At 49.8% G+C, this 71093-nt stretch overlaps 1 protein-coding gene across 1 annotated transcript; it reads left to right on the forward strand.

The window, feature by feature from the left end:
• The first annotated feature begins 25823 nt into the window (after positions 1–25823).
• Positions 25824–47367, forward strand: IRF8 (interferon regulatory factor 8). Its single transcript, XM_043898223.1, has 9 exons — positions 25824–25919; positions 29729–29903; positions 35698–35881; positions 38364–38452; positions 39501–39606; positions 40636–40683; positions 44803–45189; positions 45815–45930; positions 46338–47367. Exons 2-9 carry the CDS (start codon positions 29730–29732, stop codon positions 46512–46514), a joined length of 1281 nt encoding a protein of 426 aa, XP_043754158.1. The 5' UTR covers positions 25824–25919; position 29729; the 3' UTR covers positions 46515–47367.
• The last annotated feature ends 23726 nt before the right edge of the window (positions 47368–71093 follow it).

Consider the following 71093-nt stretch of genomic DNA (forward strand, 5'->3'; position numbering starts at 1 on the left):
CTGGAGGAGGGCATGGAGAATCCCAGGGACAGAGGGTCCTAGGGGGCTGCAGTCCATAGAATCACAGAGTCAGACGTGGCTGAAGCCCCTTGGCACACACGCAGGCACATAGTAAATTTCATTTTTTTTGAGGTACAAGTCTTTATGTTTTAATAACTATGTGAGGTTCTGCAGCCACCACCAGACCAGGAAACAGTGCGCCCCCGCCTGCCCCCCCACCCCAATCTTCAGGTTGCCCCTTTGTAGTCTGAACTCCCCCTCTGTCCCTAATCCAAGGCAACCATGGACCTCTGGTTGGACAACCGCCTCTAATATTCTTGCCTGGGAAATCCCATGGACAGAGGAGCCTGGCAGACTTCAGTCCATGGGGTCGCAAAAGAGTCGGACACAACTTAGCGACTAAACAACATTCCGTCAAGTGGAAATGTACCGTATACTATACCACTATGTGGAAACACATCACGATTTCATTATCTAATCATCCACTGAAGGATTTCTATATTTTTGTTTTTGAGAAATTGTGAGCAAAGCCAAAGCTGTAAGATTTGTGTACAGATTTTTGGAAAGACATGTTTTCAGTTCTGTAGGGAGAGAGTGGACTTGCTTGAATTTATTCCTGAATTTTGGGGGAAAACATTCAGTTTTTTTTTTTAATATTAAGTATAATGTTAGCTGTAGGGATTTTGTAAATGTCCTCTATCAGGTTAGAGAAGTTTCCCTATATTCTTAATTTGCTGAGAGAGTTTTTTTTTAAATGTCATGAGTGAATGTTAAATTTAGTCAAATGCATTTTGTGTATCAATCCAGATACAAATATGGTTTTATTCTTTAATCTGCGAATTGCTTGATTTTCTCATGTTGATACAGCCTAGAATTCCAGACTAGATTCTACTTGGTGTTGATGTATTTTTCTCGTGAATGGCTGAGATTTGCTAATATCTCGATGAGGACTTTTGTGCCTATATTCATGAGGGATATTGGGCTATAGTTTACCTTCCTTGTGTATTATTCTTCTGGTTTGGGCTGCACAGAATGAGATAGGAATTTTCCCATCTTTTATTTTTCTGGAAAAGACTGTAGAATTTGTATTATTCCTTTATTGACTGTTTGGGAAAAGGCTTGGGATTTCTTTCTTGGAAGATTTAAAAAAAAATACAAACTCAATTTCTTTAAATACAGGACTAGTTAGAAGAATATCTACTTCTTGAGTGAGTTTTGATAGTCTGTATCCTTGAAGGAACTGGTCAATTCCATCCAAGTTGTCAAATTGCTTATAGAGTTGTTTATAGTATTGCTTTGTTCTTTGTCTAATATCGCTGAGATAATATGGTATTCCTTATTTTGGTCATGTTTGTCTTTCCTCTTTTTTTCTTGGTCAGTCTGGCTAGAGGTTTCTCAATTTTCTTGATCTTTTCAAAGAACCAACTTTTGGTTTTATTGACTTTATCTTTTGTTTTTCTTTTTAAATTTAATTCACACGTGTTCCTGTCTTTATTTTTTCTCTCATTTTGCTTGGTTTGGGTTTAATTTGCTCTTCTTTTTCCTTATTTCTTAAGGTAAAGGCTTAGATTACTTATTTGAAAACTGCCTTCTTTTCTAATACAAGCGTCTGATGTCTCTATTCTTTCCTCTAAGCACTGCTTTACTGGCATCCTGCAGATTTTGATATTTTGTATTTTCATTTTTATTCCATTGCAAACATTTTATAATTTCCCTTGTGACTTACTTTTTGACCCAGGAATTACTTAGGTGTGTGTTTAATTTCCACATTTTTTTCCTGTGGGGAGGGGTTCTAAGTTTTTTTTTTTTTTTTTGTCATTAATTTGTAGTTTAATTCTACTGTGGTCAGAGAACCTACTTTGTATGATTTCAGTTATTCTAAATTTGTTAAGGTTTGTTGTGTGGCTGAGGCCATGGTCCATCTTTAGAGTTTTCTCTTGTTGGATGGGCTGTTCTGTAAGTGTTGGTTAGGTCAAGTCAGTTACTGTGTTGTTCAGCTCTTTTATATTCCTGTCTCCAAGTATAATTTACTTATTTTTGTTGTGCCACACAGCTTTTGGGATCTTAGTTCCCCAACCAGGGATCGGCAAACCTGCTCTGGCAGGAAGAATGCCAAGTCCTAACCAGTGGACTGCCAGGGAATTCCCTAAAGTATAATTTTAGAATCTGATTATTTCTCCTTTCATTTCAATTTGTTTTTTCACTTATTTTTATTCTCTGTTGCTAGGTGCCTACACGTTTAGATTGTTTCATCTTCTGGGAGAATTTTATCATCATATATTCTGAAGATAGATGTATATATCTTAACATGGAATGATCTAAACAGTGTTTTTCTGAGAAAATAAAGAGCAAATATAATGATTCTATTTATGTAAATTTTATCTGTTTATCATCATCACTCCATCATCTATCCATTATCTATCTACCCATCTATCAATCATTTGTCTATTCTACTAATCTATCCAACTAGTACCTACTTCCAACCCTGAGAATAGCTAGGGATTTGGAAAAATGTTATCCAAATGTTGATGGTGTTTATACTGAGTGATCTAACTTGGGGGAATTTTAATTTTTTTCCTATGCTTTTCTACAGTGTGGACATTTCCTAGAAGTATCTTTATAAAAAAATAAAACCATTTTAGTAGGGGACTGCCCTAAGTGAAATCCATAGTGAAGAACAGGGAAACAAAAGTACTAGAAAGTGAAAACAAGCAGTTTACAGACTCACATGGAAATTGATCTTTATATTCTTTTTCAACTCCTCAAAAATTTTTACACATATTTTAAAATATACTTTTACATCCAAAATATGTTTTTATATCCTACTCAAGTTCAAGAAAATAGCAGTTTCATTTTTTTCCCCCACCATGCTGCATTCCCTGGCTAGCCACTGATTCAGTATTTCACTATTGGAAAGTTTTCATTCTCATGAGGTTAACATTTATCAGTTGAAGATTACATCTGATCTGTTTTCCTGTGGCTGAAGAGTTAAAATTTTAAAAATTGTAGTAAAATATACCTAACATAAAGCGTATCATTTTAGCTACTTTTATGCATGCAGCTGAGTGACATCAAGTGCGTTTACGTTGTTGTCCAACCATCACCGCCATCTACCTTCAGAACTTTGTCATATTCCATAACTGAAACGCTCCCCATTAAACACCGACTCCCCTTACTTCCTCCCCCAGGAGGGGCTTTCTGCCCCTGTACTTTGCCTGTTGATTATACCGCATGTAAGCAAAACCACACAGTATTTGTCTTCTGTCTGGTTCCTTTCATTTAGCACAGTGTCCTTATGGCTCATCCATGAGGTGGTATGCATCAGCATTCCCTTCCTTTTTAAGACAATAATAGTTGTATGGACAGACTGCATCTGTTTATTCCTTTGTCCATCAGTGAACATTTGGGTTGTTTCAGCCTTTTGCTTACTAGGAATCTTGCTGCTAGGAATATATGTGTACAGATCAGGTAATCAGTGGACCACTGGGGGAAGGAGAGGGTCTAGAGGATTCCAGCGTTCCCCTTCTAATTCTAAGCCGAGGATAGACTCAGGTTAATGCATCCAAAGTTAGCCCGTATGAGATGCCAGCAGGTTAAAAACCCTTGATAAAAATTAAAATATACAAAGGCTCAAGAGCAGAGCCATAATTTTGTAAACAAAGAATTTCAGTTCATCTCCAATGTAAATAATAATCAGCTTGTGGAGCTCTTGGGGCTTGAGTTGGGTGTTTGTCTTTCCCGACCCACAGTCACCCCGGCATGGTCGTGTGACTCAGAAGGAAGCACAGTCTCCCGGGTCATGCTCAGCCTATCCCGGGATGTGCAGGAAGGACCCTAGTTCCTTGCTGGAGCCACAGTCCATGTGAGCAAGGTCAGCATCTTTGAAGCAAGATTTTTTGAGAAGTAACCAAGAGTATCACATGTTATTAGCAAAAACAAGTCTACAGCAAATTTCAAAACATGACCCTGGAGATCCCCCTACCAATAGCATCCCATCTCCCTCGACCTCCACCCCAAGGACAGTCCCAGGAGGCTTCCTGGGAGGTGGCAGGCCTGGCAGGTCGTTGAGTCCTTGATGATAGGCATGGCAATTACAATAAGAGCTTTTCTAAGAAAGAAATTTAGAACTCAACATCCTTGACACAATGATCACTGAATTGTAAGTGGCTCAACATTTGCTACGAAGGAGTGCAAATTGAATATGAATTGAAATGGGATACTAGCAGCATAAAATATTGCTAAGATCAATGGATAGACTGAAAACAGATAAACAGTGAGTGATTATGAGGGACTGGGCCACCTCCGTAAGCCACCACTTCCTAAAGTAACCCTCAGTTTCTCCTGGTGTCAAGGGTGACCCTGGCCCCTGATCTCCTGAGGGGCTGGCCTTCAGGGAGGTGGAGGGATTGTGTCCTGCTGGGCACAGGCCACCACTGCCCATTCTTTTCCCAGGCTGTGTCCATAGCGGGACAAGCCCAATGGGCCAGCTCCTCTGCAGCCTTGTTTTGGGTAATTGAAAGGATATTGGGTGGAACTTACATCAAAATAACCAACACATTTACCCATATATTAGTAATTGAAATGCTAGGGCTTATGAAAGGCGTTTATAAAGATGGATTATAACCTCTCTTTTTCTTTCTTTTGTACAATTGAAATGTGGTTGACTTGGGCTTCCCTGGTGGGTCAGGTGGTAAAGAATCTGCCTGTAGTGCATAAGACCCAGTTTGATCCCTGGTTTGGGAAGATCCCTTGGAGAAGGAAATGCCCACCCACTCCAGTATTCTTGCCTGGAGAACTCCATGGACAGAGGAATCTAGGGGGCTACTGTCCATGGGGTTGCAAAGAGTTGGACAAGACTGAGCAACTAACACACACACAATGCTTGATTTACTGAGCTGTGTTAGTTTCTGCTATAGAGCAAAGTGATTCAGTTATATGTGTACATTCTTTTCCATATTCTTTTCCATTCTGGTTTATGACAAGATGTTGAATATAGTTCCCTGTGCTCTATAGTAGGAACTTGTTTATCCATCCTGTATATCAATATAATAGTTGTATTTGCTAGTCCCAAACTACTAGTCCTTCTGTCTCCTACCTCTCTCCCCTTTGAAAACCACAAATCTGTTCTCTTATGTCTGAGTCTGTTTCTGTTTTGTAAATAGACTTGTTTATGCCATATTTTAGATTCCACATAAAAGTGATATCAAATGATATTTGTCTTTCTGTCTTACTTCACATAGTATGATAATTTCTAGTTGCAACCATGCTGCAAATGGCATTATTTCATTCTTTTTTTTATTGCTAAGTAGTATTCCATTGTATATATGCACTACATCTTCATTATCTATTCATCTGGCAATGGACATTTAATAATCTTTCTTACCTTTTGTTTTTAATTAAAAAAATTTTTTTTGGCTGTGCTGCTCAGCTTGTGGGATCCTAGTTCCCTGACTAAGGATCAAATTCGTGCCCTTGGCAGTGAAAGTGTGGAGTCCTAATTACTAGACCCCCCAGGGAATTCCCTAGCCTTTTTTTTTCTTATAACATGTCCTTGGATATCACAGAAAAGGAGATCAAGAACTCCCAAATTTCCCTAATGACTGCTTCATTTCTCATTTCTAAGATCTATTTCCTTGGGCTTATCAGAGTGAGTTCTTAGAGCAAAATTTGAAGGGTGGTGAAAGGTCTCCCCCGACCCCAAAATCCTTCCCTAAGCTGATCTGCTTGTGGCTTTGTCCCCATCTGCAGCCGTTTGTTTGATTTAAGGCACGAGCAGCCTCTGTTGAGAATGCAGGCCTTTGCAGGCATTTGAGAGGGTAATCTGCCAACCTGGGAGAGAGTGGGATTTGAGCTGTGGCGAACCTGGTTCCCATCTCTGGTTCACTCCCTCACCCTCTGATGTTGATCATTTTACGCTGTGAAGTCTCAGTTTTCTCCTCTGGACCACTGGGTAGCACCCACCCCACAGGGGAGCTGGGAAGATAACAGGAGATAATACCTAGATCAGCTCTGTCCAGTGGAAATATGAGGTGACCTATAGGCCTAATTTAACATTTTCTAGAAGTCACATTTAAAAACTAAAAAGAAATAGGTGAAATCAATGTTAATATAACATCAAGGCTGTATATTACCACCCTGCTTATTTAACTTATATCCAGAGTACATGATGTGAAACGCTAGGTTGGATAATTCACAAGCTGGAATCAAGATTGCTGAGAGAAATATCAACAATCTTGGATATGCAGATGATACTACTCTAATGGCAGAAAGTAAAGAGGAACTGAAGTGTCTCTTGATGAAGGTGAAAGAGGAGAATGAAAAAGCAGGCTTAAAACTCAACATTCAAAAAACTATGGCATACAGTTCCATCACTTCATGGCATATGCTGAGGGAAAAATGGAAACAGTGGCAGATTTTATTTTCTTGGGCTCCAAAATCACTGGATGGTGACTGCAGCCGTGAAATTAAAAGACGCTTGCTCCTTTGAAGAGAAGCTCTGACAAACCTATACAGAGTTTTAAAAAGCAGACACTTCACTTTGCCAACAAAGGTCCATCTAGTCAAAGCTATGGTTTTTCCAGAAGTCATGTATGGATGTTAAGAGTTGGACCATAAAGAAGGCTGAGTGCTGAAGAACTGATGCTTTCAAACTGGGGTGCTGGAGAAGACTCTGGAGAGTCCTTGGACAGCAAGGAGATCAAACCAGTCAATCTTAAAGGAAATCAACCCTGAACATTCATTGGAAAAACTGATGCTGAAGCTGAAGCTCCAATACTTTGGCCACCTGATGCAAAGAACTGACTCATTTGAAAAGACCCTGATGCTGGGGAAGATTGAACACAGGAGGAGAAGGGGAACGACAGAGGATGAAATGGCTGGGTGGCATCACTGATTCAGTGGACATAAGTTTGAGCAAACTCTGGGAAATAGTGAAGGACAGGGAAGCCTGGCATGCTGTAGTTCATGAGGTTGCAAACAGTTGGATATGATTTATTGACTAAACAACAGCAACATTAATGATATAGATTCATTTATCCCAGTAGAATCATAGTATTATCAATTCAACATGTAATCAATATAAAAGGTGTTAAAGAGATAGTTTACATTCTTTTTTCTTATACTGAGTCTCCAAAATCTGGTGTATTGTAAACCAGTCATGTTTCAAATATGTGGTGTCCACATGTGGCTGGTGGCTGCCCTGTTGGATGGAGAAGGAGTAGACGGGACCATCAGTAACAGGTGCCGTGTGGACTCTTTGCTGCATCCTCCCTATGTGATTGAGCTGTTCTAGCTGGTCAAGCAGCTGGCATGCTCCTGATGGAATGTTACTTGTGTCTGTTTCCTACTGCTGGATAACAAGTTGCCACAAACTTAGTCACTTTCCACAACACCCATTTGTCATCTTGATTCTGTAGGTCAGAAGCTCATAGGGACCCAACTGTGTTCTCTGCTCAGGGTCTCACGGGCTGCAGCCAAGGTGTCAACTGGGCTGCAGTCTCATCTGGAGGCTCAGCTGGGGAAAGCTCACCCAGCTTGTTGGCAGACTTTGGGTCCTTGTGGCTGTAGGACTGAGGGTCTCTGTTTCCTCGCTGGAGGTCATCCGGGATCAGTCTCTGCTCCCAGATGCCACGCACATCCCTTCTCATGCTTTCCACGGGGCCCCTTCATGCTTTGACCCTTCGACTTCCCCTTTTGCCACCAGCTGGAGAAAATTCTCTGCCTTTTAAGGGTGCATGTGATTTGATTAGGCTCACCCAGATCATCTCCCTTTCGATTCACTCAAGGTCAACAGATGAGTAACCCTAATTATACCTGCTGAACTCCTTCTGCCCCATGAAATAACAAAGTCAAGGTGTGGTGTCTCATCCCTTCATAATCCAGGGATCAGGATGGGAAAGCTTGCGGGCTAGCTTTGGGTTCTGTTCACCCCATTCCTACGAGTGAGGCTCGGTGTGTGGCAGGCCCTCCCACTACCTGTCTGGATGTCACAGTGAGGTTTACTGGGTGTTCTGAGGCTGCGGCTCCCTGGAGGAGGGGAAGGGGAAGTGCTGCAGGGGCTGCTGTAGTTTGATGTCGTGCTGATTCTGGTGATTGTTTCTGGGAGTTCTCTCTTTTTCTCCAAGCTAACCATCTTCCCAATGTTTGACCACAGCCAACTGGTGCTGTCTTCCTGCTGAGTACACAGGCCAGGGGACACTGTGATTTGATGCTGACACTGTTGCTTCTTCGGGGTTTCTGAATGCGGTGGTGATTTTAGGGCGAGAGCGTCTTGAATATTTTGAAAGCAAAACAGTATTTGTTGAGAGGTTGGTCATCACAATCCCTTTTCCCACCTGGTTATGAATATTGGATCCCATTTCAGGGTAAGGAACCCTGATCCACAGCAGGCCATGCACACTTGCTCTGGGCACAGCTAGGACTTGAGCAGATCCTGTGTTGGAGGCCACCTGGGCCCCTTGATGGGTCGACTGTGCCCCCATTCCCGGAGGTAAAGGTGTGCACTGCTCTTGTGGCTTTCACCAGGAAGTTCAATAGACGATGTTTGACAGACATGGTTTGTATCCCTTTGTCCCTGTTCAAAGCCATTGTTAGGGGTTTCACACTGGCATTGAAACTTTGCATTGCATTTTACTCTGAACATCTGGGGGAGGAAGCCTGGGGATCCCGCGCCGTGTTTATGGCGGAATTCATACACAGCCGCCAGTGACAGGTGACCCCTCCCCTGGCCAAGTGGCTATTCTTAAGTGTTTCTGATACATGGAAGTCACCAGTTGTCAGGGTTCCCGGGGTGTCTTCAGTTATCAGAGAGACGTGTACTTCAGTACAACTGTTTTTGTTTTGTTTTTTCCCAATCCTGTGCATTTCATCATATTCACATTTCAGAAACATTCTTGACAAGGGGCCCATTAAGCTTCGCCAGACCACTATGGAACCTCTACGAGTTTCCTGTGGATGCGGTAATGAGTTGCTAAAAGGTGGCGGCGGAGGTAGGGGGGCTTGGGGGGTGGGTTTAAGACAACAGAAGTGTGCTTCTTCACAGCTCTGGAGGCAGAAGTCTGAAGTCAAGGTGCTGGCCAGCTGTGAAGGGGAAGGTATTCTGTACTTTCTGCGCCTGCTCTCTGGGGGCCGCTGGCCACCCTGGTGATCTTTGTCTTGTGATTGCCTCACTCCCATCTCTGCCTCCCTCTGCATGTGGCTGAGTCCTGTCTTTTTATAAGGACACCCTAAATCCAGGATGACCTCACGTCGAGATCCTTAATTTTATTTGCAAAGGCCCCTTTTCCAATAAGGTCACATTCCCAGGCCCTGGGGCTTAGCACGTGGCCGTGTGTCTGGAGCGATCACCATTGAACTCACCAGGGTGCCCCCGGCACAAAGAAAGGCTAAGAGGCCTCCCCACCTTCCTAAAGGAGTCCCAGTTTTTCCTGACAAAAATCTCAGTTTTCTGGTTTTTGCTGCTGTAACTTGTCTGCATTCTTGTCTTGCAATTTGAAAATAACAATTCATTCCCTTTACCACCTCCCTCCACCCTAACCCCTTCGTTAAAGAGCTTCTGAACAGGATTAAGTTATGGAGAGGACTGACTTTTTTTTTTTTTTAAACTCCCCAAAATTATCTAATCGGGAAAGCACTGAGTGGACATGAGTCAAAACCCCCATCCTTCCTATGGCGTGAAACTTCCTAAATGCTTTTTGGGAGGAGGAAACTCCCTCGGGGCTTCGGACAGCAGTTGGTTTCATGTAGTTCAGTCTCAAGTTCAACACCCACATTCCCTGCCACTTCTCCTGAGACACTGGCAGCCTCCATCCACTGGATCCGAGGTGACTGGGAGCCTTGTTGTTTCCAGACCACTCTCACCCACCCGACTTCAGAAGCCAGCTGACTTCTCTCAGGTCCCACCTTAAGCGTCACCACCTCTGCCCCGAGGCCCCTTCTGTTTTCTCTTCTCTTTTTGCTCCATCGCTCTTTCCTGATGATATCTACACAGCAGGCAGACGGGCAACCTCAATGTCTTGGGATGACATAATTTTTAAATTTCCTCCAGTCAAAACCAGAAGAGAGAAGTGGGAAATCTTGGGTGAAAACCATGTCGCTCGACAGCTTAGGTAGAATAAAATTTTGCCGATTTTAGTTTGAATGTTCACTTATAATTTTTCTGAAATAGCACAGTAGCTAAAAATCGACCATTACACTCAGCTTGAAATGCTTCCATTCGCGGACCCACGACTGCTGTTTTATGCTGGTTTCTCTTCATTTCTTTTTTTTGAGTTAGATTCCACATGCCATAAAAATGCACCATTTCAAAGTGCGCAGTTCAGTGGATTTTAGGACATTCACAAGGTGGACCCGAGTGGTGTTGGGACGCTTGGCTATTGCAGAGGCAGATAGTTGTAAACTTTTTCTGAATATGGGATTTGCGTAGTGTTTATTAAGGGACACAGAATTAAAATCACATTTAAAAAATTGAGGATATGAAAAATTAATGTTTTCTGCACAGAGTGTGTTGTGTTTGGGACAAGACAAGGGTGGGAGGAGGGAGTCCAGGAAGGAGAACTGCCACTCTGGAAACCCCCAGGGTCATGGTCAGGGAGACCCACCGCCCACAGAAAACTCTTCTCAGTGACACAAGGCGCCCTTTCAATCTATCGACAGCCTGAAGTGAAGACGCCCCCGGAGACTCCCTGTGATCCGTCGTGGGGACCTTCCTAAGGGACTCCTCGCCCATGTCCAGAGCCGCTCAGGAGTCCACCCAGCACCGCCCCCGCCCCCTCCCGGTGTGCCCCTTACTCTCCAAGCTGTAACCTGGACACCACCCGTGGGGACACACCTGGCCCCGGCACACTCAGTGTGTTCGTGACGACACTGCTCTTACACGCAGGAGGCACCGTTGGTTCCAAGAATGAAACTGGGCTTTCTACCCCTTGTCTCTTCACCCCCACCCCAGGGGTCCCTGGCACGAATCTCTCTCCTGCTTTGGTCTTCTCTTCCTCCACCTGTGAAAAGCCTTTTTCACCAAATTCTGCTTCCCCCAGGAAGCCTTTCTTGAATGTTCCGACTGGGGATGAATTCCGTGCAGGGAGCAAGCCCCCTTCCTTCACATCGGAGAATCTGGGTTTCCTCCTTGTCCGCTCCTGGTCGGTAGACTCTTGGGGCCTCACTGCCTCTTAGTTTCTGCGTGTGTTCATTGGGGCGGGATGCTGCTGGGCAGCTGTCTGCCTTCCCTGATGGTCAGGAAGCTGGGCAAGCAGCCTGGGGAGGAACTTTGTGGATGTTGTTGGTGAAATTTGGCCTTTGTTCATGCGTGCTGGATGAAATCTCGGAGACAGAGTTTGGGTGACGTAGAAATTTGCCAGGCAAAGCCGGCTACAGCAGGCAAATGCCCTCAAGACTGTGTGTCCCACCCGGAGTCAAGGAGCAGGGTGTGGTCAGCTCGTGGACACTCTTCTGATTGGCTGGTGGTAAGGTAATGGGGCGTCAGCATCATCGACGTTCTGCTTCCAACCCATCTGACGTCCAACATGCTTGTGGGCAGCTTGCAGTTGACTTCTCCCACCTGGTGGGGGTTTCAGTACCTGCTCAGCAGCTCAAAGGACATGGCTCCGAATATTATCTGTCATCCTTGAGGAAGAACTCAGATCCTTAACTTTGTTTAATGGCTAAAGTGTTTTTTATCTTGCTTGACTCTTTTCCTTTCTTCCTGTATTTTCTTACTTCTCTGATTAAATTTATGCCTTGACTGAAGTTTTTCTACAGACAAAAGGCAGTGGAGGATGCAGCGAGGGTCTGTTCTGGGAAGGCTTCATCGGGTCCTGCTGGGTGATGGTGGTCTCCACGTCACTGCAGCATTCTCTCTTTGTCTCTCTGGCCCCACGGGAGAGCCCTCCGACTACATGAACACCTTGCTTTGAATTACCGTGATCTGCGCACCTGGCCCATCCTCCCCAGGCAGACCCCAGATTTCCTGAGAGAGGAGACGTGGTTCCTCTTGCCCGTCCTTCCCGGTTACTCAGCATATGTTGTGTGTGTACATTTTCTAAACAGTGGCCCCAGGCCCAGAACCTGCTCCTCATCCTCTGTTTCACTGTGAGCACACGGATTCTCGCCCGCCTCTCTCTTTTGCTGTGTGGTGCTCTCCTCTGGATGTGTCCTTCTTCCGATTTCTGCTTTTAGCTGAAGCCCTTCTGGCCACTGGTGGTTGCTCTCAGAACCACTCCTACCTGAGGTCTACCTGCCGGGGCGCCTGGTATCCGTTGTTCTGACTGCTGAGTTCCCGACTTCCACTCTCTCTGACCCCTCACCCCACCCCATCAGGACCCTGGTCTTTGGCAGCCAGGTTTCTGGTCTCTCTGGACACCACCCACTACAGGGAGCTGCCTGGGGGTCTCTACATTAACACGTATGTGTTCATGGGAACATTGCAGGGTAGCAATGGATCAGTTCAGTTCAGTTGGTCAGTCGTGTCTGACTCCTTGTGACCCCATGGACTGCAGCATGCCAGGCTTCCCTGTCCATCACCATCTCCTGGAGTTTACTCAAACTCATGTCCATTGAGTTGGTGATACCATCCAACCATCTCATCCTCTGCTGCCCCTTCTCCTCCCACCTTCAATCTTTGCCAGCATCAGGGTCTTTTCAAATGAGTCAGTTCTTCACATCAGGTGTCCAAAGTATTGGAGTTTCAATTTTGGCATCAGTCCTTCCAATGAATATTCAGGACTGATTTCCTTTAGGATGGCAATGGATACCAATGCTTTTTCTCAAAAATGTTGAAGATTTGAAAGATATAGAAAAGAACAACTCAGTAATCACCCACCTCCAATTTGACTCATCTTCACGTGACACGATACCCACACCTGCCTGTTTTTATTGCACAAACCGTAGTAGATCCAGCCTGGCCTGGCTGGACACTCAGGAGCTCATCTTACTTCTTCCCTTCCAGAGGGAGCAACTCACATGAATTTAGAGGAGATTAATTTTACTTTTGTGTATGTACGATTCCATACACAACCCATAGTTCTGTTGTGCATGATTTCAAACTTTATATAAATGACATGATAGTGTGTATGCTTAGTCTGCAACTTGTGGTTTTGATTCAAGATTATATTTGTGAGGTTTGCCACAGGACCTGTGGGGTCGTGCTCTCCCGTATTCCCACGCCACAGCTTACCTGCCCACCGCTGGACTGACATCGGTGTCCCCATGTTTCAGGTAGACTTTGCCCCAGATCCTTCTGCTGTGTCTTCTGGAGCTCCTGTGTGAGGCTCTCTCCAGGGTCTCTGCCTGCAAGTGGAACTGTTGACTTGGAGAGTGTGAGCATCTTCATCCTTTTTGGACACCCCCGGAGCTTTTTGATGAGGGGACATCAACTTTCGTCCAGCAGCGTGTTTGAAGCTCCCTGTTTCTCTACTCTCTTGTCCATGCTTGGCACTGCTAGACTTGGAGATTTTTGCTGGTATGATGAGCGTGAAAATCTGCCTTATTGTTTCACTCGCTTCCTCATTAGTGTTGCAGGTGACCATCTTTCAAGTGTTTATTGGGGTTTTCTCTTCTGTGAATTACCCATTTAGATAAGGCGTATTTAAGAACAGCTTTGTGTGCATGCACGCTCAGTTGCGTGAGTTGTGTCTGACTCTTTGTGACCCCGTGGACTGTAGCCTGCGTGGCTTGCTCCTCTGTCCACGGGATTATCCCGGCAAGAATATTGGAGTAGGTTGCCATTTCCTCCTCCAGGGGATCTTGGCCACCCAGGGAACTAACCCGCATCTCCTGCAACTCCTGCATTGACTAGCGGTTTCTTTACCACTGAGCCACCTAAGAACCCCAAGAACAGCTTTTTTTTAGGTATAATTCACATACCATACGATTCACCCATTTAAAGTGTACAATTTGGTGGCTTTTAGTGTATTCACAGAATTGTGTAAACATCACCTCAATCAGTGTACAGCATGGGTAAAAGGAAACCCTTACCCGCGCTCCTCCAAACTCCCCTGCCAGCCACCAGTCTACTGCCTGTCTCTATAGATTTGCTCATTCTGGAGCTATCATAGAAATGGAGTCATATAGTATGTGGTCCTCTGTAGCTGATTCTTTTACTTAGCATGATGCTTTCAAGATTCAATAATAGTCCATTGTAAGGATGTGTCACATTTTGTTTAGTAATCAGGTCATGGGTATTTGGTTTGTTTCTACTTTTTTGGTTATCACGGGTGATGGCTGCTGTGAACTTTTGTGTATAAGGTCTTGTATGGACATACGTTTTCATTTCTAGGAGTGGAGTTGCTGGGTCACACCTAGGAGTGGAGTTGCTGAGTCACATGGTAATTCTAAACTTTACTTGTAGCTTTTGAATATTTTTCTTTTAGTTGTTGGCTTGCTTCCTCCCCACCCCCACCCCTCCACCCTGTTTGGTCGGAATTCTTACACTTTCTGGCTAAAAGTCTTTGTATTCTTTGTTGCACATATCTTCCAGGCTGTGGTCTTATTCACTTATTCTTTTTTGGTGGTGTAGAAACCTAAATATATTATTTATTTCCTGTATGGTTTGTACTTCTTTGTGTCTGGTCTGAAAAATCCTCTCTACTCTGAGGCTATGAAGTTATTTCCGTATATCTTCTTCTAAGGGTTTCTATAGGTTGCCTTTTATAATTAGACCTTTAACCTGCCTGAACATTTGTTGCGCAACATGAAAACGAATTTTCTTTTATTTCCCTATGGATAGTCAGTGTCCTTCACCATTTATTAATAAGCCTGCCTTTCTTTGGGCTTCCCTGCTGGCTCAGAGTAAAGAATCTACCTGCAATGTGGGAGACCCGAGTTCTATCCCTGGGTTGGGAAAATCCCCTGGAGAAGGGAATGGCAACCCATCCCAGTATTCTTGCTTGGAGAATCCCAAGGACAGAGGAGCCTGGTGGGCTCCATGGGGTTGCAAAGAGTCGGACAGGACTGAGCAACTGACACTTCGTTTTCTTTTCCATCCTTCCCCATTGATTTCTAAGGCTCCCTTTATCACACGTCGAGGTATATATACAGGGAGACAGTTGCTGGATTGACCCTGTGGATTCACTAGTTTCAGGCTCTAACCTGTGTCACTACCATATCCTCTTAGTTCCAACACATTTATGATAAGACTGGACATCTGGGAGGGTAAGTCCTCCATATTGTCCTTCCAGCTTGTCTTGGCTTTTGTCTATGGTATGTATTTTCTAATCCATGAACATGGTGTAGTCTGTATTCAGTCATGTTTTCTTTTGTAACATCCAGTAACAGGGTGATTTCTCGTTCACAGATGGTGCCTTCTAGCTGTGACCTCCACATAGTGGGGAGGGCAAATGGTCTGCCTTGTATGAGGGCACTGATCCCATTCATAAGGGCTCCACCCTCTTGCCTAATCACCTCCCAAAGGCACCACCTCCTAAAACCATTGCACTGGGCATTAGATTTCAACATATGGATTGTGGGAGGACACAAACATTCACACCATAGTATCGTTCAGGGAAATTTAAGTGTAGAAACAATAATCTAATACAAGCAGCAAATGAGGAAATGACAGCATAAGAATAGTCATTAGGGAAAAGAAATCTGACCTGTGTAGCTTGAAAGAGTAACTCTGCCTGTTCACTGTGGGGGGTTTCAGGGGTCGGAAGCAGCATCTGGAATCCTGCATCCTGGGATGAAACAGACAAATCTGAAAGAGAGTCTCTGGCTATTATTGTACAAAAGGAGGGTCCCAAACTCTTGGCGGCCCTAAGGGCAACCCAAAGAACTGGAGCTGACTGAGGAAAGAGAACTGAACACCTCCAAGGCTTGGTGTGAACATACGTGACCCTCATGCAAACTGACCCTCATATGAATATGACTTTAATCCTTGTCCTGGGAGCAGGACACAAAGAAATTGTTATTTGCACACATCTCTAGCTGGACTCTCAGGTGATGACGCATTTATTGGCATGAGTGGGTGACAGAGGTAAAGATGAAGAGGTCAGAACAAGAAGGATGTCTGGGAGGAAATGACTAACTTGTAAAGAAATTTTGACTGTTGGTGTCCTCTCCCCAGTACCTCTCCCACCAAGACTTCCCAGTTGTTTCGTTTTCTGGTTTGGCACAACCCTGCCTGGAGAAATGAGGAGTTTAGGTCTAAAAGAAACCAAAGCACCTGTCTAGCTCAGCCCTTTAATTTTCCAGAGGAGGAGACAGGTGTAAATTGCACCCCTCTGCTTCAGCTGCACCTCCATCCCCTGAGCAGAGCAGCTTGGAAGCCTGGAAGGAACCTCAGGCTTGAAGTTTAGTGGCTTCAGCTTCCCTGAGCCTTGGTTCCCATCTGTGAAATGGGGACAGTGATACCTGTCCTGCCTCCAGGTTGTTATGAGAACCAGATGAGACAATTTGAGATCAAGTGTTTTGTAGAAGAGAAAGCAACTGCAGGTTGAAGTTGCTATGGCCAGTCTCACCCAGGTCTGCACAGCTAACTAGTCCTTCCCCTTCACCTTCTCTTCTAAATTCTGCAACACAATTCTAGGAACCAAAGGGTCTTGCTTCTTGCCTTGGCCTGGAGAGCCAGTGCCACCTTTGATCTCTGCATCCTTTTTCCATAGAGGGTTATGGGAACATCACAGCTGACCATGTGATGACAGTGAAAGAAATCACGGCCTGGAATGAGTTTAACTGCCTCTGTTCAGGAGTTATTTACCAAAGAACCAGTAGGTGACAGAGAAGTGGAACTGGAATCACAGAATCTTAAAGTTAGAAGGGACTGGACATTTTGGGCTAAGCAGTGCACTGTCCCAAGTAACCCAGGAACACGTTCTGCAGAAATCACTCACAGGTGACCAAGCACTTGGCCTTTCATGCTTCCAGGGAGAGTGGGTCCCCACCTCTCCAGGCAGTTTGTGCCATTTTTAGAAAGATGACTAAAGCACAGCTCGGTGTCAGGTGGACTGAGGGAACACGGGAGGAATTCTGCCCACCAACACACAATTGCCACATGCCACATAAGGCTGAAAGCCACACATGGCACATAAGTCTGAAGTTAAGATTGTTTACAAATAAAGGCCATTACAGAGTCTTCAGTCTCGTCCCTTAGAAACAGCATAGGATAGAGTTCTAGTGCACTATTTTAAAAGTTTCTTAGAATTCCAGGAATTTGTGATTCTTGTTTTGAGGTAAATCATTGTTTTTATGTTTTTTTTTTTTCCTGTGACTAAGCCAGGCATTTATTGGAGATCTATTTGTTATGTGTGTGGGAGGATAACCTGGAGATCGATATGGATAAGCTCATCTGGATTATTTGGCTTCTCAGGTGAGGCTAGTGATAAAGAACTCGCCTGCCAGTGCAGGAGACATAAGAGTTGTGGATTCGATCCCTGGGTCGGGAAGATCCCCTGGAGGAGGGCATGGCAACCCACATCAGTATTCTTGCCTGGAGACTCCCACGGACTGAGGAGCCTGATGGGCTACAGTCCACGGGGTTGCAAAGTTGGACATGACTGAGCGTCTAACACTTATACACTTACCCCAAATGTACTAAGTGCCCCGTGTTACATATGCAGATTAAAATTGAAAAACTCTCATATATGCTGCAAGTCAGGCTTTTCTGGTGGCTCAGCAGTAAAGAATCCGCCTGTCAATGCAGGAAATGTGGGTTCAATCCCTGGGTCTGGAAGATTCCGTGAAGGAGGAAATGGCTACCCATTCCGGTATTCTTGCCTGTAGAATTCCATGGACAGAGGAGCCTGGAGGGCTACAGACTGTAAAAATAGCACAACAACGATTTACTCATAATGAGCTGTGCTTTGATCATGGGCTACATACAGTCTGTAGCCCACCAGGCTCCTGTCCATGGGATTGCAAATGCCACATAAGGCTGAAAGCCACACATGGCACATAAGTCTGAAGTTAAGATTGTTTACAAATAAAGGCCATTACAGAGTCTTCAGTCTCGTCCCTTAGAAACAGCATAGGATAGAGTTCTAGTGCACTATTTTAAAAGTTTCTTAGAATTCTTAGCGACTAAAACAGCAACAACAGCATGCTGCGAGTCAGAAGTTATATTTTTGGTAAATCTGAGAATTCCCTACAATCCAGTGGCTTGGACTCTATACTTTCACTGCCAAGGGCCTGGGTTGAATTCCTGGCTGGGGAACTAAGATTCTACAAGGTGCGAAGTACGGCCAAAAAAAAAAGTATATTTTTGGTAAACCAGTATCTCCTGGTAATAACCTTAATTTAATTGATAGATCCTGGTGGTCTACAGTCCATGGGGTTCCAGAGTCAGACACAACCGAGTGACTAAACAACAACAGATATTTTTGAACTATGCTTTGTTGTTCGGTTGCTCAGTCACGTCCATCTCTTTGTGAGCCCATGGACTGCAGCACGCCAGGCTTCCATGTCCTTCACCATCTCCTGGAGCTTGCTCAAACTCCTTATGCTTAATATCTTTTTACTTTGAAGAGCTGCTCTTTTCCAGGACAGTTTCAAGCTCTTTTACTAGTAATTAATGTGAATAAAATTTACATTTGTGAGGCAAAAAAGTTATCAAAGGCTTAACATAATTCTTTCTTTTTACATTACAATTGTATATGCTTTGACCCCCCTCCCACCTTGGAGTTTGGTTGTGAATTAGATACATAACACAGAGCAGGAATTTAATAAACATCCAATAAATGAATGCACAGTGCCTGTTAAAGTGATGAATTTCAGGATATAAACAAACACGGACTTATCTCAGATTATGCTTTCAGAGTAAAGAAATAGATCGGGGCAGTATCAGCAGCTGTAAAGTGAATGTGAAAGTCGCTCAGTCATCTCCGACTCTTTGTGACCCCACGGACTACACAGTCCATGGAATTCTCCAGGCCAGAACATTGGAGTGGGTAGCCTTTCCCTTCTCCAGGGGATGGTCCCAACTCAGGGATCAAACCCAGGTCTCTGCAGGCGGATTCTTTATCAGCTGAGCCACCAGGGAAGCCCAAGAATACTGGAGTGGGTAGCCTATCGTGTCTCCAGCGGATCTTCCCCACCCAGAAATCGAACCGGGGTCTCCTGCATTGCAGGCAAATTCTTTACCAACTGAGCTATCAGGGAAGCCCTAGCAACCATAAATTACCATAAATCCACCTTGAACAAATAAAGCGACTGATTCAGTTAAAAGAGAAACTACACCTAAGCAAGTGGGAGTAAAGGTCTTATCTTCAGAGCAGGCAGGTTTTACCAAGTTTCTGAGTATTTCACTTCCCAAGGCACTTCAGTCAGCTCCGATTCTCCACCGTGAAGTTTTACTGGAGAATAACCTCTTGTGTGAAAAATCGGACCATTTGTGCACATACACATATATGCATGGGTACACACACACACACACACACACACACACACACACACACCCTGTATGTTTAATTGCCCGATACACGGTAGCCATTTTTCTATGTTGGATAAACTAACGAATGAATCTTTTCCTCATCTGCTGGGATAAACTGAAAGCTTTCAAGTACTCCTTGGTGTTCCTGGATGAATCATGTACCTTCTAGCACCTGGGGGCCCAAGCTGCCTATGTGTGGAATCGGGGCTCGGCTCCTGACCTAGCAAAGGTGTATCAGGAATCTTTGCTTGAGTCAATGTCTTCGTCATTTGCCCTAAAGTTGTCAGTTGCCAGTGTTTTGTACAAACCACAGTTGTACAGTGGGATGAATTTCCCATGTGTGCACCTGCCCCCCCCTCCCCCCGCAGAGCAACATGTGGAATGTTCCAGCCCCGGAAAGGCTCTCTGGTGGCTTATCCCAGTCAATTCCCATTCAACCCTCTTCTCCTGCCCAGAAGTGACCTGTCTGACCTCTGTCATCTTAGTTTTGCCTGTATTTGAACTCTGTAAAAAGTATTTTTTGCCCTGGATTCTTGCACCCAGCATAATGTCTGTGAGTCTCATCTTTGCTGCCGAGTGTCGTGATCAATGCTTTGTTCTAATTGTTATGCAGCCTTTCTTTCGGCTTACCTGGTCTCCAGCTGATTGCTATTTGGACTTACTAGGAATAAAGCTAAAGTTAAGTTCCCTGTATGTGTCTTTAGTGTACCTCATGTCCTCCTTCTTCTTGGGCTTAGGATAGACATTTTCCAAAGTGACTGTACCAGTTTTCATTCCCACGTGCGTGCGTGCTAAGTCCCTGCAGTTGTGTCCAACTCTTTGTGACCCCCTGGACTTGGGATTCTTCAGGCAAGAATACTGGAGCAGGCTGCCATGCCCTCCTCCAGGGGACCTTCCTGACACAGGGATCGAACCCTTGTCTCTTAGGGCTCCTGCACTGGCAGGTGCATTCTTTACCACTAGCCCCCACCTGTGTAGGAAAGTTCTAATCTTTTTAATTTTAGCCATTTTGGTGGTTATGTAGTGATATCTTGTTATTTTTAATTTGCGTTTTCCTGACTAATCGTTTTGATCATATTTTCACGTGCTTGGCTATTTGGTTAGTGTAGTGGCTATTCAGTCTTTCTATTTTCTTTTTAAATTCAGGTATCACAATATCTATTGATAGACATAAGTATATAAAATTAGAGCAAGGGCATAACTTCGTTCAGCAGACTTGATTTCAAAACTCTTACAAAAGGGACCAATTCAAATTTACCATTTGTTTTATACCCTCGAAAACCACTTCAAGGACATTAAGGATCTCTCAAAACGGATCAACTTTGTGCAGTTCAATCACATGTCTTTTAAAAAGTGTAAGCATTTGCCCAGGCTCAAAACTATGAAAATCTGGCCCATAAAAAATCCACTGGAGAGAGAAGTATACAGGCGATATACTATTCTGGTGCAACCACCAATTACAGCTGAGAATTCTTCCATAACCACCTAGTGGATAATTAAACACTGCAGCTATTCAAATATGACTGAGCAAAGTGCAATCCTGTAATAGCCACAGTCCCTATTGTGTTTTCTAAGTTAAAGCATATGCAAAGATCCATGCAGTAAATAGCCTCTGCCTGAGAATTCAGGATAGAAACTTTCTTCTTATTGATTCATAGCATTTCTTTGTATGTCTGGGTATAAGCTTTTTCTTGGAAATATTAGTGTCTTCTCCTCCCGGCCTTGGCTTGCCTCTGCTATCTGCATGCTGTCTTTCAATGAACACAAGCTCTTAATTATAATAAAGTCCAATCTATCTAGCTTTTCTTTTCTGGTTGGTACATTCTCTGTCCTGTTTAAGAAATCTTCTTCCAACTCTGTTTTCTTGACTGTGGGCTTATTTCTCTGCAAACATCCTGTTTCATCTGCTCTGAATTCCCGACCTACCGGCTGCCCTGACACTGTCACACCAATATTTACCAAAGCCTCTCTTATCTGTTGCCTGATAGACCTCTCACACTTCCTGTGTCTTGGACCTGTCCGTCCAGTGTTCTTTGGTCTGCCTGTTCACAGCTCCAACACTAATGCCACCTCTCGTAGTGAACGATCATTTGTCTGATTTGGTGCCGCCCTTCTTGGAGGAAGGCCGTTGCTGCGTTGTGTCACTGTGTTCTTAAGCAGAAAATTCAACTTAGAGTCAGCATGATACGTCGAAGGGCATCAATTTCATTAGAGTCATCTTTTAATGTTAGCGTCTTGTGGAAATATGCAATCAGGAAGAATTCCCCAAATTTGTGTTTCCTGTGCTGAGCTGTACTTGGAAGACACTGGAGACAAACTGAATAAGAGGGGAAAACCTGAGACCTGTTGAGATCCGCGCGGCTGACAGTGCTGGGAGCCAGCAGGCGCTGCAGAGCTGGCGAGGGAAAGGGCTGGTGGAGGAGGGGAGGACAGCCGCGGCGGCGCTGCCAAGGGGTGCATCACCTCTGGAGTGAGTGCAGCAGGTTTGCATGTCAAGTCCCCCTCAGGATTAGGAGTATGTGCAGAAGAGTCAACACAGAGGCTTTAGACATGGGGCCCCAGAAAGCCTGCCTCCAAGGTGGGCCCTCGACTGGCGTCTGGGAGCTTGGACCTGGGGCGGGTCCCCCCGGGAGGGTCCCCCTCACCCCCAGGAGTGGCAAGCGGCTCCCTGTCCTAAACCTGTACAGACAGCAGGGCCAGCACTGGGCTCCTGCTGTCCTCCTGTGAGCCTGGGGTGTGGGTGGGTGCCGGGCAGAGGGAGCTCGTGGGACCGGCCCCCCGTAAAAACCCTGGGCGCTGACTCTCTAAGGCGTCCCTGCTGGACAGTACTGCGCAGCGCCGCCTCGGCTCGCGGCTGGGGGATTTTAGCGCGTCCTGTGTGACAGCACTGGACAGGACGCTGGAGGCTCGTCCCTAGGATTTCACCACCCACCTCCTGGCCCCTGGGCTGACCTTGCCCCGCATCCTCTCGCTGTAGTAGGTCAGCTGTGATGACAGCTCTGTGCTAAGTGCCCACCTCCTCCCAGGAATCACTGATCCCAGACGTGTTCTTGGAGACCGCCAACTAACGCCCAGGAGCACAGAGACTATGGCTATGCTTCTGGCTCCTTTCCGGCTGCTCCCCTGAGGTCCTGCAATGAACTTACTGTTGGTACTTAAGGTGCCCCTCATTCAGTGCTGTGCTAAGCAGGGATACTGAACCAGAATAAGATTTTACCTTTTATCTAAAGAAGCAGTGAAATGAAATAATTCACAAATGTATGCACTAAGTCCCAAGTTACGTCAGAAAGTGGTGTCTCGTGTTTTTAAAATGAGAGTCACTGAAGGCTGAGGTAGGAAACAGATGACCTGACGTGGATCTTAAGGGCAGGGTGGCTGGCGGAACAGTGGCCCCAGAGACACCCACACCCTAATCTGCGTTGCCTGGGAATATGTCACCTTGCAGGGCAAAGGGAACATGGTTGCTGATGGAATTAAGGTTGCTAATCGGCTGACCTTAACATGGAGACCAGGTGCTGGACTGTGCAGATGGGATGTGTAATCACAGGGACTTGAGTGTGGAAGATGGCACATGGGCACAGTTGTGATGCCACCACCAAGTGCCTCCCTTGTCCTGAAGATTTCCAGGGCAGAGTCAGAACCCTGCTCTTGGTGACTTTGGTTTTCTCAAGAGCACTGACACCTGTCCTCTCAGCAAACACACTTCAGAGCTCTCCTGAACCCCCCTCCCTACACTCAGGTTTGGAAAATGTGCAGGGAAGGCAGGGACTCAAGAATGGAAATGTTGTCTCCCATCTCCCATCTCTCTCCCTCATCTCCTGGCCAACCTCCCCAACCCACCCTAGCTCACTGGATCCTACTAATACTAGAGGCAGGAATGATTAGGTTCAACCCTAGGAAACTATCCTTCCCTTAGATCGAAAAATAGTCCAATAGACAATCTCATATCATTTAACATAGTAATATCATCAATACCACTACACGGATGAGGAAACTAAGGTTTAAGAAGGTCAATTCATTTGCTCAAGGCCACACATTTAGTGAGTCAGCAAACTCAGACTTGACAGGGGCTTGACTCCAGATCCTGCCATTCTAAGCGCAGTGACAGGCTGCTGTCTCCGGAAGGGGCTCCTGCTGGATGCTGGGGAGAAAGAAGGTTTGAAGAGTACAGTTTTTAGATGCCAGGAGGAGTGTCTAGACCTGCCATGGCAGCCACGGGGAAGCCAGCATAGACAGAAAGGCTTAAGCTGGGGGAGCAGAGAGTAGGATAAACAGGGACACGTGATGGAGAAAGGAAGGCGGGTAGGTTGCCATGGAGATCAGGGTGAACTTTACCACAACTGGGAGATGCTGGAGGTGATCTACAGTGAAGGCTTTGTGGGTATCCTTCCTTGGCATCACCTCTAGTGCATAGCACTTGCTCAATAAATGTTCATTAAATAAGAGCAGAACTAAGCAGATAAGGTTAGCAATTGTTCAGGTGCTTAGTTGCTCAGTCATGTCCAACTTTTTGCCACCCCATGGACTGTAGCCCGCCAGGCTCTTCTGACAACGGGGGTTCTCCAGGCAAGAAGACTGAAGTGGGTTGCCATGCCCTCCTCCAGGAGATCTTTCCAACCCAGAGATCGAACCCAGATCTCCCACACTGCAGGCGAGTCTTTACCATCTGAGCCACCAGGGAAGCCCAGCAATTGTTCCTAGCAGCGAGGAATTACCACACTGAAAATACGGGGTTTCGGGAGCAGCTTTGATGCAAGCCCGTGCACTGTGAACAATTCCTGTCATGTATATAGTGACACCTACTGCCAATAATATAGGCTGGGACCCTTCCACCAACTTCTCTATATTTGTCACTCTTATCTTTTTATTTAAGTGCAGTGTTCAGCTGAAACCTGATCACACGTCATTGTGCAGTGAAAACAGCATTTATAGGTAAGTAAGCATGGGTAGGTTTAAGCGACACATTTGTGAAAAGATGTGAGTGTAAACACACATACAGGCTGTTGTAAGAACTTCTAAGGTCCTAGGCGCTCTGAGTTCTGGACACTCATCCCACATCCTAACAAACATATTAAAATACTCCCACATTAAATAGTCAAACAATTGAAGCTTCAAAATAGTTTTCACTGGAAATTATTTTGCAATGGGGAACTCATTTATGATTGCTATGACTTCCTGGGAATCATGTTGTTAGGAAATTCTTACACGTGGTTTTCAAATAATAATGACATGTTTATCAACAGATAAATTATGAAGTTGACATGTTATATTTTGGGTATCTTTCTTTGAACATTGATTCACTTCAAATTTGTAGTGTATTTTTTTTTTCTTGCATTTTGGGGTTAATAAAATTTCTTTTTCAGTCCCAAATCTTTTCATAAGTTCTTGAAAAGTCTAATGAATAAAACAGCCCAGTGAACGCTGCTGCTTGTGGATCACTGATCAATGAGGTGCAAAAGTCAATGAAAAAGCTCATTTTCTCTATTCTAAGGCTACCCCAGGACAGAACATGGAAAAATAACTCTTTTTTTCCTTTTGTTTCCAGAACTTTCTTATTTCCGTCCCGCCGCCCCCCATATTTACAGTAAGTGCTAGCTGATACTAGCAGGAGAGACATGCAAGGGACCCTTCTAGACCGATCTTTTCTGGGGAAAATAATTTATGATGAAAATTTCCCTAATTGGACATTGTAGTATTAACAGCTAGACACTGCCGCTTTTACTGCCGATGTTCAGAGGCAGTGGTTTCAGACAAGCCTTCAGCTGGCTATTTTTTTTTTTTTTTTCTTTTTTCCTTTTCTGACACCTCCAGTGAATTGCAAGTGACTGGTTCTCTAGGATCGGATCTGTAAGTCTCTGGTTCTTTCCTCAACCACATCTCAGGTGGACGGTCATGACTGTCTAGACATGTTCCGAGGGGTTTCGTCAGGATGGGGGCGATCCTTCCACGCAGCCCCAGGCTCTCCGGCCACACTGGCTGAGATAACCCGGCCAGGGTGGGGGATCTGCGGGGCCCACTGGCCGTCTGCAGCACTTACCTCTGGACCCCCGCCACTCTAGCTTTGACCTGCGCTATCTGACCTCCCCTTCGGCCTCGATCTCGCCGTTTGACACCCTCCCTCCATCCCCCAACAGCCCTGACCTCCGCCATCTGACTTCCCGCCTCTGTCCTAACTGGCTTGACTTCCGCCATCTGGTACCCACCACCCGCCCTGACCTTGACCTGGGCCGTCGGACGCCCCCGCGGCCCTCGGGAATTCCTGCGGACACTCCCGGGACCCCCGGAGCGAACCCCGGAAGACGCCGGGACCACGGGCCGCCGACGCCTCCGCGCAAAGTGATTTCTCGGAAAGCCGAGCGCTTCGAAGAAGGCGGGCCCGGCGCGCCGCGCCCCGGGGGCGGCCCGTCCCGCCCTCCAGCACCCGTTGGCCGTCGCGGCCGTCGCTCCGCGCGCCGGGCCCGCCCCCGGCCTTAAATGTGCGCGGGCGCCGAGAGCAGAAGCGCATCTCCGGAGCTCCGCAGCGAACGTGGGAGCGGGGCGGTGGCGGCGGCGGCCCGTGGCGCAGGTGGGCTGCGTGCTGGGGGGCCTGGGGCGCGGACGGGGTCGGCGCCACTGGCGGGCTCCCGGCTCGGGGTGCGGCCCGGGGCGCAGTTGGGCTGCGTGCTGGGGACCCGGGGCGCGGACGGGCTGGCGGGCTCCGGGCTGGGGTTGCGGACGGCGACCGGGGGGCGCGGGCGGGCGGCGGGCATGGGGGCCGGGGTTCGGGAGCAGGGGCCCGGGGCACCGACGGCAGCGGGCTGCCGGGAGAGCCGCCGGCGGCGCAAGTGGGTGGCGGGCGCGGCCGGCGGCCGGGGAGGGCAGGGGTCGGGAGCGTGGCCGGCGGCGCAGGTGGATGGCGGGCGTGGGGCGCGGACGGCACCTGACGCCGAGGCCGCCCGCGTGCTCTCGCGGCCTGTTTTCTTCCGAATACAAACTGACCGTCCAGGTGCGGCTGCTTCCAGAGATTGGCCGGTGCTTTAAAATAACCTCGTTTTTCTCAAAATTTGGTTTTCTTTTGGAAAACTTTAGAATGGCGCATACAGAGAGGGGGAATATTGACCGATTATCGTAAGACTTGCTCCTTTTCCCGCTCAAATCCTGCTCTTGAAACAGGGCTGGAGTTCTGACAGTGAAACTGCCCCCCCGCGCAGAGCAGCCGCGCGAGTGGGGTTAGAGTGTGAAGCGGGGCGGACAGGAGTTTTTAATTCTGGTTGATGACAGTTAAGACGTCTGAGTGTGGCTTTTGCTTCTATCGTATCCCAGTCGTTCCTAGCAAGAAAGTCTGCTAAGGGGTCACAGCTGAAAGAGCTCTGTGGTGTAACTTGAGCTACAGGGCAAAGGGCAGGCTCTCTAAGGTGAGGTGTGCTCCTTGCTCAGAGCGTGGATGGAAGCTAGAAATTGAATTTTCCAGAGTTTTCAGCTACCCCCACCCCCAAATTTATGAAGGATGTAACACTTTTTTTTTTGAAACCCAAATTAGGAGCCAGTCTTTTTGGAGACAATTCTTTTGGATTATGTCAGGTTCCCACCTGAATTGGAGGAGTTTAGGCATTTCAGTGGGTTTCCCCAGTGGCTCAGATGGTAAAGAATCTGCCTATAGTGCTGGAGACCTGGGTTCGATCCCGGGGGTGGGGGTGGGGTGGGGGAGATCCCATGGACAAGGGAATGGTAAGCCATTCCAGTATTCTTGCCTGGAGAATCTCATGGACAGAGGAGCCTGGTGGGCAACAGTCCATGGGGTCACAAAGAGTAGGACACGACTGAGTGACTACACAGGTGCACACACAGGCATTTCAGCAAGATTGGGGCTAGAAGGAGAAATGGCTTTAATGGTTTTGGTCTTCCTGGCATCCAGGGCAAAAGACCAGGCGCCCTGAGAGGCGTGGGGAAGGCAAGTGTCCTGCACCTCTACCACCTCCAGACCCTTCCTGGAGTCCACGTGGGGTGGGCCCAGGGCAGCCTCTTATCACCTCCTGCCTGGGAAGCCTGGCCCCTGGCTGATTTGCAGAGATGCAGATTAGCTTCAGATAGGACTTGGCCTGTAAGGAGAATTATTACCTAAAAATCGAGGAAGAGGGAGTCATCAACATGTGACTGCACCTATAAATGTCTCCTGGCTCGGCATTTGGTGGAGTTAATTGGTTAGTGTTCAGTAAATCGTTATGGATCACAGTGTAAGAGAATCATAGGCTTTGAATGCAGGGTTCTAATCTTGGGGTGGGTTTGGGGTATGTCAGTGACAATTGAGGTGAGCTGTCCACGTGCTGAGGTTCTCACTTGTAACCATGGTTTTTCGCCTCTGGGTGAGTGAAACCAGACCCTGCTGGGGGGTCTGGGGACCTGGGCCTCAGTTTTTCCTCTTTTGAAGGAAGGGGAGCTGGATTAGATGATTTCTAGAGTATTTGATGTTCTATGACTCACTCTTCCTCTCAGTGCCATTCTCTTTACTTTCTTTTTTCTTTTTCTTCTAGATCACCACGAGTTTGTTTTTTAACAGGTTTGGGGGTTATGGATCCATTAGAAATCCCGATGGGAAGGTGTTGAGCCACTTTTTAGAAAAATGCCCGCACAAAAACAAAGCTTTGCGTTTTATTTCAGGAGACTCCTGGAGCATGGACTCCAGTTTATGAACTTTGTACTAAGGGGGTGAGCAAAATGCTGCCAAGCGGGACCATCTCATTTAATCGAGAGATTAGCGAATTAACGCAGACCCCTGCTTCTCTCGTGTTTGAGCCCCTCTCGGCCTTCACCCAGCTCCTTCCTGGGGCGAGGGGAGCTGTTCCATCTCTCTTCTGGGAAAGCTCTGGGGAACCTCTGCCTGGCTAGGTTATTTTCTGGGGTGCGCGGTGGTGGCCTTTTGTTTCTCTCACCAGGTGTCCCTCCCAAGTCTCTCCCTTTTTGCTTACAAGCACGAGGGGCTGTAATCAAATTCTGGGACTTTGAGATCCATTGTCTCTGCAGATGAGGAGAGCTTCAGAGAGAGATGGCCAAGTGGCTTTCCTGAGGTCTAGTTAGAGAAGAGCCTTCACTGGGGTCTAGGGTTTCAGAATTGAAGTCCACTTCCCATGTCACTTGCTTCACTCCTGTAAATCCACAAGCAGGCAGCTGGAGTTTACTGGATGAAAAGGTTTCAGGTGGCACTCAGGGGCCTGCACCCCCTCCTACCCGGGACCCCGTCTCCAACCGCAGAGCCACCTGTGGGGTGGCTGGAGTGTCTAAAACACATGCTTCTTGCTTTACTGGCCCAAGTGGCTCTGGATGTGACCATGTTCTTAGGGACAGTATGTCTTGTCACTGCTGATTGTTTCAAACTGTTTGGCCTGAAGAGGTCACATTTTAATCGGAAGAATTGAAATGCTGGGGTTTTTTTTTTTGGGTGGGCGTCTGTCCAACAGCCTGGGGGATTTCCAGCCTGTTCTTGTAACTGTGGGCTGTGAGTCGGCATGGCAGGGCTGCTTTCTCTCTGTGCCATCAGGAAGCTGCCCACTTTGCAGGAATCTTCCTCTCCACCACGTCTCTGGGTGCCCTGGGTGGCGAGGCCCCGGTTGGTCATGAGTTCCAGTAAAGAAAGTTGGGGCAGTTAATACAAGATGTCCTATTCAGTGACATTCTTCTGAGGTCCAGGTGCTGTGTGGGCTGCTGTCCACTGGTCCCCTGAGACCCCACCACGATGACGCCAGGTGCCTGAGGTTACCCTGGTGTGTCAGAGAGCATTGGTGACGATCCAGGGTCACCCAGCTGACAGGTGGTGGGACTCAAATGGGGCCCCAGCCCTGTCCCATTCCCAGAGCAGCCGTGAAGGGCACTCTAGATGGGACAGACAGCTTTATGGACTTCTCTTTCTCCGAGAGCGCAAATGTCACATTTGCTCACGCACCTTGTTCCAGCCGAGCATTAATAGAATTGGCTCTCAGAGTGACGGATGGCTCATTGAGGGAGCCTGAAAAGGTGAAAGTGACTTCCCCCACCATGTGCTAAAAATGGAGTGATGAGTGATGCCCTCAGGTGCAGCTGTTTGCGTGAAACGGAGCAGGGTGAGAGCTGGGGCGAGCGCAGCCATAGCCTTGCTTGGACCCACATCTGGCCGAGGCACGGCTGCAGACTTCCCAGGGAGCTTTCGGTTTCCGATGGGGTCGGAGGTCCTGGAGCCAGGCGAGTCATCTTCTCATTGCACGTGGCCTGAGTTCCTGGATCCCTGGGTTTCCCCGAGCCCGCACCTGTGTTGGGATCCTCTGACTTTTCCTGTTAGTGGTTCCTGGCTGTTGAGTACCTGGAGCGCTGCGAACAGCCAGAGCGTGCTTGTAAGTTTCACAGGATGTGTTTTCTTTTCCCAAGGATGTGTGACCGGAACGGTGGCCGGCGGCTGCGGCAGTGGCTGATTGAGCAGATCGACAGCACCATGTACCCGGGGCTGATCTGGGAGAACGACGAGAAGACCATGTTCCGGATCCCCTGGAAACATGCCGGCAAGCAGGACTACAACCAGGAAGTGGACGCCTCCATCTTCAAGGTAGAGACCCGGCCCCCAGGGACCCCACAGAGCTGTCGAGTGATTGATGTCTTTCTTCTTTCCTTGAAAATGAACCCAGTTGTTTTTTTTTTTAAAAAGATACTGATTTGGCTGCATCAGGTCTTAGTTGCGGCAGGCAAGGTCTTTGATTGCGGCACACTGACTCTGGTCATCCCTGCGGACTTATTCCCTGCAGCAGGTGAGGTCCGAGTTCCCCGACCAGGGATCGAACCCATGTTCCCCGAATTGCAAGGCAGATTCTTAACCACTGGACCACAAGGGAAGTCTTGCTCCAGTTTCTTAAAACAAATGTTGATTGAACATGTTGAAATGTTGCTGAACACGTCTCAGAAAAAACACAGTAGGTGACTTCACGTCTGTTGAATGATTTAACCACTTTCAAGGTCAGTTCTCTATAGCTGGCATTTTCCTATAAGAAACCAAGGACACTTTTCTTCTGCGCTGCCATTGTCTTTGCATGGTGGTTTAGTCGCGAAAGTCGTATCCGACTCTTGCGACCCCATGGACTGTAGCCCACCAGGCTCCTCCGTCTGTGAGATTTCCCAGGCAGGAGTGGGTTGCTGTTTCTCGTTCCAGGGGCTTCCTGACTCGGGGATTGAACCTGGGTCTCCTGAACTTCAGGCGGGTTCTTTACCGATTGAGCCGCTAGGGAAACTTTTGCATGAGGATTAGCAAACTCAGAGGGAACATGCTTCTTTCAGACTAAGACCTTTCCCCCGTGGTCTGCCACCTAAATTCCACTTACAGTTCTCGGAAAGGTTTAATTCTTCATTCTTTCATAGTTTCTACTTCTGTTTGGCAGTGGAGGGTCAACTTAGATGAGAGACACCATCTGTCATGACTTCCGGGGCAGGTCATGTGGGTGTCCTGAACCTGCAGCAGATGTCTAAAAATAGCCCACTTCCCTTGAGAATTGTCTGTTCCCCTGAGCCTGGAGCGACCTGCTGGTTAGTTCCACAGTGCGCGTCGTGACGGCAGCATCAGGCTGAGCCTTCGTCCTGCGCCAGGCGCGGCTCTAGTGCTGTTTCCCGTCAAATACTCCTGTGCAGTTGGCGCTGTTCCTGTCCTTGCTCTGTGGAGGCTCCACGAGGAGGAGTGACTTGTCCAAGGCCTTCCCACTCCTAGGTGATGGAGGCAGCATTTGAATCCAGATTCCCAACCCCCGGCCATATCCGTCACCTAGATCCAGGCAGAGGAGCTGGGGCTGCCCAGCTCTGTAGCCCAGCCAGGTCGTCAGGGTCACCTGTGGGCTCCTCTGAGACTCCAGAAGTGCGGGCTTCATCCTCCCCGAACACCAGGAGTTTTGGAGCCCAGGTCAAGGTGCGCCCAGGCCTTCCTGTTTGCTACGAGACTTATAGCTGATCTGACTTGAAATCCAGGTTACAAACTTGCTGCCATGTGTGGTTGTGGACATTTGGGGGAGTTCGGGGAGGGGAGGTTGAGTGAGTGCAGAGGAGCGGGGAGGGCCAGAGCCAGACCCCTATGGGCGTGAATGATGGGAGCAAAGGCCTGTAGGACCCCAGGGCAGCCCCAGACTTTTACCGGGAATGAGTGTCCCCAACACAACCAAAATAAGAGATCATGCCTCAGGCCCAAAGCAGAGCGCCAGTGGGTCATCGAGGGCTCAGGAGGCATTTCAGTCCTTCACGGCTTCGCTTGGTGTCTGCGGGGGGGCGCTGTGCGTCTTAGTGGTTCTCTTCCAGGTCAGAGCTCTTTGGTGGTCTGATGCCAGTTGCTGGTCCCTCCAAGAAAAGTGGGCGCGTGTGGGCATTCTGCGCTTACCTTCAGGGCCCCTAGCGGTTTGGACCTCTGGCAGGTATCTTCCCCGGGGTCCCAGGTCGGGAGCCTGGGTGCCGCTGCTGCCTCCAGTCTTCTTGGTGGTGTTGTGGGTGCTTTTCTCGGAGAAGCTTTCGGCTTTGGTGTCACAGCAAACACCCTTGGGAATGGCTCCGTCTGAATTTTAATACTGCCCACTGTCCCTGGTCTAGCCAGTGTGGTGGGAGTTCTAGATCACAGCTGGCCATGAGCCAGGGCTTTGGTACCGTGGGCACCTGGGGCTGGTGCGTTGCTTGTTTGGGTCTGTCTTATGCACCTAAGGGTGTCAGCAGCACCCTGGCCTTCCCCGGCCGGATGCCAGTAGCTTCCCCATCCCGCCATGAGCCAGACAGGCCCCTGATAATGCCAGGTGCCCCCTGCGGGCACACTCTGGCTCCCCATGGAGAACCCCTCTATGAGCTGGCCGAGACCAGGACAAACAGGTTGAAGTGCAGGCGTGGGGGGCCGAGGGCACAGTTGCCAGCTGACCATCAGTCAGACCACCTCGGGAGGCCAGCGGGGGCGGGCCCAGTGGCTGCAGAGCCTGGCTTGTGGCTTGTCTCGGGGATGCAGGCCTCTGGCTTCCCCTGCTCCCTGCGTGAGCGCTGCTCCGGGGGGTAATGAAATCGAGCCCCAGATTTATACGTCTTATGCAATGCTCTTCATGGCCGTTTCAACAGCGTTGAGAAAAATGTGTAAGATTCCCAATGTTTCCGTTGATTACGCAGTCGCTTAGTGTGGCAATCTGAGATGAGTCTACAATCTCGGCAGGAATGGGGGCGGGAGGGAGCTGGGTGCCCACCCAGAGTTGGGCGGCCCCCCGGAGGGTGATGGCCCAGGCTGGTGGGTGCAAGATGGTGGAGGGACCTGTCTGGCCCGTCCCTGACTTGCACTCAGTTCATCCTCCAAGGGGTGCTTCTCTGCCAGGTCCATGAGCAGAACTTGGCTGTTGGAAGATGCCAACAGTCAGGCCTTGAGCCGTCCTGGGAGTTTTCTGGTTAAGTAGAGAGCTTTCTGTTTCAAACATTTATTATGAGTTAAGAGGAAAAATGAGCCTGTGTTCCGGCCTTAGTCATGGGTCATAAGAAGCCACTTATACCGGAGGACCCCTCATTGTCTGCAGGTGTCGTTCTGAGATCAGCCTCGTGGTGTGGACCAGAGATAGGAGAGTGAATCATGAACCACATCAGCTCATTCTCCGCCATCCCTGACTGTACTGATGAGGCCCTGGTAGCAGGTCACACTTACCTTTAAAAAAGTACTTTTGCTTCCTTTGCATAAAGTTGAGGGGGAAGATCTAGTTAACTGAGGGTGGTGGTGGTTTAGTTGCTCAGTCACGTCTGAGTCTGTGACCCCATGGACTGCAGCACGCCAGGCTTCCCTGTCCTTCACCATCTCCTGGAGTTTGCTCAAACTCATGTCCAGAACTGAGGGTCGTGATTTACTAATTCTTCTGCCATTGACCAGGCTTTGTGACAGGCCTGAATAAGTTAGAACCTATGGAGTAGCAGGTATTTCAAATTCAGTAGGCCTTTGAGAAAAAAAAAAATATCACGTTTGATTTTTAAAGCACAAGATGAGACGATGATGTTGTTGTTCTTTTAAATTTTGTTGAAGTGTGGTTGATTGACAGTGTTTCGTCAGTTTCTATTGCACAGTGAGGTGACTGAGTTACATGTGTATATACACTCTTCACATTCTCTCCCGTTAAGGCCTGTCTTGGGATGTTGAGTAGAGGTCCCTGCGCTCTACGGTAGGACTTTGTTTATCCGTCCTGTCTGTCGTAGTTCGCATCTGCTCAGCGCAGCCTCCCAGTCACCCGCTCCATCCCGTCCCGCTTGGCACCCACACGTTGTTCCCTGAGACAGTGTGTTAAGCTGGGGGGGGCTGGAGGTGCTGGGTTTAGCGCTGGCTGCCGATGAGCACACAGCAGCACGGGGGGAGGCCTTGGCTCCACAGACCTCAGATCACCGTTCTGTCTAGTGTCCTGAGAGGTCACCCAGCTGAGGTGGGTGACGTTTTCCAGGCAGAGAGGGCTCAGGGCAGGCTGGCATGCAGGCGCCTGATGCCAGCCTAGTGCTTGTCCTGACACGGGGACCCCTGCTTTGCTCTGTGGGTGCCCTGGATTTCCCGTGGGGACGAGCGCCCACGGCAGTGCCCTGCAGGCTCTGGATACACCCCAGCTGTCCTGATACGGCCCCCAAATCCACGCTCTTCCAGCCCCATTTGTGATGTGGATTAACCAGCTCAGTGGTTCTCAAATGAGGCTGTGTGTGAGGCGTGATGTTATTTCCCTGGGGACACAGCGGGGAGCGGGGGTGCTGCTGGCATGGAGGAGGCCAGGGATGCTGCGGGAAGTCCCTGCCACCCCAGGATGCCCCACCACGAAGAGTGATCCAGCCCCAGTGTCAGTAACGCCAGGTGGAGAGACTCGGATGTAATACAGTATGAATTTAAAGTTACTGTTCAGCATGTACAGAGTTTACTCTTCAATTTCTATGAAAAAAAAAATGCATTGTGATGCAGTTAATAAACGAGAAGGATTGGAAACCCTTTACTTTCACAGAGGGGAGTCCTGTGTCTCTGAGAGGAGGGAGGGACTGCTCACGCTCTCTAGTAGGATGCGGGGTGCTTGTTCGGTCTCTCCCCCTGGGGCAGGGCTGTAGACCCCACACTCAGGGAGGGCATCGGCAGGGAGACAGTGCAGGCACTGACCACCAGGGAAAAATCTAGGACTGTTTTAAATGGGGATGTGACTCAGGGGTGTTAAGAGGTTTTTGGAAGTGTGGCCTCCTAGCCGCCTAAGTCAGAATCCCCAGGACGCTGGCTAAAGGTGCAGGTTCCCAGAGGTAACCCACACAGTGAAGGAAACTCTGGAGGTGAAGGCCCTGGAATCCGCATCGGAAAGAGCTTCCCTGGGAACTGGGTGTGCATTGAGGTCAGAAACACCTGCTGCTTGCTGGAGTGAAATTCCTTGGAAGTCAGAACAGCTGGTTTCCAGTTCCAGACCGGATCACCTTGGGAAAGCGAGCTTTCAGGATTGCATTCTCCTGAGTGGGGGCTGAGAATCCTCTCTGATTTGTCCCTTCAGGCGGGAAGGATGTCTGATTTTACCTGACGCTAAGTGTTAACCTGACAGTAGTGACCTCCCAGTCAGTGTGTCTGTATCCAATTTTGAGATCTAAAAACCTGCCCATCCACATGTTAATTTTTTTAAAAAATACTTCTCCAGTTTACATGTTGACTTAAAGTTTCCACCTTCGAATTTCTGGTCTCACTTGAGATTCTAAGGTTTGGAGAGGTCAGAAGACAGAGCTGTGAAGAAACCCACAGAGAGGGAAAACACTTCTTTGCATCTTAAAGAGTTCCCTGGGGAGTGGAAGGGGAGAGAGGGGGCGGGGAGGGTTAGACCAAACCCCAAAATGCAGAACCACATTTCTGTCACAAGTAGCAGGGCACATTGAGACTTTTTGCAGATGTTCCCTTTTCAGGCTGAGTTTTAGCTCGAGGGTGATTTGAAAAAGCAACTAAATTCTTTTTTGTTTTGAACATTCTAGTGGAACCCCAGGCAACTGCAGCTTCCTCAGTGTGCCCCTAATCTTGGGTTCCTCGGGTCCCGGAGAGGGTATGCGGGAGGCAGAGCCACGCCGTGTGTGTATGTCTGTGTGTGTGTGTGTGTTCTCACTTCTGTCAAAGCAGGTGGTGTGACTGGCGTCTCTGGGGTCTCTGAGCATGTGTGTGTGTGCGCGCGCGCGCGTGTGTGTCTTCTCACTTCTGTCAAAGCAGGTGGTGTGACTGGCGTCTCTGGGGTCTCCGAGCCCTGAAATTCCTTGGCTGAGCGTGGCTGGCACAGGAGGACTTCCGGGGGGTGGGCAGAGCAGGTCCTGCCTGTGGTCGGTTCTGGGTGTGCCGTCCCGGGGCCAGCTGCGTGTTTCATGTGTTTCTTTTTTTCCTTCAGGCCTGGGCCGTTTTTAAAGGGAAGTTTAAGGAAGGGGACAAGGCCGAGCCAGCCACGTGGAAGACGAGGCTACGCTGCGCTTTGAACAAGAGTCCAGATTTTGAGGAAGTGACAGACCGGTCCCAGCTGGACATCTCTGAGCCGTATAAAGTTTACCGCATTGTCCCCGAGGAGGAGCAGAAATGTAAGCGTCCTTTCTTTATGGGCACTCGGCCTGACAGAGGCCGCCTGGGTCTGGGATCCGAGTGGCCGCCCACGGGGTCCAGCTAAACAAATAGCTCTCCCCCTTGTGTCAGCAGAGGTGGAGGTCTCTTTCTGCTGACCTCACCCACCATCTGCTGACTGACGGGGCAGCCTCTGGTGGGTGAGGTGGGGAGACGGGGCGGCCTCTGGTGAGGGGCTGGCTGACCGTAGGACCAGGAGCACGTGCTGGGGCCTCCCTGGGGTCCAGCAACCATCCTGGATGGGAGCAAGGCTCCCCCGATGTGTGGATGAGGGATCCCTTCTGTTTCGCAGAGCAGGCTAGGAGAGAGGAGGCTGGGCAGAGAAGGGACGGCTGATAGGGGCTGAGGGCAAGGTTCTGGAATGAATTTGCACATGGCACACTGCTGGCTTCAGGGCTGGAGACTGGACAGGCTTCTAGATGCTGGGTCCTGATGGCCGATGGGAACCGCAGGATGTGATAATTCCTACAGTCTCCTCCGCTCTAAAGCCCCAGGAGAGCAATTGTGAGGCGACTGCAGCAGAATAGCCAAAGCCAGCCTTACAACACGGCCCTGCTTCCCACGCGCTGCTCCGGGCAGACGCCACTAATCCATCAGGGTGTCTCCGGTCCGGCCTCAGTCGTTTCCACGGTGCTGTGCTCTGTGGCCGCTCCAGGTCAGAGCTGGCCCAGCGGGATGCAGCCTCATTAGCATCCAGGGTGTAAAACATTCTTCTAACACCGATTTTCTTAGCCTCTGATGTTGCAGTTAGTCTTGGCACAGCGTCCTTTTGTCCTTAGCCACTTACTTAGTCGTTCAGTCATGCCAGCTGGGAAGAAGTTGAACCCTCAAACTACCTAGGGCAGGGCAGAAATTCAGAACTTCTGAGGGAGCTCTTAGCACTGCAGGGAGGTTGGAAATGTTGATGTGTAGTTTTTACAAAGTTAAAAATAGAGACTGTCACAAATACCGGGTTGAGCAAGAAGTTCTTTCGGGTTTCCCCACGAGATCCTATGGTAAAGCCCAAACGAACGTTTTGGCCAACTCAGTATCTGGGGAGCCTGGGTCAGAGAGGTGCTGAGCCAGTTAACGAGGGTGCGCACGTGGCCAGAAGTCTTGCTGGACAACACGCGATGCTGCGGCCCACAGTCAGTGACAGGCAGGGGGTGGAGCCGAAACTGCGTATCCTGCCAGGCCCTGGTTGGCGGTGATCTCTTCTACTGATCATTTGTAGCTTATTGTCTGTAAATTAACACCCAGCTCTACTGAGTCTGAACCCTCATCAATAATCAGCAGTAAGTCAGACAGACTGACCTTCCCCTGGGGGATCCGCTGGCCTCCCCTCAGGGGGACACCTCTCAGCGAAGACTCTGGGAGGCTCTCTTCCCAGTTTACTTACCAGTTTGGGATCATTTTTCATCATCATGGAGTAAACTGTGACTTGAAGGAATAGGGAAGTTTCTCTAATCCCCCGCCCCCGGGGTCAGCCAGGCTCGACTGGGCAGGTGACCCTGGTGTGTTTATAGCCCAGAGTACAGCCAGCATCACCTGCAGGGTGGATGTTACAGAAGCAGGGTTCTCAGGGGCCGGGGAGCCGTGCATTTGCATAGGGTCTAGGTGGGCGCGCTCTCCTCTCTACCCCAGTGGTTTGCTGGCTGCCCTAGGGGTGCCCCACCTGCCCCCTGCTTCCCCCATCAGCAGCTTCCAAGTGAATTCCCGAATCTGTCAAAATGGTATCAAAAAAGTTCAGCCCTGGTGAAACAATGGGTTGATTCTCCAGATGACTAGGACCGCCGAATTCCAGCAAACCAGTGTTTGTTGGTCATAATACGTTTCACATGGACAGGTGTAATGAGGCGAGTTTCTGGCCCAGGAAGCGGCCTGGTGATGGAGGGAGAAACTAGCCCGATCCAGAGTGGTTGTCGTGGGAACACTGGTGCGCCTGTAGAAGGTCCCTGCTGCTGGCGGGTTCCAGCCTGGGCACCCTTGAGCCTATGGTGCTCTGCGTGTGTGCACACAGATGCACACGTGTATATTTGGAAAGGCCAAAAAGGGATTTCCTGCCCATTGACTTTAAAAAAAGACTCCAACCTGCACACACATTTGCCAGGAAATCTTTGCGTGTCTTCAGATGCCCCAGCTTGTAACTATGAGCCCTGCTGGGTGTGGAGCAGACCGGATATGAGCTCGCTTTAGATCTAGGCAGACAGAAGGAAGAGACGGAAGCCCTGCCTCGGCCCTCTGGGTGCTGGGCACAGCAGTGGCCAGCTGCTCTTAGAGCCAGCTGGTCAGATGACCGGAGCAGCATGGGAAGACCCGTGCTCGGCCTTTCACCAACCAGAGAAAGACACAGACTGACTTCTGTTTCTTTCAGCCTAGCCTTAGGAAACCGCTGCCTGTGGCCTTGGTGACGGCTGTGACGCCTCAGTGCCGTCTATCACGCGCTTGTCCGTTTTTCCATAGGCAAATTAGGTGTGGCGGCCCCGGGCTGTGTGAGCGAGGCCGTGGAGATGGAGTGTGGGCGCTCCGAGATCGACGAGCTGATCAAGGAGGTGAGCGGGCCAGCGTGTCCAGGGCATCGGGGAGAGTGGCGCCTCCCGAGTGCCCTGCTCAGGCTGTCACCCCAGCCAGGATGGGACGGGAGGGCCTGGCCTTGCCCGCTTGTCAGTGCCTGCACCTCATATTCCGTCCTTTGTCCCGAGGGCTGGGGCCCAGCTGCCTCTGCGCATCCACCGAGTCCCCCCCACCCCCAACCCTGGCTCAAGACTCGTCAAGTCTTGAACATTTTGGATGGCACTGTATATCACCTGGCCTTTTTTAGGCAGGCTGCAGTGGGGGAAAAATAATAATAAAAAGCTTCCCTTGCTGCTGTGGGCTGGGTTCATGACACGGATTACCCACCAGCCCTCACGCGGCTTGGTCCCTGTCGTGTGAGTGCAGGTCTTAGTCCTCAAGAAGCTGCAGAGCCGTCTAACCAGGCTTATTAGGATTGTGCATAAGATCGCAGTTCACAGGTTGTAAGGAAAGGCTTCCCGGGGTCTCCTTAAGCAAAACACATGGGTTTTGAATACTAATTATAGCTGCCTTTAGCTCCTTAGCTCTCTCTCTATGGCCATTGCAAGGCCGACACTGCCTAGCTAAAGTAATCCCACGCAGCTCTTGTAGAAGGTGGTGTAGGTGGTCTAGCAGTTCTCAGAACCCGCAGGGCAGTGACAGAACCTTCTGGAGAAGCTTGAAGGCAGAGGAGGCAGGTAACCAAGTGCAGCCTCCTCTGGGCTGTCCTTCCTGGAGGTGACAGCCATCACGTCTCTGGGGGGCGGCTGGAGTGTGGCAGACTGTCCAGCATCACTGCGGGCTCTTCCCGTAGCATCAGGGCAGCCGGGTGACTAGGCTCATGGCTGTTGCAGCAGGCAGTTCCTTGTATGAGGCCCGTGAGAAGGTGAGGGCCCCGCAGAGGCTAGTGGTTCGGTCACGTGCTGTGATCGCTCAGCCTGGTGGGTTTATCATCTTGGGTCTTCCCTTCCTCTCGTGCAATGGAGGTGATGGTGTGGGTCTAGTTAAGACTGGAAGCCCAGTGACAGCCACGCTCTCCTCTCGCAGCCTCCTGTGGATGACTACATGGGGATGGTCAAGAGGAGCCCCTCGCCGCCTGAGGCCTGCCGGAGCCAGCTCCTCCCAGACTGGTGGATGCAGCAACCCAGTGCAGGTGAGGGCAGGAGCCCCGCACCGTGGGGCAGATGTGCCCTGACGGTCATTGGTCTTTATGCTTTGCTGCTGGGGGCGGGTGGGCAGCGGGGCAGCCGTGATTCCTGTTTTCCTGAAGGTGACTGCGCCCAGAGAACTGTTGTGGCTTCAGACCCCATGGGCAGAGCCTGGCCACAACTAGGCCCCCACTTGCCACTGTCCCCCGGAAGGCACTGTGTCCTTCCTGTAGGAGGTGGCGCTCCCCACTGGGCTCCTGGGGAGAGTGGCCGGAAGAGCAGGACACCACAGGGAGGTCGTGGCTCTCGGCCATGGGGGCAGTAGGTCCGTCAGGTCAGTCTCTTGTGACATTGAGGCCTCGGAGTCGGGGATGGCCCAGCATGTCTGAGACAGAGAGAGCACAGAGCCTGGGTTTGAAGCCTGTGCCGGGGGCTGCATGCCTGCCTTGAGCCCCCTTTTACTGGATATAAAGCAGAGACACCGGGACCGGCTCCCAGGGTTGTGAGGCTGGACTGTGGCCTCTGCCCTCTGGTTAGCACCTGATGCCCCGTCCTGCTCCTTGAAGCGACCCTCCTCCCGCGGGCACGGGCCCCTCTGCCTCCTCCCTCACCTTTCTGTCCCCCGTCCCTGGTGGTAGACCGGGAGGTGACCGTTGGCCCAGCGGCCTGAGGTGGCCAGGCTTCGGGGCCTGAGCTGCAGCAACACGCCCAGGGAACCCTCGAGCCCCGGGCTGCCCTCTGAGATCAGGCTGGGGTGGGGGCTGCAGTCCAGCAGTGGTTTCGGAGCAGACCCCCTGGGTGGGAAGGAAGTGTGGCCCCACCGTGTCACCGGTCTGCAGTCCCACAGGACAGAGGGAGTCTCTTCCATGCTGGGCGGGTTGCGGTCCGGTTTTCTGAAACCTGGTCGCTGTGCTGGACGGGAGAACACTCGGCACAGCAGAGGCCCATGGCAGGGCCCGGGGAGCGCGTGGGGCCCCTAGAGGAACCTGGAGGAACGCGGGGCTGCGTCTGACGCTGCTTGCTTTCTTCGCCAGGCCTGCCGCTGGTGCCGGGGTACAGCGCCTATGACGCCCACCACTCAGGTAGGGGAGCTCGGGGCAGGGTGGGGGCATGGGGGGGATGGGGCTGCACGTTCTTTGAAGACAGAGCTCTCAGGACCAGTGGGGGCCCTGAGGGTTGTGAATGAGCGCGATCTGGTGTCGGAGGTGTGGAGCCTGGCTCCTCCTCCTCACTGTTGGGGAGTGAGCGACCGGCCTCTCAGGGCCTGTTCTTGGGTCGGACCCACAGACAGAGCCACAGAGCTCACAACAGGCGAGATCCTGCAGGAGGAAGGGTGTGGGGACTCGGTGAGCCCAGGTGGACTGAGCGAAGCGTCGGCGCCTCGGGCTCCTCCTCCGTGAAGTAGGAACAGTCATGACAGCCCCTTCAGCAGCGCCTTGAGGGCTGGTGTGTTACTGCAGCTTTCTAGCCCGTCGCTGGTGTCAGGCTCCTGTACCGACACACCGTCTCCCACACTTACGATGATGACACTGGAAATGGCGGTGGTGGATGTCACCGCATGCGGTGTCCGGCTGGGCGCCGGGATCCACGCCGCTCATCACTGTGCCACCTCTGGGCAGGTGCCGCTACTGCTCCCCCAGCACAGGCTTGGAGGCCCCAGGTACCCCGGCCGGGCTGCCGCCCTGGGCCGTCCCGTCTGCTCCCATCCCCGCGGGCAGAGGTGGCCTGTGCCGCGTGGTTGTCTAGTTGTGCTGGGGTTGTGGACTGTGGCCTCACAGTGTGGATTCACACTCAGGCTCAGTGGTAGCATCTTCAGGGCGGAGGAAGGTGCTGTCTTCCCCAGCAGCTGCCCGGCTCTGTGAGAAGCAAGCAGCCTGGCTCCTCCAGACAGACCATGGGACGTCAGGGCTGTGGGTCTCGGGCTTCCAGTGCAGCGGAGGGAACGGGGCTTGGAGGGCAGAGTCTCGACCGTGACCCTCACCAGACGGGTGTATTTGGGGGAGTGGAGCTGGGTCTCCTCAGGCAGGAGGATAAGGGGAATGACCCCCCTGTCCTCAGAGCTCGTCACCATTGCCAGCAGCCTGCGAGTTGGGGGCGGTCAGGACTCAGCTTCACAGGAGGAACCAGGCTTAGAGGTTCAGTCTTCCGCCAGGGGTCCCACAGCCGGGGAAGCGGGGTTGGGGGTTCAGACCTGGGCATCTGTGCCCACCAGAGGCCATGTCCAGGGTAGCCTGCTGACCGGTGCTTCCCGGGCGGGGGAGTCACAGGCACAGGGCTGGGGGCCTGGGGGCGAGAAGACAGCCTGGGGAGGAAGTGCCCCGGGTGGTGCCGGAGCCGTCCAGCATGTGGGGAGACCCACAGCTATGGCCCAGCCAGGAAAGTCCACCCCCGCTCCTGCGGAGGTGGTGGACTTCGGTCCCTCTGCTGGGTTCACACACACACCCTGCTGGGTAAACAGGTCGTCGGGGTCCCCTGTCCTCAGCTCTGCAGGGAGGAGGCGTCGAGCGAGGCGGGCAGGGCGCAGTGGAGAGTGAGGGCCCCGCACCTCTGGGCGGCCCTGTGGAAACAGACACAGCTGGGCTTGCTTCCCCCACATTTTCTAGAGACGAGGGGTCTGGATTTCTGTGTGAAACCTTCCGTACAAAACGTGGGCAGCACACACGTGTTCACAGTGCCCCACTCTGCCGGTGGGTCCACACGCGCCTGTGTGCCCGCGTGCGCTGTGTCCGCGCGCTGGCTGGGGTCACGGGTGACGTCTGGAGCAGACGGTGCGGCGGACCCGGGGCGGCCTGCTGGGGAGGGCTGGGGCCAGGTCCCCACCTGGCAGTTGTGTGGTCAGGGCGAGCCCGTCTCCCGCCTGGAGGCTGGCGTGATGGCCTCGTCCTCGGGTGGGTGCGAGGACTCGGTGAGCGAGGCCGGAGCACGCATCTGGTGCAGCTGAGAGCAGGGCTGTGACGGGACTCGGCTGTCAGCTCCGTGTCATCCCAGTTCATGGAACCACCGCTGACCTGGTGCTCACTCATGCCAGACACACACACACACAGTCTCACGGCCCTCAGCCGCCTGGCGGGGCCGTCGTCTCCGCTTTGCTGACGGGGAGCCTGGGGCACAGAGCAGGGGACCCTCTGCCCCAGCCCCTGGCTGGGCCCCCGCGTCAGGAGGCCGGGTCCCAGGTCCCTGCTCCTGGCGTCTTTGCGCCACTGCCGTGGTCAGACTGTCCCCCCGCAGGGCCGTCCTCCGGGAGCAGGGCAGGGCTGTGGTGGGCTCCCCAGGGGCCATGCTGAGGCGCTTCTCCTCGGGGGCCCCTCTGTGGGGCGGGGGCGGATGCACGTCCTCGCTCAGGCCCTTCTGGGCCCCACGCCCTTCCCCCTGCCCCGGCCTCTCTGGAGCACCTGTGCGGCAGACGTTCACACGGTCAGAGGCGCTGGCGTGAGATAAGGCGGTGATGACAGGGCCAAGGGGCAGAGTGGTGACTATCTGGACTATTCTGTTCACTTGGGACAAAGGTCGGCGCTGCCCTGGAGGGGAGGGGGTGTCAGGTGTGCAGACGGGGCCCGGGGGGAGGGGATGAGACGTGGGCGCGGAGCTCCGGGGCTCAGTGTCCCCAAAAGTCAAGTAAATGAGGTGGACCAGGGCACCCGAAGACCCCAATAGTGTGTGATCCCGGATCCCACTGAGCTCCAGCGTGGGCAAGATGGCGCCTGCAGCCGCAGCGGGCAGCCTCACCGTCCGAGCAGGGGTTCCTTGCACAGAGCCCAGCGCGAGGGCCCACCTGGGCCCGGCAGGTGGCCGCCTGTGGGGCCGCCCCCGACAGTGGGGCAGGTGGTTGGTACACTGTGCACGCTCGGAGGCACAGCAGAGTCGGGCCATTCGCGGCTGGTGTGGCTCCACAGGCAGCCCTCGGCGGGGCTGGGGCACCAGGCCCATCGGTAGTGTGTGTGTGGTCCTTGTAGCAGATGCTGGGTGCTACTGTGTATTACAATAATACACAGGTCTTACACATGTATTAACAGGTCTTACCCGTTAATACACGGGTCTTAACATGCAGGTCCCTCTGGGGAAGGGGTTCCCTAGGATCTGATGCTCTGTTCACTCCCACCGCAGAGGTGCCCCAACCTTAGTCACTTGAGGCCCCACCTTTGCCATCTGTTTCCACATCAGGGTGTTGCCTAGGCTATTATCAATGTCTTGAGTTTTCTGTCAGTCAGTCTCACTTTTACAATTTAAACTTAAGTGGAGACCATCCATCGTTGCCTGTAAAATGGAACCAGTTCTGCTTGCTCTAAGTAGGAAGGCAGAGGCCACAGCAGATTCAGTGGAGCCCAGACCCTGCGGTGTTCGCACCCACGGCTCACGGCCTGTCTGGTCTGAGGGAGGTGGGCAGCATCGTTGAGATCCCTCAGCACCGCACTGGGGCTTTCTTCCTGAGGTGACCAGACACTGAGAGAATGCGGAAAGTGGGGATAATCTTTTCATTTATTAAATGCTGTCTCCACTCCCCCCGTCCCAACCCACCCTGGTAATCTTACGTGTGGCACGTTTTGGGAAACATTGACTTAAATTGAGTACTTTTCAAACTTCTTCCCAAGAATAGGTTTGGATGAAAGGTTTGAGATTCTTAATTGGAAATTCAGGCAACCCCAAAGCAACTGTGAATTTGTCAGGAAACAGATTACATCTTTGCTTTCCCTAACCTGGAAATCACATCTAGCATTTCCTTACATTACGAATGTGGGCAGTACTCTGTGTGTGTGTGTGTGTGCACATACATGTATACATTTTTATATATATATATGTATATACATGTGTACACGTTATGGTCTAACATTGCATGCTGTGTATATCAATGGTGTAGCAGTGCCTGTGAGGTGGAGCTGTTTTCCTAAGAAATTAACATGGTTGATCCTCAGCTGTGACTTGTAAATTATAGCAGTTAAGAGACAGAAGTGGGGTGGGGGGTACCACAGTATTAGTACTTTGACTGACTGGCTTCCTTGGTGATGCTCAGTATTTATTCATGCTTATAAAAACATTATTTCTAGAAGGGGTGCGTGAACTTCCCCAGAAAGTGAAGAGGCCCCAGGTGCACTGAGGGTCACCCCTCCCATCCTCCTGGGAAGGCAGACTTGGGACATGTGGGCACAGCAGGGATGGCACCCCCCTGCCCCCCACGGCCCCTGACCGTCCCCGTCTCCCCACAGCCTTCTCCCAGATGTTCATCAGCTTCTACTACGGGGGCAAGCTGGTGGGCCAGACCACCACCACGTGCCCCGAGGGCTGCCGCCTGTCGCTGGGCCAGCCCGGCCTTCCGGGCGGGAAGCTCTACGGGCCCGAGGGCCTGGAGCTGGTGCGCTTCCCGCCGGCTGACGCCATCCCCAGCGAGCGGCAGCGGCAGGTGACGCGGAAGCTGTTCGGGCATCTGGAACGCGGCGTCCTCCTGCATAGCAGCAGGCAGGGCGTGCTGGTCAAGCGGCTGTGCCAGGGCCGCGTGTTCTACAGCGGGAACGCTGCACCCGCCCGCGACCGGCCCAACAAGCTGGAGCGCGACGAGGTGGTCAGGGTCTTCGACACCAGCCAGTTCTTCCGAGGTCAGTGCCCACACATCTCCCTCCTGTCTGCGTCCGGGGTGGCAGGCTGGGGTGCCCCTGCCTTTGAGCCCTGCCGGTTCTCCCCAAGCCATCCAGGCCCCTCCTTCCCGACCTCCACGTCTGGAGGGGGTGCTGCTGGGGGAGGATCAAGGCACTGAGTGCCTCGCCTGCTGCTGTGGGCTGTCCCCTCGCCGGGGAGCTGGGAGGAAGTCTCAGGCCCCGCCTTGGGCCTGTGGGTCAGAACCCACATCTTGGCAACAAGGCCCCCAGGGGCCATGTCCACATCCTGAGACACGCTGACCTTGTACATGCAGCGTGGGAGTGCTGCCTGGGGCTGCCGCTGTCTGTGAGGCGGGTGGTTAGGTTCCCACTGCAGGAGCTCCCCCTGGAAGCTCAGGCCGGATGCTCACTCACTGGGGTCCTGAGGCTGCCGGCCGGTCCCCAGAGCCCCGATCTCTCTGTAGCAGCAGCGGCCGCCAGATGCCTCCTAGGGAGCTTTCTAGAGACGGAACCTGGAAGGGTGGGCGGGCGTAGGTGCAAGAGCCCTGACTCCATCTGGCTCAGGGGGTGTGCGGCCGGGCTTCACCACACCCCTCGCCTCCCCCGACCCCTGCCCCATCCACAGAGCTGCAGCAGTTCTACAACAGCCAGAACCGGCTGCCCGACAGCAGGGTGGTGCTGTGCTTCGGAGAGGAGTTTCCGGACACGACCCCGCTGCGCTCCAAGCTCATCCTCGTCCAGGTGAGCGGGGCGGGGACGGGCACTCACGTGTGAGCAGGCCTGGGTGAGACCCCAAGTGGGCAAGCGGATCCTCCTCACTTCGGAACTATCTTCCCAGATTCTAGGACTCTCAAAATCTACGTGGTTTCCACTCTTAGTTTTTAAAAACTCAAAACCACTTTTTCAGAAAGAGTCCTTAAGTCTAGGCGACAGATCAGGGTGTTCCCAGCCCTGGTGAGCTCTAGTCAGAAGTGAACCCCACGGGTGGAATTGGGGGCCCTGGCTCGCCAGCCTGGGACACTGCCGGGAGGGTATAGCATGCTCTCTGGGGGTCCCAGAGGTTCTGGGTGACAGCTCTGGGCGGGATGTGCAGAGAGCAGCCCTCCCCCAACCCCGCTTCGTCTCTGACTCGTGCGCTGATGTCCCAGGTGGAGCAGCTGTACGTCCGGCAGCTGGTAGAAGAAGCAGGGAAGGGCTGTGGCCCCGGCTCCTTGATGCAGGCCCCCGAGGAGCCCCCACCAGACCAGGTCTTCCGGATGTTTCCAGAGATCTGTGCCTCCCACCAGAGACCTTTCTTCAGAGAAAATCAACAGATCACAGTTTAAGTCTCCAGGGCACCGCTGCCTACCCACCCCCCTCAGTTAGAATCTCATTATTACAATTACTGTCGGATGTGAAGCCCCCTGGCCTGGGGTGGAGGGCTTCACCCTGCTCTTTGTTTGGTAAGGGCGTCCTGAGGACCTGACGGGGAACAGCACCGTGCCCACTTCTGTCACTCAGGTAGAAGCATCGAAACTCAACCAGATGCTCTGGATGCTGAGCTGTGCCCTGCGGTTAGGACATTCTTTGCTCCATTTCCCTCTGATCATCGTTAGTTGCTATGACTCTTTCAGCATTTGGGGCTACCTGATGTTTCCAGAGACCTAGCGTTCAGTTTTACTAGCAGGTAGCTGTTTCCAGGACAGAATTCCTGGAAAAGCAGAAGACCGCTTTTGTTTTTATCTTTGGTTAGAGCTAGAGTTAGGATTCCATGTGCTTGATTCAGTGAAGTGTCTCTTTACCTTTTAAGCATGTTGATAGGATTTAAAAACACCTGGATACCAGCCTACCTTTCAAAAGTGAAAGCAGAACTCCTGGCTCTTTAGAAGAAAGCATGTTTGTCCTAGAATTTGGTGTCAGGCGTGCATTTCCCTGCCAGGTGAGCTGGTGTTTCCATCTTCAGACGGTGAAGACTTCCCTCTTGGGCCTTTGTTGCCAGGAAGCTTAGAGCTGAATTTATTTTTCATTTCTGTAATTAAATCATCCAATATATGTCTCCTTCATTCTCAGTGGTTTTGACCTATTTTAAAAATATTTGTACTTTTCATTATCTTTTTTAAATTAATGGTCCTATTGTAAACTGTCTTGAATCTTTTTTATATAAAGTGGGCAAGATATAAACCACAAGTTCAAAAATAACTGTGGATGGAACAGACTTTTTGTTTGTGCCTTTGATTCAGTCAACCCATTTGTGGGCCAGGGGCGTGAGATGTGTGGGGGCAGCTCGGGGACTTTGGATGGGATGTATCCGCTTCTCACCACAACGCTGGTCCCCTGGCCCTAGTACTGCCTGGGATCAGTGATGACCCTGCTCAGCATCGAGAGAAGGGAACCCTCCTACACTGTTGGGAACGTACCTCAGGGCAGCCACTATGGAGAACAGTGCAGAGGTTCCTTAAAACACTAAAATAGGGCTCTCAATATCCTGCAGTCCCACTCCTGGGCGTGTATCCAAACAAAGCTCTACTTTGAAGAGATCCACATACCGCTATAGTCGTAGCAGTATTCACAACAGCCAAGACATGGAAGCAGCCTAAGTGTCCCATCAGCAGCTACATGGGTAAGAAGGTGTGATAATATATATACTTATATATGCACACACAGTGGGACATTAGTCATAGAAAAGGAAGGAAATAAGGCCATTTGCAGCAACATGGACGAGCCTAGAGATTACTAAGTAGAGAAAGATAAACACCACATGATACCACTTATATGTGAAATCTAAAATATGACACAATTGAATTTGTCACCAAAGCAGAAAGAGACTCACAGACACACTGACTTGTGGTTGGCAGTGATGAGGGGGAGGGACAGAGCTTGGGGTTAGTGGACGGAAACTTTTATACAGAATATATAAACGAGGTCCTACTGTACAACACAAGGAACTGTATTCAACAAGAATAGGAAGAAATAGACACGTAACTGAAGCAGTTGTACAGCAAAAGTTAACAAATGCCAGTCAGCTATACTTTTTAATAAGATTAAGCAAAATTTAAAAAAAATGTCCCATTGGCTAATAAATTAAAAAAATTCTCACTAGCTAGCTCTTTTACATATGAGAATTTGCTATTTGACACAGAAAGCTCAAATCCAGTGCTCTGTGACCACCCAGAGGGGTGGGAGGTGGGATGGAGGTTTAAGAGGGAGGGGACATATGTATACCTGGGGCTGATTCATGTTGTTAGATGGCAGAAACCAATACAACATTGTAATTATCCTCCAATTAAACTATAAAAAAGAAAACTATACACTAGTAAAGAATAATGAAAAATTGTGGTAAAATACACGAAACTTTTTACAATAACCCCACTACACAAATTCTGCTCTTCAACACTGTATAGTTCCAGTGGAGACGTCCCAGTTCTACCCTTGGGAGAACTTAACCTATTTACTAGCAAAGAACATGCCCCTACTCCCCAGAAATGTGTCTGCGTGTCCACCCTCAGCTGTGACGCTCATGAGAAGCCAGGCAGAAGCCTGAGGACAGCAGCCTACTTGGCTCATGGCTTCCTCTGTGCAAGATGACACACGTCTGCAACCACTTTGTCAACCATGATTTGAAAGCGCTCGATAACCAATGGCATTTTTCACAGAACCAGAATAAAACGTTTTAAAATTTGTATGGAAACACAAAATATCCCCGAAACCCAAACCAATATTGGTTTCTGCCACCCGTCAACATGAGTCAGTCATAGGTACACACACGTCCCCTCCCTCTTGAGCCTCCCTTCCACCTCCCAGAGAAAAGCAGCCCAAGGAGTCTGGCTCCCTCACTTGTGGCTGTACTATCTACACAGAGCTACAGTAGTGAAATCAATATGGTTCTGGTACGAAAAGAAGTACAGGTCAGTGGAACAGGATAGACCGTCCAGAGACAGACCCCCAGGTACTTAGGGTAACTAATCTGTGACAAAGGAGGCAAGAATATACAGTGGAGAAAAGGCAGTCTCCAAGTAAGTGGGGCTGGGGAAAGTGGACATCTCCATGTAAGAGAGTGAAAGTAGAGCACCCTCTAACAGCGTACACAAAAACTCAAAACGGATCAAAGACCTAAGTGTAAGACCGCATACCATAAAACGGGAGGAAAACAGGCCTAACACACTGATATAAATCACAGCAGTATCTTTGTTGATCCATCTCCTAGATTTATGAGAATATAAACAAAAATAAACAAATGGGACCTAATTAAAGGTTTTTGCAGAGTGAAGGAAACCATAAACAGTGAAAAGACAACCCACAAAGTGGGAGAAAATGTTTGCAAATGAAGTGACTGACAAGGGATTAATCTCCAAAATTTACAAAGAGCTCGTGCAGCTCAGTATCAGAAAAGCAACAACCACAAAATCCCAATCAGAAAAAGGACAGAAGATCTAAATAGACGTTACTCCAAAGACATATGGCCAAAAAGCATATGAAAAAGTGTTCAACATCACTAATTATTAGAGAAACGCAAATCAAACCTACAATGAAGTTATCACATCATACCCGTCAGAAAGGCCATCATCAACAAGTATACAAACAATAAATGCTGGAGAGGGTGTGGAGACAAGGGAACCCTCCTACACTGTTGATGGACATGTATGTTGGTGCAGCCATTATGGAGATCAGTATGGAGGCTCCTTAAAATACTAAAAATAGAGTCACCATGTGACCCAGCAGTCTCAGTCCTGGGCATATATCCAGACAAAATTATAAGTTGAAACATGCACCCCTATATTCCTTGCAGTACTATTCACAATAGCCAAGACATGGAAGCAACCTAAGTGTCCATCGACAGAGGAATGGAGAAAGAAGATGATATATATATATACACACACACATACATACACAGTGGAATATTACAGCCATAAGAAAGAATGAAATGATGCCATTTATAGCATCATGAATAGACCTAGAGATTATCATACTAAGTGATGTAAGTCAGAAAAACAAATATGATATCACTTTTATCTGGAGCCTAAAACATGGCACAAATGAACCTTTCCTAAGAAACTGGGCAGGCAGATGGGCCCCAGGGTGGCCAGTGGAAGCCATGAGGCTGGGGTGCCCTCCGCTCCTGGGCATCCTCCAACATTGGCTCCAGCCTTCCCCGGACCCCCTTCCCTGCAACTCCAGCACGGCCTCTGCCTTGGCCCCCACGCAGCGTGTTGACCAACACCCAACAGCTTGCTGAAGGTTTATGCACTCAATGAGGACCAGCAGTGGGATAACCAGGGCACCAGGCATGTCATCCAGCTACGGGGAGCAGCTGAAGGGACAAAACGTGGTCTGCTGGAGAAGGGAATGGCAAACCACGTCAGTATTCTTGCCTTGAGAACCCCATGAACAGTATGAAAAGGAAAAAAGATATGACACTGAAAGAGGAGCCCCCCCAGGTCAGTAGGTGTCCAATATGCTACAGGGGAAAAGCTGATAAATGGCTCCAGAAAGAATGAAGAGGATAAGCCAAAGTGGAAAGGACACCCAGTTGTGGATGTGACTGGTGATAGAAGTAAAGTCTGATGCTGTAAAGAACAATATTGCATAGGAGCCTGGAATGTTAGGTCCATGAATCAAGGAATATTGGAAGCAGTCAAACAAGAGATGGCAAGAGTGAACATTGACATTTTAGGAATCAGTGAACTAAAATGGACTGGAATGCGAATTTAATTCAGATGACCATTGTATCTACTACTGTGGGAAAGAATCCCTTCGAAGGAATGGAGTAGCCCCATAGTCAACAAGAGAGTCTGAAATGCAGTTCAGTCCAGTTCAGTCACTCAGTCATGTCCAACTCTTTGCAACCCTATGGACTTGAGCATGCTAGGCCTCCCTATCCACCACCAACTCTCAGAGTTTACTCAAACTCATGTCCATTGAGTCAGTGACGCCATCCAACCATCTCATTGTCTGTCATCCCCTTCTCCCGCCTTCAATCTTTCCCAGTATCAGGGTCTTTTCCAGTGAGTCAGTTCTTTGAATCAGGTGGCCAAAGTATTGGAGTTTCAGCTTCAGCATAAAGCTTCAGTTGAATATTCAGGACTGATTTCCTTTAGGATGGACTGGTTGGATCTCCTTGCTGTCCAAGGGACTCTCAAGAGTCTTCTCCAACACTACAGTTCAAAAGCATCAATTCTTCAGCACTCAGCTTTCTTTATAGTCCAACTCTTACATCCATACATGACTACTGGAAAAACCATAGTTTTGACTAGGTGGACCTTTGTTGGCAAAGTAATGTCTCTGCTTTTTAATATGCTGCCTAGGTTGGTCATAACTTTTCTTCAAAGGAATAACTGTCCTTTAATTTCATGGCTGCAGTCACTCTCTGCAGTGTTTTTGGAGCACCCCAAAATAAAGTCTCTCACTGTTTCCCCATCTGTTTGCCATGAAGTGATGGGACCAGATGCCATGATCTTAGTTTTTTGAATGTTGAGTTTTAAGCCAACTTTTTCACTCTCCTCTTTCACTTTCATCAAGAGGCTCTTTAGTTCCTCTTTGCTTTCTGCCATAAGTGTGGTGTCGTCTGCATATCTGAGGTTATTGATATTTCTCCTGGCAATCTTGATTCTAGCTTGCGATTCATCCAGCCTGGCATTTTGCATGATGTACTCTGCATATAAGTTAAATAAGCAGGGTGACAATATATAGCCTTGACGTACTCCTTTCCCTGTTTGGAACCAGTCTGTTGTTCCATGTCCAGTTCTAACTGTTGCCTTCTGACCTACATACAGATTTCTGAGGAGGCAGCTCAGGTGCTCTGGTATTCCCATCTCTTTTAAGAATTTTCCACAGTTTGTTGTGATCCCCACAGTTTGTTGTAATCCTAAATGCAGTACTTGGGTGCAATCTCAAAAATGACAGAATGATTCTGTTTGTTTCCAAGGCAAATCATTCAATATCACAGTAATCCAAGTCTATGCCTGAACCACTAATGTCAAAGAAACTGAAGTTGAATGGTTCTATGAAGACCTACAAGACCTCCAGGAATTAACCAAAAAAGATGTCCTTTTCATCATAGAGGACTGGAATGCAAAATTAGGAAGTCAACAGATACCTGGAGTAACAGGCAAATTTGGCCTGGGAGTACAAAATGAAGCAGGGCAAACGCTAATTGTTTTGCCAAGAGAACACACTGGTCATAGCAAACACCATCTTCCAACACTCAAGAAGCAATTCTACATTTGGACATCACCAGATGGTCAATACCGAGATCAGATTGCTTGTATTCTTTGTAGCCGAAGATGGAGACGCTCTAAAGAGTCAGCAAAACAAGACTTGGAGCTGACTGTGACTCAGATCATCAGCTCCTTATTGCAAAATTCAGGCTCAAATTGAAAAAAGGGAAAACCACTAGGCCACTCAGGTATGACCTAAATCAAATCCCTTATGATTATACAGTGGAGGTGATGAATAGATTCAAGGGACTAGATCTGGTAGACAGAGTGCCTCAAGAGCTATGGATGGAGGTTTGCACTATTGTACAGGAGCTAGTGACCAAAACCATCCCCAAGAAAAAGAAATGCAAGAAGGTAGAATGGTTTTCTGAGGAGCACTTACAAATAGTTGAGAAAAGAAGAGAAGCGACAGGCAAAGGAGAAAAGGAAAGATATACCCATCTGAATGTAGAGTTCCAGAGAATAGCAAGGAGAAATAAGAAAGCCTTCTTAAGAGAACAGTGTAAATAAATAGACTAGGAAAGACTAGAGATCCCTTCAAGGAAATTAGAGATACCAAGGAAACATTTAATGCAAAATAGATACAATAAAGGACAGAAATGTCAAAGACCTAATAGAAGCAGAAGAGATTAAGAAGAGGTGGCAAGAATATACAGAAGAACTGTACACAAAGGTCTTAATGAATCAGATAGCCACAGTGGTGTGGTCACTCACCTAGAGCCAGACATGGTGGAATGTGAAGTCAAGTGGACCTTAGGAAGCATTACTATGAACAAAGTTAGTGGAGGTGATGGAATTCCAGTGGAGCCTTTTCAAATCTTAAAAGATGATACCGTGAAAGTGCTGCATTCATACGCCAGCAAATTTGGAAAACATCAGTGGCCACAGGACTGGAAAAGATCAGTTTTCATTCCAATTCCAAAGAAGCTCAATGCAAGAGAATGTTCAAACTACTGTGCAATTGGGCTCATTTCACATGCTAGCAAGGTAACACTCAAAATCCTTGAGGCTAGGCTTCAACAATATGTGAACTGAGAACTTTCATATGTACAAGCTGGATTTAGGAAAGGCAGAGAAACCAGAGATCAAATTGCCAACATCTATTGGATGATAGAAAACGCAAGGAAATTCCAAAAGAACTTCTGCTCCATTGACTATGCTAAAGCCTTTGACTGTGTGGATCACAACAAACTGTGGAAAATTCTGAAAGAAATGGGAATACCAGACCACCTTACCTGCCTCCTGAGAAACCTGTATGCAGATCAAGAAGCAACAGTTGGAAGTGGACATGGAACAATGGACTGGTTCAAAATTGGGAAAGGAGTATGTCAAGGCTGTATACTGTCACTCTGCTTATTTAACTTATATGCAGAGTACATCATGTGAAATGCCAGGCTGGATGAAGCACAAGATGGAATCAAGACTGCCAGGAGAAATATCAATAACCTCAGATATGCAGATGACACCACCCTTATTGCAGAAAGTGAAGAGGAACTAAAGAGCCTCTTGATGAAAGTGAAAGAGGAGACTGAAAAAGTTGGCTTAAAACTCAACATTCAAAAAACTAAGATCATGGCATCTGGTCCCATCACTTCATGGCAAATAGATAGGGAAACAATGGAAATAGTGAGAGACTTTATTTTCTTGGGCTCCAAAAACACTGCAGATGGTGACTGCAGCCATGAAACTGAAAGATGCTTGCTCCTTGGAAGAAAAGCTCTGACAAGCCTAGACAGCATGTTAAAAAGCAGAGACATTACTTTGCTGACAAAGGCCCGTCTAGTCAAAGCTATGGTTTTTCCAGTAGTCATGTATGGATGTGAGAGTTTGACTATAAAGAAGACTGAGCACCAAAAAATTGATGCTTTCAAACTGTTCTGGAGAAGACTTGAGAGCCCCATGGACAGCAAGGAGATCAAACCAGTCAATCCTGAAGGAAATCAACCCTGAATATTCATTGGAAGCTCCAATGCTGAAACTGAAGATCCAATACTTTGGCTACCTGATGCGAAGAACTGACTCATTGGAAAAGACCCTGGTGCTGGACAAGATTGAGGGCAAGAAGAAAAGGGGGCAACAGAAGACAAGATGGTTGGATCACATCACTGATTCAATGGACATGAGTTTAAGCAAACTCTGGGAGGTAGTGAAGGACAGGAAGCCTGCCGTGGTGCCGTCCACGGGGTCTCAAAGAGTTATACATGACTAAGCGACTGAACAGCGACAACAATGAAACTGAATCAGACTCACAGATATAGAAATCAAAGATTTGGTTACCAAAGGAGAAACATAGGGGAAGCGATACATTAGGAGATTGGGATTAACATATACACACTGTGGAGTGTTAATTGCTCAGTCATGTCTGACTCTTTGCAACCCCATGAACTATAGCCCGCCAGGCTCCTCTGTCCATGGGATTTCCCAGGCAAGAACACTAAAGTGGGTTTCCATTTCCTTCTCCAGGGGATCTTCCTGACCCAGGGATTGAACCCGGGTCTGCTGCACTGCAGGCAGATTCCTTACCATTTGAGCTACAGGGAAGACCCTATAAAATATACAGTTACATATAAAATACAGAACTAATAAGGACCTACTCTAAAGCACAGGGAGCTATACTCAATATTGTGTGACAACACACATGAGAAAAGAATCTGGAAAAGAGTGAATGTATTACTGAAGCATTTTGCTGTACTGACACTAACAATCCATTGTAAGTCAGCTGTGCTCCAATAATAATTATAAAACGTACATAAATGAGCATGTGAACATTTTCCTAAGAAAGCTAACACTACTTTGCTGGATTGGTGTAGCCAGGGGCCAGCCAGGACTGGACAGACATGGTGTGTACTACGGCAGAGTCAATGGCACAGTTGGTATAGGTGCCGGGCAGGGGGCGGGGCGTTGGTGAGGGTCTGTTGGCTTCTCATTCACTTTCTCCTGAGTGGGGAAGAGAATTTTCTTTCTACTCTCTCTCTACTCTTTCTCCCAGCCTGGGTCCCCTCGCTGAGTGAGAATCTCAGGAGGAAAAGGCAACCCTGGCTTTGAGAAGTGAGAGCAACTGGGGTTTGGGGACAGGACTGCTTCAGCTCAGCCAACCCAGTGGCCTTGCACCTGTAAGAGTCTCTGATTTAAAATCTGAAAAGCCAAGGAATGCCTGTTAGTCCTTCCTGTGGTCACTGTGTGGGGGCGAGGGAGGTGTGGTGTGAGCGAGACTTCACGCATGTTCTGGATGTGCTGAAATGCACACGAGCCCACAGAACAACCCTGGGAGGACTGGCTTCTCCACTTGGGCCAACAAAGCCAGAACTCCATTTTTAAGGATAATAGACCTGTTTTCTGAAGTCAGAATAAAAATAGGTTTTAGACTCTGCTCCAATGACTGTCAAAGCACACATCTTTAATATGCTGAAAGACTATTTTTGATTTCATTAAAAGTTTACTGATCTCTTTTCAGTTCACTTCAGTCACTCAGTCATGTCTGACTCCTTGTGACCCCGTGGACTGCAGCATGCCAGGCCTCTCTGTCCATCACCAACTTCCGGAGTTTACTCAAACTCACATCCATTGAGTCGGTGATGCCATCCAACCATCTCATTGTCTGTCATCCCCTTCTCCTTCCGCCTTCAATCTTTCCCAGCATCAGGGTCTTTTCAAATGAGTCAGCTCTACACATAAGGTGGCCAAAGTATTGGAGTTTCAGCTTCAGCATCAGTCCTTCCAATGAATATTCAGGACTGATTTCCTTTAGGATGGACTGGTTGGATCTCCTTGCTGTCCAAGGGACTCTCAAGAGTCTTCTCCAACACCAGTTCAAAAGCATCAATTCTTTGGTGCTCAGCTTTCTTTATGGTCTAACTCTCACATGCATACATGACTACTGGAAAAACCATAGTTTTGACTAGACAGAACTTTGAAGGCAAAGTATTGTCTCTGGAAGCAGTGTCAGACTTTATTTTTTTGGGCCCCAAAATCACTGCAGATGGTGACTGCAGCCATGAAATTAAAAGATGCTTACTCCTTGGAAGGAAAGTTATGACCAACCTAGATAGCATATTAAAAAGCAGAGACATTACTTTGCCAACAAAGGTCCGTCTGGTCAAGGCTATGGTTTTTCCAGGGGTCATGTATGGATGTGAGAGTTGGACTGTGAAGAAAGCTGAGTGCTGAAAAATTGATGCTTTTGAACTGTGGTGTTGGAGAAGACTCTTGAGAGTCCCTTGGACTGCAAGGAGATCCAACCAGTCCATCCTGAAGAAGATCAGTCCTGGGTGTTCACTGGAAGGACTGATGCTGAAGGTGAAACTCCAATACTTTGGCCACTTCATGTGAAGTGTTGACTCACTGGAAAAGACCCTGATGCTGGGAGGGATTGGGGGCAGGAGGAGAAGGGGATGACAGAGGATGAGATGGCTGGATGTCATCACCGACTCGATGGGCATGAGTTTGAGTAAACTCCGGGGGTTTGTGATGGACAGGGAGGCCTGGCGTGCTGCGATTCATGGGGTCACAAAGAGTCAGACACGACTGAGTGACTGAACTGAACTTTTAATATGCTATCTAGGTTGGTCATAACTTTTCTTCCAAGGACTAAGTGTCTTTTAACTTCATGACTGCAGTCACTATCTGCAGTGTTTTTGGAGCTCCCCAAAATAAAGTCTGTCACTGTTTCCCCATCTATTTGCCATGAAGTGATAGGACCAGATGCCATGATCTTAGTTTTCTGAATGCTGAGTTTTAAGCCAACTTTTTCGCTGTCCTCTTTCACTTTCATTAAGAGGTTCTTTAGTTCTTCTTTGCTTTCTGCCATAAGGGTGGTGTCATTTGCATATCTGAAGTTATTGATATTTCTCCCGGCAATCTTGATTCCATCTTGTGCTTCATCCAGCCCAGCATTTCTCATGATGTACCCTGCATATAAGTCAAATAAGCAGGGTGACGTACTCCTTTCCGTATTTGGAACCAGTCTGTTGTCCCATGTCCAGTTCTAACTGTTGCTTCTTGACTTGCATACAGATTTCTGAGGAGGCAGGTCGGGTGGTCTGGTATTCATATCTCTTTAAGAATTTTCCAGAGTTTGTTGTGATCCACACAAAGGCTTTGGCATGGTCAATAAAGCAGAAGTAGATGTTTTTCTTGGACTCTATTGCTTTTTCAATGAGTCAATGGATGTTGGCAATTTGATCTCTGGTTTTTCTGCCTTTTCTGAATCCAGCTTGTACATCTGGAAGTTCATGTTCATGTACTGTTGAAGCCTGGGTTGGAGAATTTTGAGCATTATTTTACTAGCATTTGAGATGGGTGCAATTGTACGGTAGTTTGAACATACTTTGGCATTGCCTTTCTTTGGGATTAGAATGAAAACTGACCTTTTCCAGTCCTGTGGCCACTGCTGAGTTTTCCAGATTTGCTGGCATATTGAGTGCAGCACTTTAACAACATCATCTTTTAGGATTTGAAATAGCTCAACTGGAATTCCATCACCTCCACTAGCTTTGTTCATAGTAATGCTTCCTAAGGCCCACTTGACTTCGCATTCCAGGATGTCTGGCTCTAGGCGAGTGATCACACTTAACGTGGTTATCTGAGTCATGAAGATCTTTTTTGCATAGTTCTGTGTATTCTTGCCACCTCTTCTTAATATCGTCTGCTTCTGTTAGGTCCGTACCATTTCTGTCTTTTATTGTGCTCATCTTTGCATGAAATGTTCCCTTGGTATCTCTAATTTTCTTGAAGCAATCTCTAGTCTTTCCCATTCTGTTGTTTTCCTCTATTTCTTTGCATTGATCACCGAGGAAAGCTTTCTTATCTCTCCTTGCTATTTTTTGGAACTCTGCATTCAAATGGGTATATCTTTGCTTTTCTCCTTTGCCTTTAACTTCTCTTCTCAACTATTTTTAAGGCCTTGTCAGACAACCATTTTGCCTTTTTGCATTTCTGTTTCTTGGGGATAGTCTTGATCACTGCCTCCTGTACAATGTCATGAACCTCCGTCCATAGTTCTTCAGGCACTCTGTCTATCAGATCTAATCCCTTGAATCTATTTGTCACTTCCACTGTATAGTTGTAAGGTATTTGATTTAGGTCATACCTGAATGGTCTAGTAGTTTTCCCTACTTTCTTCAATTTAAGTATGAATTTGGCAATAAGGAATTCATGATCTGAGCCACAGTCAGCTCCTGGTCTTGTTTTTGCTGACTGTAGAGAGTGTCTCCATCTTTGGCTGCAAAGAATATAATCAATCTGATTTTGGTGTCGACCATCTGGTGATGTCCATGTGTAGAGTCTTCCCTTGTGTTGTTGGAAGCAGGTGTTTGCTATGACCAGTGTGTTCTCTTGGCAAAACTCTGTTAGCCTTTGCCCTGCTTCATTCTGTACTCCAAGGCCAAATTTTCCCATTACTCCAGGTGTTTCTTGACTTCCTACGGTTGCATCCCAGTCCCCTATAATGAAAAGGACATCTTTTTTGGGTATTATTTCTAAAAGGTCTTGTAGGTCTTCATAGAACCATTCAGCTTCAGCTTCTTCTGCATTATTGGTCAGGGCATAGACTTAGACTACTGTTACACTGAATGGTTTGCCTTGGAAACGAACAGAGATCATTCTGTCGTTTTTGAGATTGCATCCAAGTACTGCATTTCAGACTCTTTTGTGGACTATGGGGCTACTCCATTTCTTCTGAGGGATTCTTGCCCACAGTAGTAGATATAATGGTCATCTGAGTTAAATTTGCCCATTCCAGTCCATTTTAGTTCACTGATTCCTAAAATGTTGATGTTCACTCTTGCCATCTCCTGTTTGACCACTTCCAACTTGCCTTGATTCATGGACCTAACATCCCAGGTTCCTATGCAATATTGCTCTTTACATCATCGGACTTTACTTCCATCACCAGTCACATCCACAACTGGGTGTTGTTTTAGCTTTGACGCTGTCTCTTCATTCTTTCTGAAGTTATTTCTCTACTGATCTCCAGTAGCATATTGGGCACCTACTGACCTGGGGGGCTTATCTTTCAGTGTCCTATATTTTTCCTTTTCATACTGTTCAAGGGGTTCTCAAGGCAAGAATACTAAAGTGGTTTGCCATTCCCTTTTCCAGTGGACCTCATTTTGTCAGAACTCTCCACCATGATGCATGACTGATCTCTTTTACTCTTTATTAAAATAAAGTGCTGTTTTTTTTAAAGCTGATGTGAGTTCTGTTTTTGTTTTTTTAAGTCATTGTAAACTCTTCTATCATTTTCACCAGATTCTAGGTTCTTTAAAAGAGGAATTGCAAAACAATATTGCACTGTGATTTTAAGGATATTTTGCTTTTTTTTCTTTACTCATCCTCAGAACAATAGCAGAAAGGTCTGGAGCCACATGGGCTGCCCTGGTGGCTCAGCAGTAAAGAACCTGCCTGCCAACACAGGAGATGTGGCAGGGGCTGCGGGTTTGGTCCCTGGGTTGGGAAGGTCCCCTGGAGAAGGCAATGGCAACCTCCTCCAGTATTCTTGCCTAGGAAATCCCACGAACAGAGGAGTCTGGTGGTTTACAGTCCACGGGGTCAGAGTCAGACATGACTGAGTGACTAAACAGCAACAGCAGCTGGAGACCTGCAGATCCTACAGAACTTTTTGAGAAAATGTGGAGGCATGTGGTGTTTTTATAAAACTTGAGGGTTTTTTCATGCTTGGCTTTCTGTGAGCTGACTGGCATGTGTGCAGCAAGTGGAGCAGGGAGGAGGCTGGCCTGAGAAGCATTGGAAGCTGCTGGAAATGATCTCTCAGAGAACCACGCATGATGGGGGTGCCGCCTCCCACTCGCACACGTGCACCATGCTGGTCCTGGGGACACAGCATGGACATGGGGCCCAGTCCAGCTGTCACAGAGATGGCTTCATGGGCATGCCCACTGAACCACCCAGGACAGACTGATGGATTTCAGGGCAGAGACAAGCTATGGGACACACTGTCCACAAGGTCCTGGGCCTTCTTCCTCCAGTGTGGGTGAGCCCAGTGGGATGGGACGGCTCCTACCCTCCGCTTACAGATGAGGCTATGGGGGCACGGGCTGTGCTCGGCTGACCTGGGGGGACAGCCGTCTGTACACCGCTTCAGCTGGCCAACAGCGGGGAAAGGCAGTGGGTGGGTGAGTTGCTGGCTTGGTCAGAAGTGGGCCGCAAGGTCCCAGCACATGGCGCCTCAAGGTTGTTTTTACAAGTGAGCCCTTTTCTGTCCTGTGGATTCAGGGCCAGATGTGGACACATATAAGGTCTGCTTCTCTTGCGAGTTCAAGACCCTGGTGCAGTGGAACAACCTTTCCCGCTAAGCCTTGCAGCAACCTCGGTGGGTGAGGCAGGGAGCTGGAACTAGGACTCCAGGACAAGATGCTTCAGTATAAACAGAGCTTTGAGACCACATTGCTAAGGTCCTTTATGTGAACTAAGTTTTGAGATGTTGGTCCCTCTGTATGGTTAGCTTCTGGGATCTGGAAAGGCAGCTCATGGGAAAGAGCTGATGAGATGTTCTGGAAAACCAGCAACTTTCACTCTTTTTGTTTTAAAGACATTAACAAAATTAGGACATTTCAACAACTGCTTTGTGTTTGCCACTTAGCATACCAACTTGCAAAATCCCTCTGGGAAGAAAAATTTTTATTTTCCTTTGTAACGTCCAGATGGTTTAAAACAATGGCCCCTGGGATGAGCGTCCACAGGATCAGCTGGCCCAGGGACACCTGGGAAAGTCCTCCTGAAAGGCACAGCCTGGGCAGGCATGGCTATGCGCCCCGGGGACAGTTGCCCTCCACCAGGAAATGACTGTGGGAACCAGGAGGCCACCGTTTGTGTGAGTGATTCACACTCTCCATGATAGAAAGTATTACAGCTCGACTACTCAGAGACCTCTAGACACTTGATCCCTCAGAGACCTCTGGAAACTTGACTACTCAGAGATCTCTAGAAATTCTCGCTAAAGACTGATCTATAACCAATGACTAGTTTTAACAGCCCAGTGGGCTGAGAGTTGGGGAGGTGGTTTCTCGGTGGAAAGCCTGCTTCTTTTTCCAAGCGTGGGAGAGCAGCTGCAAGTGCCTTGGCCTACTCCCAGGTGGCATGTTCCCCTGGGCCATGAATACTGTACGCTGGGGCTTCAAAAGCTCACTCTCGCGGCGAGAAACTCACGCAATCCAGTGTTTCTTCTGTTTATTTGCCCTGATGTCACACCTGGCTGAGCCTCTGGGGTGCGGTGCCTCACCCTGGTTGAAGATCTCGGGCGCTGAAAGCGTGTCTTCTTTCCTGTTCTGGCTGGGCTGCCTTCAGACTAGATGGCGTCTGTCCAGGGTGGGGCTGGCTCCACGTGTCTAAGTGTAACAGACAATCCTCAGACTTGTTGGTACCGGGAACATTTTCTTTTGCTCACAGATTCTGTGGATCAGGACTGAGACAGGGTACAATGGTGTCCACAGCGTCTGGGGTCTTATCAGGAAAGAGCTGGACAGCAAACTGCCTTCAGACTTACATCAAGAAATTTTATTTCGCTCACAGATTCTGTGGGTCAGGATTGAGACAGGGTACAATGGTATCCGTAGCATCTGTGATCTTAGTTGGGAAGAGCTGGACAGCTGGGGGCAGCATCTGGAGGCTTTTCACCCACGTCCTTTGTGTGGTGGGGAGCGCTGGAGGCTGGGCACAGCCAGGACTGGTCGCTGGAATGTGGTCTCTGTGGGTGGCTTGGGCTTCTTCACAGCATGGCAGCCCCAGGGGGCCCAGGGGACACAGAGGAAGCTGAAGGGCTGTTTATGACCCAGCCTCAGACACCCTTTAGCATCACTTCTGCCACCTCTCTTGGTTAAAGTGGTCACAAGGTTGTCTGGATTCAGGGGAGTGGGCAGAGCTCTACCTCCTGATGACCTCCACCTCCTGAGTGTCAAGGAACAGGCCACTGTACTCGGAGCCCAGAAGTACCTTCTCCTTTGCTGCTCACCCACCTGTTGTTTGTTTTTGTTTTAAATCTTCTGCCCTTGCCCTGGAAGCCCTGGCTCCTTGAATTCCAGGCAGGTAGATTCTTCCTCACTCCAACGTGGGAGCATGACAGGCTTGTGTACCTTCTTCTGAATGTAGCCCTTTCTTGTGTGATGAGGGCATCACCTCTCAGGGCATGGGTTGACCTCATGGTTCTCAATCCATGAAACCAGGGCAGGTGAGCTAATGTGGAGTGACATTTCTGAGACTGAGCCCTATTGTTCCTGGCTCTTTAAGGGTCACATACACACACCTCAAGTGTCCGGTACCTATAGGTGTCCCCTCCTTCACCTTTGTATTACATTGTAAGGACCAGGGTGTGTTAGGGGCTTCCCAGGTGGCTTGGTGGTAAAGAATCTGCCTGCCAAACCAGGAGACACAAGAGACTCGAGAGACATAGGTTCAATCCCTGGGTGGGGAAGATCCCCTGGAGAAGGGAATGGCAACCCACTCCAGTATTCTTGCCTGGGAAATTCCACAGACAGAGGAGCCTGGTGGGCTTCAGTCCATGGGGTTGCAAAGATCGGACACGATGGAGCAACTGAGCATGCACAAAAAACGTGTTAAAAAGAACAGAGAATCTTGAAAATAAAAATCTCTTGAAGAAACACAAGAGGAAGAGAGTCTGACTGTTTTCTGAAAGAGCTTTCGGGGGAAAAAAATCTCAGTGCACTTAGCAGACCGAGATGCTATCTCTCCATCAGTATTTCCCCTCCTGCTGCGTCTGTAGGGCCTTCCTCCTGACCTCCCTGCTCCTCCGTCTGAAACGCACATTGAGCAATCAGGCCAGTTAGAAATCCTGAGCCCAGAAATAAAGTGACTGTTGCTTTGGTGTCCCTGCACGTTTGCTCCGGGTCCTGATGGAGCAGAAGGCAGTGTATGGAGGAAGCAGATGGCCGGGTCTACTGTACATTTCAGAATGTTTCAACTGCAAGGCTGGCAGGGGCTGTTGCATCACTTGCCAGCCGGGGCCACAGGACGGAGGCAGGGAGCCCTGGGGGCTGACCACTGGGCGGCAGGCTCAGTTGTCCAAAAGCAGGCCTCCCTCGCGGAGAGTGGGGGTGGAGTTTGCAGAGGAGAAGGGGAAAGGGGAAACAGGCTGGGAACGATGCCTAAATTCCTCCCCAGCTCTGACATGGGTGGGCGCACGGGGCACATCCATGGCCAGGAGGTTAGTGAGACCCGGGTTCAAAGCCTGACTCCATTGCCAACTAGCTGTGAGACACTGTGGTGATGGCTTCCCTTCTCTGAATTTCGGTGTCCTTGGCTATAAATTACCTACCGTTCCTACTTCACTTGGATGTGTGAGGATTCGTTGCCCTGACCTCATTGTTGAGGTTGTTGTAGGATTCACCAAGTGAGGATTCACAGGCAGATGGCGTGGGCAGCAACTGGGGACACTGCTTAGCGGGTGTGGCATCAAACAGGAGGAGCTGAGAGATCTTCCCGAAGGGCCCATCCATGGAGGTGGTGCGGGTCCACGTGAGGACCCGCGTGGACACAGTGTTCTGAGCTCGTCGTGCTGGACAGCCCCAGTGTCCACCCTGCTTGATCTCTGGAAGGCTGACTGCCGTGGACACTAACAGGCTCCCTGCCCTCTGGCCTCCAGCTGAGCTCAGCCCGTGGGGCCCCAGGAGGAGATGGCATGGGTGTCCAGGAAGGAGGGACCTCAGCTGTCGTGTGCACTATTAAATCTCCAGCCCACAGTACATGCTCAGAAGACTGTTCCTGATGAAGGAGCAAACACAGCCTTGCAGGACTTCACACAGAGCTACACCACCTCCGTGGACGGGCCCTTAGGGAAATCTCTCAGCCCTTCTGTTTGATTTGCACCCACTAAGCAGGGACTCTGCTGAAGGTGCTTCCTAGACCTAAAGTACTGAGTGTCGCGCAGGGTGGGACTCCGCCCTGGGGCTCAGAGGATGGAGACAGAGGGTAACTGCAGGGGGTCAGTTGACCCCCGACAGAGGAGGAGGACATGGTGGCCTGTGGACTGGCACCTGGGCTGGGGCCTGGGCTCAGTGTAGGGGGGAGATGGGGGCCCATCTAAGGGTCTCTGCAGGCAAACCAGGGCCTTTGTGCAGCCAGGGGAGGAATAGAGGGCTCCAGATAGCTCTCCTGCCTGGCCCAGCCAAGCTGCAAGCTTTACTCAACACGAGCCTGCTTTCTGGAAGTGTTGGCCGAGGGTGTAGGATTTGGTCAGCCTGAAACTCAAGGTGATTTCTTCAATTGTGCCTTTCGTTTCCTGATTGTGGAGTGAGCCGGGATCACTTCCCTCCTCTTCAGGCATGAAGACCTGCTGGCACCAGAGGTCATCATTGACTGCCCGCATGACCCCTGTCCACAGCCTTGGGGTCCTCGGCCGTGTCTGACCCTCAGTTTCCTCATCTGGCAAATGGGTGCAAAGTTACAGTGACGTGTCTTGTTGAAGGGCCTTGGAGGCTGCAGAGCACGTGGGGAGATGTGCCCTCATGGCTGGGCCGGGCCTGCCCGGTGCTGGTCAGCACCCTCTTCTCCCCATGGGGACAGGGGTGGAAGGACAGCACGGTCCTGACTTCCAGGGTAACCGCATCCCTGCCTTTCTGTACATTTCCACTCCTTGCACCTCTCAACACATGCCTCTTTGGGGACATTCTACAACAGACCTAGAGATTGAGCCTCCAGGCCTGGCTTCACCCGCCCAGCACCACGTGGGGAGTGTCATCTGCTGTCAAGCGCTCATTGCCGAGGTGGCGTCACATCCATGAGCGATGGTGTCATGACTGTTCCCTTCTCCCACTGTCGGGGCTCTGGGCTATTCCCAGTCTGGGGCCATCCTCGGTGGCCCTGCACATAGGTGTGGTACACGCGCCGTCTCAGATTCCTGTGATGCGGGTGTGCGTGGCCGGCTTGGCTGCCTTCCTGCTGGGTTGTGAGGGTTCCCAAAGCTGTGTCCCCACAAACGCTTGGCACTGCCAGTCCGTGTCATGAACAGTTGGGTGGTGCCCTGATGTCTCCGCCTGCTGTCACCTGGCAACTTTCTGAGGCTCCTGGCACTGGGCTGCTCATCGTCTGACTATCGGGCAGCCTCTGTGAGGGGCCATTAATTTGAGCTCTTGTCCATTTTTGCGGGCTGTCTTTTCTCCTGGTTTCTGCATGGGCACCCGCGCCTGTTCTGTGGCCCTGGCAGTGGCTCTGAGTGTCTGGGCCGGGCGGGATGTCAAGGATGCTAAACATCTCCTCAGCCCCTTGCTCACCCTGGTGAGCCCTGGGTATATACCAATGGGAGGTCTGAAGTCACCAATGATGCAGGTGCCACACGGGGTGTGGAGGGCACCGCCAGGGACACTCGCTCGCTCTAGCCTTTATCCTGGCTCCTCTCCCAGGTCTTCAAGGCTCCTGGCGCCCCGGACCCCAGCCCTGGGCCCCTTACCACGTCTACCCGTTGTCGTCCCCTGGACCAAGGGGTCCAGTTGGCTCCAAGCTCGGCCTCCCACCATCCCCCTATCTGGCTTTAACCGCAGCCCCAATTCGTCTGCTGCCCACGTCACAGGCCCTTGTCTCAGGCGAGGTAGCTGAGTTTCCACAGAAACACATGACTCCTAGACGGGGCCTGGAGTTAGAACAAAGCAGAGAGGGCTGTCAGGGGGAGCGAGGGAAGGGCTGTGAACAGCGGGGTGGGCACAGGGCATGCGCGCGGGTGACGGAGCGTGCGCGTGGGTGATGGGGCGGGGCTGGCGAGCTGAGGGTGTGGCCTTGAGGCCTCGGGGCGGAGCCTCAGCGCTGCGCCTCCATGCCAGGTTTGCGGGTTAGACAAACTCCCCGGACTGACGACGGGCGCCATCAGAGGCCAACGCCTAGGACGCAGGACGTACCGAGGTGAGTATGGACCCGGCCCTGACGCCTTCTGACTCCAAGGGTGTGCGAGTCACCGGCTTTTCCGAGCCTCAGTGCCTCACTTGCAGAGTGGATTTGATCATAATCACCCTTCTCCCAGGGTTGCCGTGGAGATGAGATGATGGGTGCACCCAGGTTCTCAGAGCAGGGCTTTCGGGGACCTGCCTGTCACTACGTTGGGCCGGGCATGCAGGGGCTGGGGTGCGTCCAGGAAGCCCCAAGATGGTGTGGGGCTGCCGGATCAGAGAAGGTACCCAGCTGCTGTCCAGCGTTCCACTGAGGGCTCTGGAAGCCCAGGTTCGGCACTAGGACCTCCGGCCAGCCGGGACCGGTCACTGGTTGGCCCCCTCACCCCCACCCCGACACCTCCAGCTCACCGTCTAGGAAAAGGAAACCATGACAGTGGTGTGGACTAGTAGCTAGATGGAGAGATGCCCCTCACCAGGAGGTCTGCTTATCCACTCTTGGAGCACAGGGGAGACAGATGGAGGTCTTTGTCCTGGCTAAAGTGAACACAGAGGGGTCAGGATGGTGAGTGGGGAGAGGGCATAGCCGAGGCCAGAGGTCAGGGCACATGAGCGTGGGGTGTGGTAACCAGCAAGGGTGGGGATGCTGAGCCAGAAGGTGTGAGAGGTGGCGGAGTCCATCACCAGGTGACAGGTGTGGGCCTTTCTCCCTGGACTCCGTCCTAAGTCAAGAGCTCAGACGGCACTGTGATGTCAGTGGCGGCACCTCAGTGACCTCTGTCTGCCCCTGTCTCCCGCCTGCTCCGGCTCTAGTCCTGCCCGGCAATTATGAATAAAGCTGCTGTGGCACCTTCACACAGGTGTCTGTGTGGACACCCGCTCTCAGCTCCTCTAGGTGAACACCTAGGAGCACAACTGGGGGATCACACGGTCAAGCCTATGACTGGCTTTGTGAGAAAGTTGCCCACCCGTCTTTCAAAGTGGCAGCATGTTCTGATTCCCACCAGCAACGAGTGGGAGGTCCTGGAGCTGAGTTTGTTCTCTGAACCTCTGATTCCTGTTGATTCAATGAGGTGACACTGGCAACAGTCACAGATGTGGTCGACAGCTCAGGCTCTGGCAGGAGGGGGTACAGTTCCCAGCTCTGCTGCTCACCTCCACATGAATGTGGACAGGCCTTCACTCTAGGGGGCTGCTGTGGATTACATGGGGCACCTCGGCAACTGGGGGGCAGGGAGGAAGGCCTGCGTGAACATCAGCTACTGCTGGAACTGACGACGGGTTTCATGGAGGATGCAGCTCTTACTAGGCTTTAGAAAGTTCAAGAGGGAAGGAACCTATGGTAGGTGGGAAGATGACCCAACATGTCCATGTCCTAGGGACCTTCGTGGCCAAAGAGACTTTGCAGATGTGAAGAGACATTACAAAGAGACATTACAGACCTCCAGGTGGGGAGATAGTCATGGATTCTCTGGGTGTCCCCCATGTCATCACAAGGGTCCTTACAAAGGGGGAGATGGGAGGGTCAGAGTCAGGACTAGAAGATGCTACCTTTTGGCTCAGAAGATGGAGCCACAGACAGTGGCACCTCTAGAAGCTGGAGAAGGGAGGGAGACAAGCTCTCCCTGCTGCCTCCAAGAGAAGCCAGCCCAGCGGATACCTTCATTTTAGCCTGGTAAGCCCGTGTCAGACTCCTGCCCTCCAGGACTATGAGAGAATGCGTGTGCGTGTGTGTGTGAACTTACTTACTCACCTGTTTGGCTATGCCAGGTCTTGGTTGTGGCATGTAGGATCTAGTTCCCTGACCAGGGATTGAACCCGCCCCCTGCATCAGGAGTGCAGAGTTTTAGCCAGTGGACCACCAGGGCAGTCCCAGACGTGTATTCTTTTAAGCTGCTAAGTTTGGGGTCATGTGTTACAGCAGGAGAACAGTGGTTCAGGTCCTTAGTGAGCAGGGGAGGAAGCAGAGGCCCAGGAAGTGGGTCTCAGGTGCCCAAGGTTCCACGGTGGGGAGGCGCCACTGAAGGAACCCTGCTGCCTCTGCTTCGCAGGCCTGCCTTCTCTTCTGTCCCGAGTCCATGGCTCTGACTGTAACACATGGGAGCTATGCTGCCCAGAATGGTGGGGACAGGGGGTGAAAACCCCAAGGTTGAAAATAGCTCTGTACCCGGCATGGTTCAGTTTCTGCTGCTCGGCCTGCTGTGAGGTCGACAACTCACAAAGCCACTTCCTCCTGACTCGCTTCTGCCAGCGTCTTCACTGGCATTTCCCCGTGCCCCATTCCCACTCAGCCCATGTTCTCCGAAAGCCGAGCTCTCAGCCATCCTGGGGTGAGGAGAGATGGGTCAACCTCCAGGTGTCTGTCCTTGGAAAAATTCCTGACGTGTTTCCAGGCCAGCCTGTGACCAGGGGCTTCTGGTTTAGAGGACAGGTTTTTTTTTTTTGTTTTTTTCTCTTTTGGTGACTATTATGGTCTTCCTCGTTTTGAGGTTAACAGTGGCTCTTCCTTTCTCTAGTGTGAAATTAAACCATGATGCTATTACAGTCAAGATGTTTCCATTCAAAACCACTATGAGCACAGCCCTAAGAAATTTCCCTTTACTTCCACTGAGTTACTGGGCTTTGACCTAAAGGTGATTTGTACTTGGAAAATCTGAACATCATCTGACACCTTGTCTCAGGGTGTGTGGGAGGAAAGGAATTATTTTCTAAATGAGACAATTTCTGTTTCATTTCAAGACAGGAATGCTTCAAAAATGCCAAAGGTATTAAAAAAAAAAAAAAAAAAAAAGCCTGTTCTTCCCATAAAGATTCAACCTACAATATCAGAGAAACAACCAAATCAAAAAATGGGCAGATCTGAACAGACATTTCTCCAAAGAGGACACACAGATGGCCAAGAACATACATATGAAAAGATGCTCAACACTGCTCATTATTAGAGAAACACCAATCAAAACTGCAATGAGATGTCACCTCACATGGGTCAGAACGTCCATCATCAAAAAAATCTACAAACAATAAATGCTTGAGAGGATGTGGAGAAAAGGGAACCCTTCTGCACTCTTGGTGGGAATGTAAACTGATACAGCCACTATGGACAACAGTATGGAGATTCCTTAAAATACGAGGGATAAATCTACCATATGACCCAGCTATCCCACTACTGGGTATATACCCTGAGAAAACCACAAGACTACAAGACACGTGACACCTGTCCCCAGTGTTCACTGCAGCAATATTTACAACAGCCAGGACATGGAATCAACCTAGATGTCCAATGACAGATGAATGTATAAAGAAGATGTGGTACATGCATACAATGGAGTACTACTCAGCCATAAAAAGGAACACATTTGAGTCAGTTGTAGTGAAGTGGATGAACCTAGAGCCTGTTACAGAGTGAAGTAAATCAGAAAGAGAAAAACAAGATATTAGCACATGTATATGGAATCTAGAACAATGGTACTGATGAACCTAGTAGAGAACGAACTTGTGGACTCAGCAGGGGAAGGTGAGCGTGGGACGAATTGAGAAAGATGGTACCAGTGAACCTATTTGCAGGATTGGAATGGAGATGCAAATATAGAGAATGGACTTGTGCACACAGTGCGGGAGGGAGAGAGTGGGACAAATGGAGAAAGTAGCATCAACATATATACACTATCATGTGTAAAACAGATAGATAGTGGGGAGTTGTTATGTAACACAGGGAGCCCAGCCTGGCTGTCTGTGATGACCTAAAGGGGTGGGATGGGATGTGGGAGCACGGAGGCTCAAGAGGGAGGGGATACATACATATAAAACAGATTCACATTGTTGTATGGCAGAAGCAGAACATTTTAAAACAATTTTCCACCAATAAAAAAAAAAAGACTCAGCCTAACAGCTGAGTGTTCAAGGTGTTCAATTTTCTCCCCTGCATGTAGTCAGTGCTCAGGGGATGTTCGTTGAATGAACAACCAAATGAATGAATGTGTGAGCTGGGGAGCAGTACGTTCTGAAGCAACTGAGACATTCCATAGTTGACCCTCATGTTCTGCCTCTAAACTGTTTATCAGGTGGAGCCAATGTTCCTGAGTCTTGCTTAATGGGGACTAACGTGCACTTCCTTGTGGCCCAGGTGGGAGCAAGCTTCCTGAGTCTGGAGGAAACAGCTAGCCAGGCTTTGGCTCACCAAGAACACCAGTGACCAGAGGCTCAGAGGAGGGTTTAGAGTATGGGGAAACCAGGAGACTGACAACAAAGCATCTTCATAACAGTGAAGGAACTCCCAGCCGTCAAGAACCTGTCATCTCATCAGCAACCTTACAAGAGCATCATTCCCAATATCCAGATGAAGAAACAGATTGAGCAAACTGTCCAGGTCTGGCTGACAGACCAGAGTGTGCCTCGAGGGTGGCTGGTGACGGGACATGGCTGTCTGAGGGCTGACGTCCCTGTCCCCACGTCCTCCCTGCTCAGTGAGCCCAGGTTTTATCCAGGCATCTCCTCCTCTGCCTGATTCAGGGAGAGGGGTCCCATCTCAGAGCCAGCTAGAATTCCTGATTCCTAAGACAGTGGTTCTGACTGAGGGTTTAGGAAGGAGCTGGGGGCTGAGTGTCGGTGGTGGGCCGTGAGGACAATTCCTGCAGGGGCTTCTTGGCAGTATCCTCACTCCTACAAGTGGGCAGGTCCCTCCCTGCTGGGCACCTGTGGGACTGCCACCGCCACCTTACTGCCAGCCTGCGGGTGACGCTGACACCTGGATGGGGGTGTGGCAGAGGAGTGCCAGCCCCAGGCTGCCTCAGTCTAGTTATTTTTTGTTTTCAAGGGCAGATAGTCCTTTGAACCTGGAGTTTTCTGCTCCGTGCTGCCCAAAGCC

The sequence above is a fragment of the Cervus elaphus genome, chromosome 4, assembly GCF_910594005.1.
Source record: "Cervus elaphus chromosome 4, mCerEla1.1, whole genome shotgun sequence".
Lineage (NCBI taxonomy): Eukaryota > Metazoa > Chordata > Mammalia > Artiodactyla > Cervidae > Cervus > Cervus elaphus.

What these genes read in the sequence shown, in the direction of transcription:
- IRF8 (XM_043898223.1), top strand. Translation starts at nt 29,730, where the DNA reads ATGTGTGACCGGAACGGTGGCCGGCGGCTGCGGCAGTGGCTGATTGAG. An exon ending in GATGCAGCAACCCAGTGCAG is followed by an intron (nt 39,607 to 40,635) that starts GTGAGGGCAGGA and finishes TTTCTTCGCCAG; the next exon opens with GCCTGCCGCTGGTGCCGGGG. An exon ending in CCAAGCTCATCCTCGTCCAG is followed by an intron (nt 45,931 to 46,337) that starts GTGAGCGGGGCG and finishes CTGATGTCCCAG; the next exon opens with GTGGAGCAGCTGTACGTCCG.